The sequence below is a fragment of the Urocampus carinirostris genome, chromosome 13, assembly GCF_059441175.1.
Source record: "Urocampus carinirostris isolate Australia breed hairy pipefish chromosome 13, RoL_Ucar_1.0, whole genome shotgun sequence".
Lineage (NCBI taxonomy): Eukaryota > Metazoa > Chordata > Actinopteri > Syngnathiformes > Syngnathidae > Urocampus > Urocampus carinirostris.
This window is the reverse complement of record NC_142361.1, coordinates 2,075,273-2,147,361: the sequence shown is the minus strand read 5'-3', so window position 1 is coordinate 2,147,361 and position 72,089 is coordinate 2,075,273. Positions and strand designations below refer to the sequence as shown.

Here is a 72,089-nt window from a genome sequence, read left to right as displayed (position 1 = left end):
TGTGGTACAGTATTAATACCGTATTTGAGCAAAAATGGATGAGTCGACAAACACTACCGACCACTTTTGCTCAGCATTGAATGCAACTCGAACAACAGTGGTGAGAGTGCCAAATTCTAGCCATTAGATCACTAGGAAATTAGATGACATAGGAAAAGGTATTCAATTTTATATCATCATCACACCTTTTTTGCTCACCGTGCGACGCTGAAAAACGTTGTAATGAAGCATTATGGGAAAAAGTTTAACAGAAACAAGGGTGTACAACGTGGTAATGTAAGTAAACATAGTGTGATAATGTAGTAAAATCTGAATGCTATATAGGTCATTAAGATCCCTATTGATCTAGTGATTAAGCAATGGATTTAGGCTTATTATTACTATTATCAATAGCTGCGTGAATATTGTTTATAAACGGGTACAATGTACCTGCAAATTAATGAGTCACACAACACGTGGTAAGCTTCTCTGCTGGCTTTGATCTCTATAAGGGGAATTAACATTTTAGCACAATATGCAACGTCCGGCAAAACTAACATAAAAGGCGAAAGAAACAAAACGAAAGTAAATCCCAACAGCTTGACAACATCAATCAAATTACTGTGCATGTTGAGAGATTTATCAGCTGTGGTTTTAATGATTAAAATTAACTTTTTGCGGAGCACCAAAAGATCGTGTCTTACCGTTGGCAGCTCTTTGTAGACTGCCAAAAACCCTCCCCTTTCTGTCGCAAAGTCTAAAGCCAAACCAAACCAAACCAAACATTACCACATACCAGCAGGTGGCACTGTTGGACTCATCTTTGCAGGACACTTATACAGAAACTATACAATATATTTCAGCAGGAATTTCAATAAAACCAAAGTTATTATTACACCCGTTACATGTATATATATATATATATATATATATATATATATATATATATATATATATATATATATATATATATATACATAAACTTACAGTATGGCAGCACGGCGGCGCAGTGTTTAGCGCATGTGCGGCACAGTTCATGTCTTGGGAACCTCCTGCGAGGGGATCAAATCCAGCTCCAGACTTCCTGTGCGGAGTTAGGTTAGGTTAGGTTAGGTTAATTGGCTGGTCCTGCAGCTGGCTGGCAACCGGTTCAGGGTGTACACTGTCCACTGCCCGAAGATGGCTGGGATCGGCTCCTGCACCCCTGCGACCCAACTGAGGATAAGTGGTGCAGATAATGGATGGATGGATAGATATTTGGTAGCTGTTTGTAAAACATGTATAAATTAGCCGCATCATTGCATAAGCCACAGGGTTGAAAACAGTAGTTAGATTACAACGTAACTGAGAAAAATTCGCTGTTACACCATTTATAACCGCATTATTCCCAATACTGCTTATGTTCCCTTTAAAAAAGGCTCTGGAGGTTTTTGTTCCTCAGCTCTAAACATGCTTGACATTTACGCAAAGTGCTATTAACAGAGTACATGTCCTCATAATGTTTCCCCATAATTTCAGACACACCAAAAATACTCACCTGAGGACATAAAAACCCTGCAAGAACACAGAGTTGAGGCCAATCCAACTGGACATAACACAGTATCATTTGCCTATGTCTCAGGGGCGTTACCATACAAGAGAGGAGGGGGTATTTACTGCCCACCCGTAGACACACTCAGCCTACCCAAAGAAAACTGAATGTAGTGGTGAGGGCAGTCTGAAAGAAGAAAAAAAAGAAGAAGAAAAAGTAAGAAATAATAATCGAATGGCTTAGAAAAAAGACACAAAAGAATGAAAAATGAGAAAATGAAGAGTAAAAAAAAACAAAGAAAAAGAGGAAAAAACAAGAAAAGCGAAAAAGCGAGGAAAAACAAACAAAAATGATTATAAAAAACATTTAAAGAACGGAGCGAAAAAAGTAGAGAAAAACAAATAAAGCCAGAAAAAAAGAAGTTAAAGCTAAGGGGCCGGTCACACAGCCGTTTGCGGCTGAATCACGGCCAGAAATTTCTGCCTGTGAGGCGGACGCTATTGGCTTTACAGACGAGATACAGCAGTGCTTGACACGCGGTCGGAAATTCGCGCGGGTGGCAGCGCGGAAATGTTTTGCGCTGCTCAAAACTTTGAGCACGTGTTAACCGCGGGCGGCACACGAGAAATGACGCGGAAATGACGCGGAAATGACGCGGAAATGACGCGGAAATGACGCGGAACGACGATTCCTTAGAGCGCGGGTACACAGCCTTTCACGGGCGTATCGAGGCTGAACCACGGCCGGAAATTTCTGGCCGTGAAGCAGACGCTGTTGGGCGCTGTTAGACGCTTTGAGACCGCCATATAGACGAGATACAGCAGTGCTTTACTCGCGGTCGGAAATTCACACGCGGATGGCCGGGCGAAAAAGTTTGGAGCTGCTCAAAACTTTGAGCACGTGTTAACCGCGGGCGGCACACGAGAAATGACGCGGAAATGACGCGGAAATGACGCGGAAATGACGCGGAAATGACGCGGAACGACGTGCTCTGGCCGCGGCCAGGGCGTGGTTACACATGGGTAGGACGGGAAATTTCAGCGGGTAATCGTGGGTGGAGCATGGTAATAGCATGTTCTGCGCCTGTATCACGGTGTTATTACGTGAAATTAGCGTGTTACGCGTGTGACGGTCAAACGCCTTTCTCCGCGCATATACAGCGCGATTTGCCGAGCACACGTCAGTTGTGCTCGAGACTTCAAGGGGTGAACATGGATCCCCGTCACCGTAGTGACCTCGACTTAATCCATTTTTATTTCTTGACATTTCTTTTCATTTCATAACAAGATAATAAAATAAAAATGAAAAACTATTACAATAATGACATATTGGCTTCTTCGGTGCCATAGCTTGAAATCTTGATCTTCACGGGACTGTGTCTTGAGCGGTTATGATTTCTACAGCCCGGTGTTATGCCGAGAAATACATCCCTGCCGAGATTTGCATCCCCTCGCTACTACAAACACTTTTACCTCGTTTTATCTCACTTTTATATCACTTTTAGGGAATGTAATGGCGAACATATAACCAAAACCACTTTGTCTTGCATTTGTTGGAAATGTAATACAACTTAAACCATTCCGTCTTTGTTTTTGTTGTGAACGTAATCGAACGGTAATGCACACCGTATATAAAATCTTCCCCCCCTCGCGTGAACGCGCATTCTGCTGCGCTTCCAACAAAAGCGATCGTATTCTATATAAAACGCTTATTAAAACAATAAAGCGAGCTAATTATAACAATTGGGAGATCCTAGTCTATATAACGTGTTTATTTAAACAATAAAGTGCGATCGTATTCTACAAAATGCGTTTGTTAACGCGGATGAAAAAGTCACCAACGTCAATGCACGCTTCCAACAAAAGCGATCGCAGCAGAATGCGCGTTCACGCGAGGGGTGGGGGGGTGGATAGGGGGGTTTGCGTAGGAGTCGGATTTGGGCACAACACCGGCTCGGGAGCTTTTATACCCGTGGTCCGCACGAGAAAATGAAGCAGAAATGACGCGATGAGGAAGCGGAACAGTCGCCGGCGTCTGTTTTGCGGGCATACCACCGATGAACAGCGGGTTGGCCAATTTTGCGCATTTTCCATCGCGGGCAACCACGGGCAAAAAAAAAACGCAAAATTTTAGCCGTGATTCAGCCGCAAACGGCTGTGTGACCGGCCCCTTAGAAAAAATGAAACAAAAGAATAAAAGATAAAAATATAAAACAGAATAAAGGAAGTACAAAACAAGCAGGATAAAATCAGAAATAGCAATAAAAAAGAATAAAGAAACTAGGACAAAAGGAAACCAAAAAAGAAAAAATTAAATAAAAAAGGAAAATAGGGTACATTTCTATTAATAATGTAATATTCTGCACCCAAAAAATTAATGGTGTAATATTCTGCACAAAATAAATCAATACGCTTTTTAAAAATCTATTTTACAAAATTATAACAACATTTTTTTTTTCACTGTGCTGTCAACTTTTACCTCATTTAAACTGTATCATTATTGTATTTTCTGGATATAAAGTCTCTCCAGAGTATAAACCGCACCAGCCAAAATGCTTAATTAAGAAGGAAAAAACATGTATACAACAATATAAACTACCGTTACATGTACGTGGATATCTTATATATATATATATAACGCTCATCATTAACAACGTAATTTATTGAGAGTTCTTCAGATAACCAGCATAAAGAACATGTTTACTCAACCATTATCTGCACTCCAAATCAGTAAATCCAATCAAATCTTAATCCTCGGTTTAATTTTTACCGATAAACAACTCCCGATTCGCCAGCTCCCTCCTTCTGGTTTTATGTGGCGTTCAAGGTTGAAATTTTCAACACAGGCATAGAGCACCCTCTTGCGGTGTAGTGTAAAAACAACAAGTGAAGTGATATACTTTACCGGTAATAAACATTTTAAACTCATTGATATAATATTTAATATAATTTTTTTGATAAAATCACCTCACCAGGGTATTGGTTGAACCACCACTATGAAAAAATGGATACTTATAGTCCGGAAAATATGGTTCTAATTTTTACGTTTTTGTTTGGTGGTACATATTCAAATGCCTGTATCAGGCTCACAGGCTAAAATTTGCCCACCCCTGGTTTAGTCATTAACCACTGAGATGATTTGTTGGCATCAGTAATGCCCCATCAACAGGCCACCATTTGCATCGTCGTCATAGCCTATCCGACCAAAGTCATTCGTCCGATTTTATATGTCTTGTCACATAAGCTCAAACACACACTAGATCAAACTAGTGACATCCTCTTACCGCGAGGGATGAATGATTTGCATATTACATAATATTTGGGCAGTTTGTGTTAATCTCCTTGAACAGATCTGTGCCTTTGGCATATTGGGCATCAAAAAGTGTGTTTGGTTGCGCCGCATGCCTCCGGCCGGTGCCGGATCCCAGGGTTTTGGACACAATAAAAGCAGCCAACTGGATTTATGCCAGATTTTTGGCAAGACATTTCTCAAAACGGGACTCAGATTTATCACAGGAAAAGTCTCTGGCTGCCCTCAGGGCCCATGATACAGTAGAGATTTGGTAAAAGCCAGGAGAAACACTAGGAAATGATGATAGGGAAACTGGGCACTTGGAGCAAGAGCACAGTTAATGTACATAATTTATGGGCTACTCGCGAGCAGTGTTGTGCACATACTGAAAAACAGCTATTAGTTAAAGTCACTTCATTTAGAAGAAATTCAGTTACCCCAGTGATTACCGATACCAAAAAGTAGTTTGTTACTCTGAAAGTAACAATCTAGTTACAAATGACTGCTTGTTGACCCTTTGTACACACGTGAACTAACCACGTGACGAACGTATTGGAGCCCAAGTGAAAGTAAGCTGACCGGGTGATGTAATTTATATATATATATATATATATATATATATATATATATATATATATATATATATATATATATATATATATATATATATATATACAGTCGTATGCAAATGCAACCCTGATCATTTTTAAGATTTACCTTTATAAATCGTTGGTTGTTCAGATCAGCAATTTCCAATTAAAGTGAAATGAAGTTCTTAGGATGTACACAAAGTAAGTTATAATTACCTAAGGTAAAGTAGGCCGGTGCATAAATTTGGGCACCCCAACAGAAAAATTACATCAACATTTAGTAGAACCTCCTTTTAAGTCAGCGGACCAGCGTCTGACCTGAAGCATGCAACGCCTGCATTGACCAGCTGGTAGAGATGGGAAGCTGCGTCTTTGCCGTCATGGACTTTCTGGACTAATTTACAGGCTGGGGGCGTCGTTGCTATCATACACTTTCCGGACAAAGTTCAACATGTTACCTAGTGTTTTCTTTTATTGATGTTTACTATTGTTTGTGTACTGTAACTCAATGCTAAAACTATACCAACAATAAGCGCCAAAACACTATTCATTTCTGGAGATTTTAACATTGATCTAATGAATCCAAACAAACATAAAAACATTGATGACTATATTAATATGATGTACAGTATGAATTTGTACCCAACTATATTAAGGCCTAGTAGATTCACTTCACACAGTGCAACACTCATTGACAATATATTTACAAATAATATGGAATTTACAAACGTCAGCGGATTACTGGTTTGTGATATTTCTGATCACCTACCAGTATTTACAGTGTATGATGAAAAGGTTACTAGACAAGAATCAATTAAGGATTATGTTTACATACGAGTTAGAACTGAAGAGACTATTATATCACTCTATGATGACTTAGTTAAACAAAACTGGAATGCTATATATGGTACAGATGATGTGGATCGTGCATTTGACATATTTTTGGAAATATTCACCAACAAGTATAACAAAAATTGCCCAATGAGACAAACTAATATTAAGAATAAATCTGTAAACCATCCATGGATAACTAAGGGTTTACATAATGCTTGTAGGAAAAAAAACACCTTATATAGAAAATTTATTAAACTAAGAACTGAGGAAGCCGAATCCCGATATAAAACGTATAAAAACAAATTGACAGGAATATTAAGAGCAAGCAAGAAATTATACTATACCAATTTATTACATCATAACAAAAGTAATATCAAATGTATTTGGGATATATTAAATAGTGTAATAAAAGGAAAGAATGTAAGCAATGCATATCCAAACTATTTTATTGATAAGAACAGTGAAAATTATAATTTAAATCAAGTTGTGGAGAATTTCAATAGTTATTTTGTAAATGTTGGACCATAGCTCGCTACAGATATCCCACAGTGCAGTGGTAAACAATTTGAGTCATTGATAAAAATGAACTCCAAGACCATGTTTTTATCTGGGGTTACGGAATCAGAAATCCTAGACGTGGTTAACAACTGTAAAGACAAAACGTCTATGGATTGTTTTGACATCGATATGGTACTAGTTAAGCAAATTACACCATAGATTTTCAATAATATTCAGGTCTGGGGACTGAGATGGCTATTCCAGAACATTGTACTTGTTCCTCTGCATGAATGCCTTAGTAGAATTTAAGCAGTGTCTGGGGTCGTTGTCTTGTTGAAGTATCCAGCCCCGGCGCATCTTCAGCCTTGTCACTGATTCTAAAACATTGTTCGCAAGAATCTGCTGATACTGACTGGAATCCATGCGACCTTCAACTTTAACAAGATTACCAGTACCTGCACTGGCCGCACAGCCCTACAGCATAATGGAACCACCACCAAATTTTACTGTGTGTGGCAAGTGTTTGTCTTGGAATACAGTGTTCTTCTTCCGCCATGCATACCGCCCCTTGTCCAACTAACTCAATTTTAGTTTCAGCAGTCCACAGCACCTTATTCCAAAATGAAGCTGGCTTGTCCAAATGTGCTTTTTCATACCTCAAGCGACTCTGTTTGTGGCATGTGCACAGAAAAGGCCCTTGCCGCATTACTCTCCCATACAGCATCTCCTTATGCAAAGTGCGCCGAATAGTTGATTGATGAGCAGTAAAACCATCTACAGGAAGATCACATTGTAGGTGTTTGGAGCTGTTTCGTGGGTTGAGTTTGGCTGACCATCCTTTGCCTCTGCTTATCTGAGATTTTTCTTGGCCTGCCACTCTGGGGCTTAACTAGAACTGTGCCTGTGACCTTTCATGTCCTCACTATGTTCCTCACAGTGGAAACTGACTGCTTAAATCTCTGAGCCAGCTTTTTGTATCCCTTCCCTAAAACATGATGTTGAGCAATCTTTGTTTTCAGGTCATTTGACAGTTGCTCTGAGGCTCCCATGTTGCCACTCTTCAGAGAGGATGCAAAGAGGAGAACAACTTGCAACTGGCCGCCTTAAATATCCTTTCTCATGATCTTCACCTGTGTATGTAGGCTAAGGGTCAACGAGCTTACCAAACAAATTTTGTGTTCCAAAAATTAGTGCCAATAATTAGTTAAGGTATTCAAATCAATAAAACCAAATTTATGCACCTGCCTACTTTGTTTGAGTAATTATTGCACACTTTCTGGAAATCCTATGAACTTCATTTCACTTCTCAGATATCACTGTGTTTGTCTGCTATATGATATATTTAACTCAAATCAAGAAATCACAATGCATGATTTTTTAACGATTTATTTGTGTGATATAGCTGCAAATAAGTATTTGAAAAGCTGAGAAAATGAATGTTAATATTTGGTACAGTAGTGTTTGTTTGCTATTGCAGAGGTCGAACGTTCCCTGTAGTTTTTCAACAAGTTTGCACACACTGCAAGAGTGATCTTGGCACACACCTCCACACAGATCTTCTCTAGATCAGTCAAGTTCATAGGCTGTCGCTGAGAAACACATTTTCGATTGGGTTCAGATCTAGGGACCGGCTTGAAAAGCTTCTTACAGAGCCACTCCTTGGTTCTCCTGGCTGTGTGCTTAGGTCGTTGCCAGAAGACCCAGCTACGACCCTTCCTCAATGCTCTGACTGAGGGAAGGAGGTTTTCCCCAAAATTTCACATTGCACGGCTCCATTCATCTTCTCTTTAATGCAGTGCACTCGTCCTGTCCCATGTGCAGAAAAACACCCCAAAGCATGATGCTACCACCCCCATCCTTCACAGTGGAGATGGTGTTCTTCGGATTGTACTCGATTCCTCTTCCACCTTTAGCGATGGGTGGTAAATAAGTTATTCTAACAAACAAATTTTGGACCAATTGAATTAAACAGCTGAGTTTATTCTTTTCAAAACTCGTTTCGCCATATTGAATAACCTATATTTTATGTTGACAATATAAGGGGATGGTGTCATAATAGTCTGAAGTTTGCAATAGTCTTTGATCTGTACAGCCCTTTGAGACTCTTTGTGATTAAGGGCTATACAAATAAACATGACTTGACTTGACTTTTTGGAGCACCACATACAATTATGTCAGGGAACCGGATGAAAAACCTTGTTGAGTTATTCTGAAGGGTGGCTACACACACCTAAGGTGAATTCTTTTTTCCGTTTTTGAGAGTTCAATCTACTTTAATCAAGACACACACACTCTTGGATTTATAGACTTTTCTTTTACTAATCATTACTAAAGAAGCTTGAATAGAACACAGAACAATAATAAGAAAATAAAACAAAACAAAACAAAACTAGAATTTGAGAAGACAACAACATAATATGGATTATTATGTTATTGTATTTTGATAGAGTTCTCAATTTTACGCCACACCAATACCAATATCTAGCAAGAACCAGAAGTTCTGCGTTGACGAAGATGAATGCCCAGTCTTTATGTCCTCGGCTGTAGAGCAATGAGGAAACCTGGTAGGCTTGAGAGCCGACTGGGACAAGGACCACCGGATGTAGTGTTGAAGGAGAGGTTGACTGCTGGTGACTTGAAGCTTCTCTGAGATCGCTGGCTTTGTCCTACTGGTTTGGCCGCTAGCTTGATCAAGCTTGGCTGCCGACCTGGCAAGCCTCGCAAGCTGCCTGTTGAGCTGAGACCTGGCCAGGACTGGCCAAGGCCTTGGTCCAGCTTTTTTACCTGTTAGGACATCCCTCCTGCCTTGTGGCGGGCCAAAATCAGGCTGCCCTTGCGAGATGAGACGTGTACCAGCTCTGAGTCCCTGTCTCTTGGGATGGACGGACCCCCTGTGGTGGAGTTGTCACGGCGACATTTGATGTGAACATGCAGCCATAGTCCCCATCCCCAACCTCACATTCCAGCAGTATCAGTCTGATAACCTATCTATGTGACTGGCTTAAGACACAGTATTCACTTAACATGTTTCGACAGGGTTTAAATATTTTCTGACATTGCAAAACGGAAATCTGACCAAAAATACTCCACACTCCAAACACGCTTCGTGGAATTATGACCAAAATGCTTTATTTTGGTCTCATCTGACCACAAAACCTTCTCCCATGACTCCTCTGTATCATATGTACACTTAAGAGGGGCCTTGGAACCTTTCGTGCAATGCATGATTTCAAATCATGATGTCTTAGTGTATTACCTACAGTAACCTGGGAAACGGTGGTCCCAGCTCTTTTCAGGTAATTGACCAACTCCTGTCGTGGAGTTCTGGGCTGATTCCTTGCCTTTCTTAGAATCATTAAGATCCCACGAGGTGACATCTCTCATGGGGCTCCACTCCAATTGCGATTGACTGTCAAGTTTAGCTTCTTCCATTTTCTAATGATTGTTCCAACAGTGGACCTTTTTCCACCAGGCTGCTTGGTAATTGGTCCATAGCCCTTTCCTGCCGTGTGAAGGTGTACAAAGTGTCTTTGGAGGACTCTTTAGTCTTTGCCATGTTACAACGAATTCAAACATGTGCATCTGATTCAGGATGTTAAATAGAGTGCATGTTTATCTTTCTCACAGTGGACATGCACCTACAATGACATTTTGAGACCCTTCCATGATTTCTAAGTAGGAGAAATAGCAAATTAGTAGGGTGTTCAAATACTTATTTTCTTCTCTCTCTCTCTCTCTCTCTCTCTCTCTCTCTCTCTCTCTCTCTCTCTCTCTCTCTCTCTCTCTCTCTCTCTCTCTCTCTCTCTCTCTCTCTCTCTCTCTCTCTCTCTCTCTCTCTCTCTATATATATATATATATATATATATATATATATATATATATATATATATATATATATATATGTAACGGGTGTAATAATAACTTTTATTTTATTGAAATTCCTGCTAAAATATGTGTATAGTTTTTGGTAAATGTCCTGCAATGCTGAGTCCAACAGTGCCATCTGCTGGTATGGGGTGGGGTTTGGTTTTGGCTTCTAACATGTGACCAGGAGGCGGGGTTTTGTCAGTTTAACCAGAGTACTACAAAGGTAAGACATATCTTTTGGTGCTCCACAAAATAAGTTAATTTTAAACATTATAACCCCAGCTGACAAATCTCTCACCATGCATAGTAATGTGATTGATATTGTCAAGCTGTTTTGATTTATTTTCGTTTTGTTTCTGTTTTACTAAATATTAATTCCCCTTGTAGAGATCAAAGAGATCAAACCCAGCAGAAAAAGCTAATGTTGTGACTCATCCATTTGCAGGTAAATTGTACCCATTTTTATACTCATTATTGTTTTTATTCCTATTTTTTCATATACATTAAAAAAGGATGATGTTGGTTAAAATTCAGAGTAAAGAAAAACATGTTGAATTCATTGTAAACGTTAAAAATCCACTATACGATCTCTTGTTAAAAGTATCTTGTTAAAATGCAAAGATTTATAAATGTATTGTGATATTCTAAAATGTATTTTCTGTAGAGTGAAAAGACAGCTCTTTGATATGCTTTGTTGTCAGTTTAACCAGAGTACTACAAAGAGATCAAAGAGATCAAACCCAGCAGAAAAAGCTAATGTTGTGACTCATCCATTTGCAGAACTGTAATAATAAAAACCTCATCATCCAGTCCAGCGTGAATGTGGATCTTTGGTGGGACACGTACAGCGCGGTTACATTGGTGCCGTGACCCGTGACTTCTATCAAGCTCTCCGAACCGAGGACTGTCCTACCTGCCACATCATTTCATGAAGCCATCAGCTCACAGTATTTAAAACTGCTATACAGTGACGTGTTACGCAGGCGATTTTGACTTATTTACATCTTTGAAACATGTTTACTCAGAGCACAAGTGACGTTTCTGAGGGTGTAGCTGATCAGATGACAAATATTATTCAGGAGATAGGACATAAATTGGCTGATAGCATATTCACAAATATACAGTCACGTAATATAGTAGCTCCTAACGCTGCTGCCACACAAGATGTAGCAAACAGATTGAGTCAGGTGGTAACGCAGAGAAAGGTTAAGGAACCGCCGTCATTTATTGGGGATGGCTCAGACTCAATAACAATACATGAGTGGGAAGATCTAATGAGGACATTTATAAAAAGGAGTGATGTGAAACTTGAAGAGCAAGCAGAGGAAATCCTTATACATTTGAGAGGAAAAGCTAAAGATGTAGTTAGGTTTAGCATTAGAAACAGTAATATAGACGTCTATACCCGCCCTGACATGATTTATAGTCTTCTCAGGAAATACTTTAGCTGTACCAAGTACTCTGCTGTCCCTCTAGCTGACTTTTATTCAACTTTGCCCAAAGACCAGGAAGACCCCTATGACTACTGGCTGAGACTAAACAGAGCAGCTGACCTTGCCTCTGAGTGCTTGAGTGAGCAGGGCAAAACATTTGACAACCCTGAAATAGAGGTTACTCGCATGTTTATTAGGAACTGCCCATGCAAGGAACTGGCACTCACTTACAGATCAAAAACCATCGAAAAGTGGTCAGCATGTGAGGTACTAGAGGTGCTGAATGAATACCACGCTGAGAAGAGCTACAAAGCAGATTCCCTACAACAACCTGCGAATAGAGCGGAAATTGCCGTACACAAAGCTGAGGTGAACCATGGTCGTGCACGAGCCACCTCAGACTTCGAGCCCACAGTATGTCTCTCTAACGGACGTTATTAGTATGTTGGAGAAAGTTCTGATACGTGTTACCTCGAACCAGTTTCAAGAGAGAGGGGGAGCTCCAACCAGGCGACCTGGAGCCAGAATAAATGGTTTCACTGCCAAGCCATGTATCATTTGCAAAGAAGTCGAACACAGTGCTCTCTCTCATTGCCGAGACAAAAACCTTTGCTTTCACTGCCATGCCCCAGGGCATTCTCGACGTGATTGTCCAGTGACGAAAGTTGTCCCGCTGCCTCAGGGAAACTAACTGATCTGCGCTTAGGGGAGAACAGTGCAGATCAACTGAGTATACCTCCCACCACTAATGTGAAGCCTGACATGCAAGACAATAAATCAATTTATGAGTTGTATAGCAACAAGATACCTCCATCGAAGAAGCTGATCTTTCAGGGGTTTCAGAGAATAGCGGAGACTGACGAACTGTTTTACACACCTGTACTTGTGCAAGAAGGGCCCACTTTCAGAGCGCTGTTGGACAGCGGGTCGATGGCTTGTACAGTAAGTGAGGACACAGCTAAGTACCTCCTGCAGCAATTCCCTGATATGATGAGTTACACGGCCGATGATTATGTCATTGTAGGCTGCGGTGGACACCAAGTTTCTCCCAGAGATATGTACGACATTCACGTCACAGTTTACGGGTGCCAAATGATAATACTAGTAATGGTGGTGCCAGGCCAGACAGAACAGATGATCCTTGGCAGCAATGCCATCAAATATATTTTGACTCAATTGAAAAGTACTGATGGCTATTGGAGATTAGTTTCCACTCCTGACAACGGTCTGTCCGATAACCACAGTAAATTCCTGTCAATGCTTTCCAACACAGAGAGATGGAGAGGTGATTGCATTCCAGACAAGGTAGGGACAGTAAAGATCAAGAGTTGCGTGACGCTGAATCCACGGACCGAGTACGTTATTTGGGGCAAGTTACCTGAGTTGGCCGGGGCATCAGCGGGCAGCACAGTGGTCGTTGAGCCAACCCAATCTAAGGCTGCGCCCAGACAAGTCCTTGTCGGACGAGTTGTTACTCCACTCTGGGGAGATGGATGGGTGCCTGTTAAAGTCTTTAATCCCACGGACAGAGTTGTGGTGCTGAGAAGAAACAGGAAAATTGCAGATGTGTCTCCTTGTATCGCAGCGGAAGACCTGCCCAATGCAGAGGAGGTCAAGTGCAACGTGCAGAGTGTACATAGCAAAGAGGTCCGACCCAGGTCAGAAGAGGACATGATGCGTGCATTGGAAGCTCTGGGACTGCAAGACATTGACCTGAAGTCATGTGAGGTTTCGCTGCAGTGTAAAGACAAGCTCCTTCATATCATCGAACAATTCGAGTCAATCTTTTCTCGCCATAAGATGGACTGTGGAGAGGCCAAAGAGTTTGTACATCGTATCCACCTTGTTGATGATAAGCCGTTCCGTCTACCCTACAGACGTATACCACCAAGTCAGTATGAAAAACTGAGGACGACTCTGAACGAGATGGAAGAGAAAGGAATTATTCAGAAGTCGACTAGCGACTATGCATCTGCGCTTGTTCTCATATGGAAGCGGAATGGAGAACTAAGGGTATGTACTGATTTCAGAAGGCTTAATGCAAGAACCATAAAGGATGCCTACCCACTACCGCATCAAGCTGATGCTTTGGCCGCACTTGGGGGAAATGCCTTTTTCTCCACAATGGATCTGACGTCAGGCTACTACAATGTCCCCTTGCACCCTGACGACAAAAAGTACACGGCATTCTCCTCACCATTCGGCCTTCACGAGTACAACCGGCTCCCTCAGGGACTTTGCAACAGCCCAGCAACATTTATGAGGATGATGATGTCAATATTTGGTGATCAGAATTTCATGAGCCTATTATGTTACCTCGACGATCTGATGGTGTTTGCCCCCACAGAGGAAGTTGCACTCCAACGCCTGCAGATGGTGTTTACTCGCCTTAAGGAACACAACCTCAAGCTCGCACCCAAAAAGTGTTTTTTCCTCAGACGGACTGTGAAATTTCTTGGGCATGTCATCAGTGAGGATGGAATTCGGACTGACCCCGAGAAAGTGAGAGCGGTAAATGACGTACAAGTCGCTGATCTAATGGAGTCGGATGGCAAGACGCCATGCCCTAGTAAAATCAGATCTTTTCTAGGCATGGTGATGTATTTCCAAAGCTTCATTGAAGCATGTTCTGCGAAGGCAAAACCTCTGTTCAGGCTCACATCTGAATCTGGTGACAAGCATAAGCGCAAGAGAGCCCGCAAGAAAGGTCAAGTGAAGCTGACGCCTGCAGATTGGTCCGATGCATGCCAGAACGCCTTTGAAACACTGAAGCACGACCTCGTGACAGGTGTCACTCTGGCCCACCCAGATTTTGATGCGCCGTTTATTCTGGCTGTCGACGCATCCTTTGATGGGATTGGAGCAGTCCTGTCACAGCTGCCACCTGGTGGAAAAGTAGCCAGACCAGTCGCCTTTGCAAGTAAGACGCTCTCTCGCTCCCAGCTCAACTACCCTGCACACAGGCTCGAATTTCTTGCCTTGAAATGGGCGGTATGTGATAAATTCAGCCATTGGTTGAAAGGAAGACACTTTACCACGTGGACCGACAATAACCCACTTACATACATTTTGACCAAACCAAGACTTGATGCGTGTGAACAGCGGTGGGTAGCGAAGCTAGCTGCATACAATTTTGACCTGAAGTACATTCCCGGCCCAAAGAACATCGTAGCCGACGCTCTGAGCCGTGAGCCATTTGTACGGTCATGTGTGGGTCATCGCCTTGTTACCGAGCCCTATACTTCGCTCTTGGACCAAGTCAACAGGGTGAACAACAGTACTGTGCAAGAGGTGTTCAGAGTATCCAACAATTGTCACGCTGTTGTAGACGAGAGTGCTGGGACATCAGACGAGTCAGTAAAAAGGGCAATTCCATCAGGCTCCAATGGTTCTGTGACATCAGAAGAGGTTGCTGCTGTCTTCAGTGCTCAGTCCACTGGTGGCGTGGGTCAAGTGATGGGAACAGACGCCAACTTCAATCTTCTGCAGAAGGGAGATCAGTCAACGGCACTCCCACAGAGTCAGCTTGTTGGTTTACAAGAACAGGACAACACAATAAGCAGGACCATGTACTTTGTGCATAGACACAAGAGACCTACCAGGCGTGAGAGAGCTGTCGAGTCGCCTAGTGTGATGAAACTACTGAAGCATTGGAGCAGACTCACCATACAGAATGGCATGCTCTACAAAATAAGGAAAGATCCTCACATGGCCAAGAAAATCTTCCAGTTTGTGGTGCCTGATTCATTGAAACAGAAAGTCCTTCAAGGTTTACATGACTCAGCAGGTCACCAAGGCCAGAACCGTACTTTGTCTCTGGTGAGGCAACGATTCTTCTGGAATGGCATGGAACGTGATGTTGTGAATTATGTCAAATCCTGTCAGCGCTGTGTAGTAGGGAAAACACCGGAACCACACAACCGTGCACCACTCAAGAACATAGTCACCTCTGAGCCTATGGAGTTGGTCTGTATAGACTTTTGGACTGCTGAGCAAGAGAACAAGTCTGTAGATGTCCTGGTCGTAACTGATCATTTCTCCAAGATGGCGCACGCCTTCCCTTGCAGAAATCAAACCGCCAAACAAGTTGCTCGCCGTCTGTGGCAGGATTTCTTCCTTGTCTATGGTTTCCCACGGCGTATCCACTCTGATCAGGGAGCTAATTTTGAGAGCAAACTGATCAAAGAGGTGCTAGAGATGGCAGGGGTGCAGAAATCCCATACCACTCCGTACCACCCCATGGGAAATGGCATCGCAGAACGATTCAACCGAACATTGGGAGATATGATCAGAACCCTTCCCCCTCAGCCCAAAGCAAAGTGGCCACAAATGCTGCAGCAGCTCACATTCTGCTATAACTGCACAGAGCATGAGACAACAGGGTTTGCACCGTTTTACCTAGTGTTTGGTAGGATCCCTCGTCTCCCTGTCGATGTCATGTTTCAACATGCTAATACCAATGATGCTGTTGTCAGCTACTCTGACTTTGTACGCCATCTGAAGAAAGATCTACATGAAGCTGCTCAAATTGTACAGAGGAATACTCTCAGAGAACAGACTCGTCATGCCAAGCTGTACAACCGTAGGGCCAAAGGATCACCTCTCGTCGTGGGAGACCGGGTGTTGATCGCCAACAGAGGTGTCCCGGGGAAACGCAAAGTTGCAGATAAGTGGGAGTCAACCCCGTATGAAGTCATATCAGTCAAGCCTGATCTCAATGTCTACAGAGTCAAGGATTGTCTGACGGGCAAAGAGAAGGTAGTTCACAGGAATTTGCTGCTCTCTGTTAGCTTCTTGCCCTGTGAGGATGATCTGGCCAGCGAATCTGAACACTCAGAGTCTGACGCTGCTATGCATGGAAGTGATGTATGCCCTGATTTACCTGACGCGGTTGAAGACAGTGATGTCCGTACAGTAAACTGGGTGATACAGGCAGGTGAAGAGCAAGTTCATCCAGAGGTAGAGGATAACTCACTAGACAGCAGATCTGATGCCCAGTCCGACTCTCGCAGTGTTGATACATCCAGTCGAGGAAGTCAGCACATCCCCGAACAAGATGTTGACCATACTTCAAGTGACAATACGGAAAGCCCATCACAGTGCTCTGAAAACATGATCCCTTTGGGTATGGGTCTCCCAGACGAGACCCCATTGAACACTGACCATCTGGACGCAGACTCCCCTGATACTGACTGTTTAGACTTGACTGCCCCAGACCTTCAAGCTCAGGTTATTTGTGCTCAACCTAACCGTTATGGTCTTAGGGTCCGCCAGTCCATCAGGCCTCCTAGTCGTCTTATTTGTCAGATGAATGACCATGTGGTAGGTGACAATCCTCTGTCCGCAATATCTGCAAGTTCCTAGTTTAAGTTCAGTAGAGATGCACTTTCAGTTTGAGTAACAAAGCTTGAGCAAGAAACAAGAATTGTGCCTATGTGAGCACTTACAACTACAGGAACAATGTTTGATATTTCAGAGATGTAACAGGCATCTTTGAGTCTGTGCTTAGTTAGGAGTTTGCTCGCCTCCTTTCTTTTCACACTCCTTTTTGGGAGAGTTTTAGAACTGACATGCACTTCAGTTTGTTCCTTGTAATACTGTACCAGTTTTCGTGTCCTCTTTTTCATCAGTATTTGCCTTTTTGGCATGTGATTTTTTTTCTTTTTAGTGTAGCACTCCCATATTTAGCAGAATTTCAGGGGGGTGTATGTAACGGGTGTAATAATAACTTTTATTTTATTGAAATTCCTGCTAAAATATGTGTATAGTTTTTGGTAAATGTCCTGCAATGCTGAGTCCAACAGTGCCATCTGCTGGTATGGGGTGGGGTTTGGTTTTGGCTTCTAACATGTGACCAGGAGGCGGGGTTTTGTCAGTTTAACCAGAGTACTACAAAGGTAAGACATATCTTTTGGTGCTCCACAAAATAAGTTAATTTTAAACATTATAACCCCAGCTGACAAATCTCTCACCATGCATAGTAATGTGATTGATATTGTCAAGCTGTTTTGATTTATTTTCGTTTTGTTTCTGTTTTACTAAATATTAACTCCCCTTGTAGAGATCAAAGAGATCAAACCCAGCAGAAAAAGCTAATGTTGTGACTCATCCATTTGCAGGTAAATTGTACCCATTTTTATACTCATTATTGTTTTTATTCCTATTTTTTCATATACATTAAAAAAGGATGATGTTGGTTAAAATTCAGAGTAAAGAAAAACATGTTGAATTCATTGTAAACGTTAAAAATCCACTATACGATCTCTTGTTAAAAGTATCTTGTTAAAATGCAAAGATTTATAAATGTATTGTGATATTCTAAAATGTATTTTCTGTAAAGTGAAAAGACAGCTCTTTGATATGCTTTGTTGTCAGTTTAACCAGAGTACTACAAAGAGATCAAAGAGATCAAACCCAGCAGAAAAAGCTAATGTTGTGACTCATCCATTTGCAGAACTGTAATAATAAAAACCTCATCATCCAGTCCAGCGTGAATGTGGATCTTTGGTGGGACACGTACAGCGCGGTTACATATATATATATACATATATATATATATATATATATATATATATATATATATATATATAATATAATATAAATATATATAAGCTTACTGCTTGAATCCCTGAGCTAGCTTTTTGCATCCTTCCCCTAAAACATGATGTTGAACAATCTTTGTTTTCAGGTCATTTGACAGTTGTTCTGAGGCTGAGGTTGCCATTCTTCAGAGAAGATGCAAAGAGGAGAACAACTTGCAACTGGCCCCCTTAAATACCCTTTCTGATAATTGGCTTCACCTGTTTATGTAGGTCAAGGGTCAATGAGCTAACCAAACAAATTCTGTGTTCTAATAATGAAATGAAATGATCTGCATTTATATAGCGCTTTTCAAGTCAAGACTTCCCAAAGCGCTTTACGGTGTGCTTCACATTTCCCATTAGCGGCCGCGCAGCCATGTAAGGCGCTAACCTGCTTATTGGGGGTATTAGGGGTTCAGTGTCTTACCCAAGGACACTTCGACATGTAACACGGAGGAGCCGGGACTCGAACTGCGATCTCTTGATCCCAAGACGAGCGCTCTACCTCCTTAGCCAGTGCCGCCCCAATAATTAGTGCTAAAGTTATTCAAATCAATAAAACAACAAGGGTGCCCAAATTTATGCACCTGCCTTCTTTTGTTCATGTAATTATTGCATACTTTCTGTAAATCTTATGAACTTCTTTTACTTCTCAGATATCACTGTGTTTGTCTGCTATATAATATATTTAACTGAAATTTCTGATCCGAACAACCAATGATTAATAAAGGAAAATCTTGAAAATGATCAGGGGTGCCCAAACCTTTGCATACGACTGTATATCTCATCTCATCTCATCAGCTGCACCGCTTATCCTCAGTATAATATATATATATATATATATATATATATATATATATATATATATATATATATATATATACAGTATATATATATATATATACAGTATATATATATATATATATATACTGTATATATATATATATATATACTGTATATATATATATATATATATATATATATATATATATATATATATATATATATATTAATCTGCAGAGGGTTCATCCAAAAAAAACATGAGTACACAGACTGAAAAGGAACATACACATACAAGGAGAGGAGGGCAGTCCTGCTCAATTCTATCAGTTTTTATAAGAAACATCTTTTTTTTCAAAGAACCAAGGAATCTCATGATTAAATGGATGCACAAATCACATTAGGAGCAGGCCTGCCAATAGATATTTTCCCAATTGCTTCCCATTCATGCGACGTTGCACCTGCCTGCTTTGCCGAAGACAAGGTCAGACGCCAACTGTCAAGCTAGCGAGCACAGTAAATCACGAGGGAATAAAAAGCCCTCTCCGACAAAATCACGGACAGAGTCACTTTTCTTTCTGGACTTTTACAAAGCAAGTGAGTCATCGTGCATGGGAGGTTTGCAAAGTCCTGAAACAGAAAATTATGTTACATTCAATTTCGATGTAAGGGTAAAAAAAAAAATAGGGTAAAACACTTTGATCTTGAATGAACTACTCTAAATTGTGTTTTGCCTCTAGTTGTCAATTTGGCTGTTGCTAATTAAGCCAAAAGCAAGTGGCTGCTCTACACAAGTGAGTTTATTTAATTAAATGATGTTGGCTTTGCCCCATTGGTCGGTTGCGCAAGAAGTGCTTTGTCAGTCTGGGCTTTTATTTTTAACGTTGAGTGATGCAACTGCTTTCACAACTCTTGAGGGAAAACTCTTCACTGCATGAACGTTTGGCTGTCCGACACAAACCATAGATCTAAATCTGATGGTAAATCTAATACAAAATACAGTGGTAACTCTACCTACGGAGTTAATTTTTTGTGAGAGTACCTTCGTAACCTGAAAACTTTGTAAGTAGAGGCACATTTTGTATGCAATTGCACCAATCCGTTCCAAGCCCCGCCAAAGAACAGTATATTTTTAAAATAAATCTTAAAGTAGCATCAGAACATAAAATTGATACATTTTAAAAATAAGATTCAAACAAGAGGCACATAATGTAAAATAAAGAAAATAGTAAAAATATTAATTTACCTTTTTTCCCTTCCGTTTCTTGAAAAAAGTATCCAACAACGTCTGCTTTTGCCAGCTCTTGACAATCCGTCGGAAATGTGCGAGGCAGATATAGCGATAGCCCTATTTGTCAACACTTTTTTCGGGTGATTTCTTTTCACAAATTAAGATACTTCATAGAATTTTGATAAACTGTCTTTAATTTGGGCTGATTGAATGATAGCTGTGTTTAGCCAGAAACCTTCCTCCTCCTTGTCTGTGAACTCTGAACTGTGATGGTGACACGAAGAGCAAGCTGAGAGCACTCATGCACACTGGCTGCCAGGCTGATTTGAAGCGCTAGCCATTTTGTTAACGTAGGGCAGTTCATGTTTTTGTATATGACTTATAGGAAGTGTTCGGCATATTACTTTAAAAAAGTAATTTGGCATAGTTACTACTGCTTCCAAAAAGTAACTGAGTTAGTAACGAAATTACTCTGTAGTAACAGTAACTACTTACGTTACTTTTAACATAAGTTGTTGTATATTAAAGAATTTGAAATTTTCTGAAAAACTACAAAACACCCAATATTCTTTTTGAGATGGGAATTCCGACTGTTTTTATAAAATCGTCTTTTTTTTGCTTAGCTCACAAAATAGAGAAGGGTCTTTCAGGTCCCAGGGGGCTCTTCGGGTTGTTTCTGTTGCTTTAAGATCTACAATTATAATGTAACACTATGCACGGAATAGAATAGAATAGAATTTACTTTTACTGTCATTCTTTGTAACCATGCACAATGAACGAAATGTCGATACACCTGACCCGTACAGTTAAACTGTAGCGAGCCGATGCAGCTGCAGCCAAACAGGGCGCTGCCATTTTAGACCCAACTGCTGTGTTGGGAGTCATTAGGTGACCAAACCCCCCAATTCCAACCCTTGATGCCGAGCGCCAAGCAGGGAGGCAATGAGTACCAATGTTGTAAGTCTTAGGTATGACTCGGCCGAGGCTTGAACCAGCGACCTCCCAGTCTCGGAGCAGGCGCCCTACTATCTAGGCTACCAAGCTGACTTAAGGGGGAAATAAAGAAAAAAAAGAAAATAAGATGGGGAAAAAAATCACTTCCAAGCGCCTGCTCAAAAAGATGTTACGTTTACGGACGACAATTCGAGTTGGTTGCCGCACCAGCCCTCATTCGCTTTCTCTTTCGGTGCATTAGTATATACTATTTACCAAATACTATATTTGTAATTGCAAGCTAACTATATGGTAGTTTACAGTTAGAAACCTAACACTATTTTGAATGGAGACCTGATCCAAAAAGACCTTACGACACGTAGATAATTCTGAGGTGAATGGAAAATCGAAGCGTGCTCACATAAACATGGCGTCAGGTTCTCTGTATCATCCAAGTGGTCATATGTAAACTTAAGACGGGCCTTGACATGTGCTGGTTTAAGCAGGGGAACCTTCCGTGCCATGCATGATTTGAAATCATGACGTCTAAGTGTATAACTGTCTGAAACAATGTTGTAACGGTGGAAAAAACAATTAAATTACCTCGTTACATAAAAATAGACCCAGTACGAAACAGCGATATTTACAACGCCGTTATTCCCAACCATGCTTATAGTCTCTGAAAAGGCCAAGCTGATTATTGTGAAAATGTACACAGTTGTACTACTATAGGCCTCCGCATGTGTCTTTAACCCGGTTCCCTGTCAAGGTACTCCTAATAAATACCAACAAAAATATCAATAATCTGCTTTTGTGGGGTCGCTAGCTCCCTCTGCCAACTACTCTAAGCAGCCAAATCCAATCTTCATATACTTTAAGACAAACTTCTACAAAACTGCCAAATCGGCTCTCCAGACAAAATCTAATTTTTCAGCCCGTTTTATTTCACTGTGTGATGTTAGATGACTTATTAAATAAGGATAAAACCAGAGCCTGTGTCCCATATAAACAAATATACCACTTTAAACCCGTCTCCCTTCCACAATAACTCAAGATCGTTGAGGCTCATTTTGACCTCTATTCTTTTTTTTATAAATCATGGTTTCAAAACAAGGTGGGAGCAGAGTACTTTTGTAAAAATGTCACAACATTTTCCAAACAAGGATACTGACGTATTTACCTTTGGTGTAGATGGTGCTCGGCACAAAGCGCACATAACTCCGCCCACGCCTATCGCTCATCCAAACAAATTGATATGTGTACTTGGCTGGTGTTTCTAGCATGTTTAGGGTTTTCTGTGGATATTCCTGATAAAGTGCCTTTTTGGGAACTTTTCACATCTGGGGTAACCTGACTGACTGTCTGTAAAAGGTGGTGATGGTATCCAATGTTCTTCTGTTTTAGAAGAGAGGAATGTCTTTTGGGGAAAACATGCTGAGTCAACAAAACGACATTTGCTATTAAATAAGGGAACATGAATAAGGAAAGGTTATAAATATGAGCATTGTGACTTGATAGCAGATAAGGAGCGGGCTCTTCTGCACAAATAAGCATGACATTGCCTCAATAAATCTTCTAGATAATGTGACACCACCTCCCCCCTTATCGGTTTTGACCATTTCTAGCAACTTTTTTTCTTCTTAATTTGCATTCATGAAACATTCATTCGAAGAGCCTAAACCTGAGGAAAAGATATACTTATTTTTTACTACCAACAGTTTTACTACGCTTTTCTGGGTATGGACTTGATTAATGACCGATTAAGATCCTGACAATTAAAAATCAAAATGCATTTTTGAGACAGCTAATTAATTAGATAGATTGTCAAGATTCTGATAACATTTTGAAACCTGAATTACTGTGCACCATTAGAGTATCACCTTCGTTGAGTCTCAGAACCTTTTTTGCGTGGCATTTTTCTTTTTTGCAGTCATTTTAACATAAAAATGTGAAACAAAAATGGTAAGACTAAGTCCAGATGGAGACTAAAATCATTTTTGGGAGTTGTTACATCTGGGGTAAAATACCTGACCGCATGTAAAAAATTGTATTGATATTCAATTTCATCCTGGCCTAGGAAAGTGGAATGTCTTTCTGGAAACAAATACTGGGTGGCTATTTAGTTGACTTTTTACCATTATAGGAATCAAGCTCTAGCTTTACTTTTCTAACTAACAATCAAGCTACACTTTTTAACTATTTAGCAAGCCATTTTCCTAAGTTGCTAGTTTAAAAGGTACAGTATATCAAGCTGGGTGCCATTTTGCGCTTATTAGTAAAAAAAGGAGCTCTCAGCTTGAAAAAGGTTGAAAACTCTTGATTTAGGACCTCCTAGTAGCAAAAAAAAACTTAATTTATTAAAAAAACTATATTATTTAAATAACGAGCAAGAATATATCAACCATCATATGACATGAATTTGTTAAAATATTCCTAGGTCAAGAAATGAGTATGTCATGATTACCGATGTGAAACACCTGTACCCGCTCCCTTGGCGCCAACTGCCTCGGACTTTGATTGGCTCCCTGTCCCTATTCAAACCCACTCCTATCTGACCCCTTTTGTCAGTCCGTCTGCGAACCTCAGTTAACACTAGGCAAGCCTTTTTCGACCGTGACTCCCAGCTGTTTTTTGCTCCCATCTGTCCACCGGCTTCGACCCGTTTTTGATCCTGACCACGTCTACTCTCCCATGCCGGATTTCGACCTGTTTTTGTCCTCGACCACGTCTACTCTCCTTTCCTGGCTTACCACTCGCCTCCGACCCCGACCACGTTTTTGCTTACCTCTACCGGCACCAGAAAAGTGACTCTGTCCGTGATTTTGTCGGAGAGGGCTTTTTATTCCCTCGTGATTTTCCGTACTCGACACCACCATCGTTCGACACGGAAGATCCACTTCCGCGTTCAGAGCGACTTGCTTCCCGCGTCCACCAATCACCGGATCGTGGGCACGACCCTTTCTTCCAATAAAACTTGTGAGAAACACAACGCAAGTGGGTCTTGTCTCCGTTCTGGTCCTGACAGAGCATTTATTTTGCATAGGATGAACGTGACATAAATTGAGCTGACATCACTGCCCGCCATCTTGCTGAAACGGTTAACCTATGACCTAAAAAATGCTGGGCAAAAATAAAAAGTAAAATGGTGCATTTTGGTTATTTTGATTCTCTGTCGTTTATTTTACTTCTTGTGCTTTTCAGCACTCGTTTTTATTTACACAGTACAGCAACACCTGGTTGTCAAATGATACACAATGTCCGTTTAAGAAAAAAAAAAGTCCCATAAAAAAATTAACAAGGACAAGCTTTCTTAAATGCATAAAACCGACATTTAAAAAAGATGAAGGACATTGTGGAGAACAGATAAATCATGTGAGGAAAATCACCAAAAGTAAACATCTCAACACTAAAAAGAATGACAAGCCGCAAATACAGAAAGCATCTGCAATGTGTGTTGATTTCACAATAATGAAAATAAAAAATTACTTGTCTTTACGTAGTTAATTAAAAGGGGTGTTTTTTTTAAATAATTTCATTAATAACTATCTAATTTGTTTCCATTTCATATATACATTTATAAATTGATAAATGTGTCTTTTTATTGAAATAATTTGAAACCGAAAAATATAAAAAGGGACTTTAAAATAACTTTTTTTTGAGGTATCTGCTGATATGACATTGCCGCCGACTGATGAATTTTTAGTCCTGACTTATTGCTCATTAAGAAAATCCACATTCTCTCTGTGTGTGGCCCATAAGGCATTTTTTTTTGTACAGCATGGAGCGTTACTCAACTATTTATATTAAATCAAATCATGGATTGCAATGTATTCGTTCTTTGACATTTCTTCATTCGCAACAATTGAATACAATTACAATGGGGCTGTCAGGACCAGAACGGTGAGAGGACCCACTTGCGTTACGTTTCTCTCAGTTTTATTGGAAGATAGGAAAGGGTTGCCCCCACGATCCGGTGATCGCTGGGCGCGGGAAACAGGTCGCTCTGAACGCGGAAGTGGGACTTCCGTGGCGAGCGATGGCTGTGTCGGAAATGGAAAAACGGGTCAGTAGCCGGGACAGGAGAGCAATAACGTGGTCGGAAGCGAGTCGTAGGTCAGGAAAGGAGAGTAGACGTCGTCGGAGACAAGAAAAAGTCGAAGCCAGGACGGGAGAGTTGACGTGGTCAGGATCAAAAATGGGCCGAAGCCGGGGGATAGACAGGAGCAAAAAAACAGGTTGGAGTCATGGTCGAAAAAAGGGGCTTGCCTTGTGTAAACTGAGGTTCGCAGACGGACTGACAAAAGGGGACAGATAATAGTGGGTTTGAATAGGGATAGAGAGCCAATCAGAGTCCGAGGCAGTTGGCGCCAAAGGAGCGGGCACAGGTGATGCATATCGGTAATCACCTATTACACCTATTTTTGGTTGTGTGTCACCAGTAGCAAATGGTAAGCAGCGCACGCAGACTGTGGCGTGGCATATACAGGGACAACAAACCAATGAGAAATCAATAGGGTAAATGAAAGCTGTCAGAGTTTATAAAGATATAAACCCATTGCTGACCATAGTATTCAGATAAAGGCATTTAAATAGAGTTTAAAACTACTGCGCATGCAGTGAGGTTGACCCGGCAGCCATCTTGTCTGGCTAGCTGGATCGATCTGACTACATCCGGTTCCAGTAGACGTATTTATTGAAAGGTCACGCATGCGCAGTAATATACAATGGAGTCGCGCATGCGTATTACATGACAATGGAATTAGACTGAAAACGTAGATCTTTGAAAATGTGACTGTGTGTGTGAGATGATTACTTGTATAAAGAGAATAGAAAAACAGGTTAAACAAGTTAATTTCATAGGAATCTGAGAAATACACAATAACTAAAAGTAGCTTACTTTACATTTTGTCACGGTCGCCATGGCTACCAATCTGCCGCGCCCCCGAACTCAGCTGCAGCAGATCAGCTGATTGCTGGTCTGCTATTTAAGGCTGGATTTTGGGTTTGGCGGGCGCTGGCTCATTACACAATCCCAGGTCTGTTATGCCTTGTCCTGTTTTAGGTTTAAAGATTTTCCGTCTGTTATGCCTTGTCCTATTGAGTTCGTGCCGGAGGAACTCTGTACCATTCTGTTCTGACTGTAAGAATGTTTTTGTTTGTCTTGTCCCTGACTTTTGGACAACTTTTATTTTGTTAAATAAAACTTATGGATCGTCAACGCAATTGAGTTCTCCCTTCCTGCCTCCTGCCTTCTGCCTCCGTTCTGGTCCGGTCACCCCACTCCACGCCACCACGCCACGTGACAGAATGAGCCAGCCACGACAAGAACTCAGCGAACGATCCCAGCGCGATTTGGGGAGACCTGGAGAACGCAGCTTGGCAAGCGCCCACTGAGTCCGACTTCGACTCCCTGCCCGTTCGAACCACGGCCCCGCCTGTCGTGGCCATTGCTGTGCCTCGAATGGGGTCCCGGGAGGAATTGACGCCTGCCTGTTCGACTCTCATGCCTGCCTGCCCGACTCCCGTGCCGATTGCCTGCTATTCAGTCTCCCCTGCCTGCCAGTCCGACTCCGCTGCCTGCCAGTCCGACTCCGCTGCCTGCCAGTCCGACTCCGCTGCCGGCCAGTCCGACTCCGCTGCCGGCCAGTCCGACTCCGCTGCCTGCCAGTCCGGCTCCGCTGCTCCTGTTTTGCCGGTTCTGATTTTGACTCTCTCCTGTTTTGCCGGTTCTGATTTTGACTCTCTTCTGTGTTTGCCGGTTCTGAATCTCTGTCTGTCCTCTGTGTTTGCCGGTTCTGAATCCCTGTCTGTCCTCTGTGTTTGCCGGTTCTGAATCCCTGTCTGTCCTCTGTGTTTGCCGGTTCTGATTCCCTGTCTGTCCTCTGTGTTTGCCGGTTCTGATTCCCTGTCTGTCCTCTGTGTTTGCCGGTTCTGATTCCCTGTCTGTCCTCTGTCTTTGCTGGTTCTGATTCCCTGTCTGTCCTCTGTGTTTGCCGGTTCTGATTCCCTGTCTGTCCTCTGTCTTTGCCGGTTCTGATTCCCTGTCTGTCCTCGTGTTTGCCGGTTCTGATTCCCTGTCTGTCCTCGTGTTTGCCGGTCCAGTTTGTCTGCCGGCCCCCCCCCAACCCTGCCGAGCGTCGAACCATTCCGGGGCGTGAGGTAGTATTTTTTTTTTTTTCCTTTTTTGGGGACCTCAGGAGCTGTCCCTTAAAGGGGGGGGCTCTGTCACGGTCGCCATGGCTACCAGTCTGCCGCGCCCCCGAACTCAGCTGCAGCAGATCAGCTGATTGCTGGTCTGCTATTTAAGGCTGGATTTTGGGTTTGGCGGGCGCTGGCTCATTACACAATCCCAGGTCTGTTATGCCTTGTCCTGTTTTAGGTTTAAAGATTTTCCGTCTGTTATGCCTTGTCCTATTGAGTTCGTGCCGGAGGAACTCTGTACCATTCTGTTCTGACTAAGAATGTTTTTGTTTGTCTTGTCCCTGACTTTTGGACAACTTTTATTTTGTTAAATAAAACTTATGGATCGTCAACGCAATTGAGTTCTCCCTTCCTGCCTCCTGCCTTCTGCCTCCGTTCTGGTCCGGTCACCCCACTCCACGCCACCACGCCACGTGACACATTTCCCCCCTGTCGTGAATTTCAAAGAACATCAATAAAAACAATACCAGCAGTTTCAAATTAAAACATCATTAAAAAAAAAATTCATGGAGAGGCGAAAACCTTCAAAAAGGAAAAAAAATCTCTCCTCCTAGGAATGTCTTTTTCTGGAAAAACGGGATGAAAAAAATTGGACAACTAAAACTAACAACAACAAAAAAAACGCTTATTTTTTCAGTGTAGTTCATTCTTCTCAAAAATAAAAACAAATCTCTTCGAACACAAGGCCATCGTTAACTCTAAGGGTCATTGATAGAGACTGCGAGAACTAAAAAAAACAAAATAAAAAGAAAAGAACCCAAAAATCCTTTTCGAAACTGTAGCATCGCTAAGCAGGCAGCAGATTATCCCAGATAGTTCTACCCATTCAGCCCATGACTTTATGGCCTTCTTTAATAAGATGATTCAACGCGTACGGGAAGACATTTCTAAAGACAATGTTAATACATCACATATTAAAGGGCTGAAATCTATAGACGGCCGTGTGGAGTCTTGTGAGTCGGGTATTAGTTTGTAATGTTACATATGGGCAACAAACATTCTCACTGGCCACCTTCGCCACACACCAACTTCCATGATCTCTTAACAAATTGATAACGACAAGATACTAAAACAGATGAGTTTGTTAACGAAGAAAAAAAATAAAAAACTAGAATCTCGTTCCTGCCATTGCCTAGAAGAGTTTTGGCGGCAGTTCTTTCACAGTGTTTTTACGGCCACGGTCTTCTGGATAACGTTGTCCGAAGTTTTGGCGCTGTTTCGTTGGCGTTGCAGGTTGAGGAAACTGAAGCAAGCCTCCAGGTTGAAGGTCCGCTTGCTGCCGCTGTTTTGGTTCCAGTCGTTGTTGTTGACAATAACCTGTCCGTTGTCCAACACCACTTCAGCACCCTCTGCTCGCTCACCTCTTTCCAGGTCGCAATCAGGAGATGAGGCCCAGCTACATTCGCTGCGAAGGTCAAGCACGGGCGAGATGAGGCCGAAGTTAGACAGGGAGACTGTGCCGGGCAGGTCCAGGCTGCAGGGCCTGGATGGATGCAAGGACGACGAGGAGCTGCTGGACGGGTTCGGTGACGGACAGGAAGAGGTGAGGGCTGAGGGTTGCTGGGTGAAGAACCGAGATGACACCAATTCTTGACACCATCCTGAGACCAGCTGCCAGAGTACAGCCAATCGAGCCATCCCCGATGCACGCCCCCCTCCTGGGCCACGGTGCTCCTGAGGCTCCCCATGGTGGCAAGGGCATCGATGATTGTCTCATTTTCATCCCCCTGCAGTGGCCCTGGTGAACCCAGGCACACCAACAGCCGTGGGGGGCGACGAGCAGAACCATGTAAGGGCCATCCGAGCGTGGACTGGACCAGGCTTTTCGTTTTACCAGTATCAGATCACCAGGGGTCACCGTCTTCTGTGTGGATGAGAGAAAACAGAGATAAATAGAGATAGAGAGAGATAGAGAGAGAGAGAGAGAGAGAGAGAGAGACCTAAAAATTATTTTTAAATTAGGTTATCCTAATTAGATGTTCATCCCCCCTGTTGAGACATTTCCTTATGGCTCAATTTAACCTGAAAAGCAACTAATTAATTTATTTATATATTCGTATATTTTCTTAAATTATCTTTATATGTATTATTAGTGAAGGCAAAATCCCCGCTTTAAGTTGCGATATCCATTCTGAGCACTATATCCCAAGACTCTAAATCAAAAAAACTATTTTTCAAAATTGATAGCTCTAAATCTCAAATTTGGCTTTTTACTAATTTCAGTCACTGAATTTGTTTAACTATTATCATCTTCAAAATCACTCTGATTTGAGTGACATGGTGTTTTCTTGTTTGTGGATTGGCCGTTGTCCAAAAATTCTGTGTGTGTGTTTTTCCATTTAACCTTCTTTTTATTTTCTTCTCTTGATTTTTATATGTGTTATCTTGCTGTTGGTCATCCTTCTCTAGGTATATGACCAGGGTTGATAGTTAAATCATCAACTTAGCCAAGTAAAACACTTTTACTGTTATGATTCACTCTTTGTAAAAATCATAACTGATGCATTATCCTCTCAGTAAGTAAGTTTGTTTAAGATAAAAATGTTTTACAAAGAAAGCAGGTAATTCACGCTCAAGGTGAATGACTCCGCCAAGAAGAAAAATGCCACCCAAAAATGTTTTCAATGTGGGCAATACTCTAACGGTGTATGGTCATTCTAATTGGTTATTGTTAAGCTATTTGACAAACATTTGGATTGTTTGATTGTTTTATATTATAGCATATTCTTTTTGTGTAATATTTTTCTATCCATCGAAAACCTCATAATTTGAATTTCAAAAATCAATCATATGGAGAGCTTATTCAGAAGACAATTTTTCATCAATTGTGGACAAAACTAGTCTAAGATTTTAACCCTTATTATACTGAAGTCCAACCAAAACGTTTCACGTTTCTCGTTCTGAAGTTAGAATTTACCAGCCTCTTAAAAACTTCCCCCCCAACTGAGTTCAAAACTCAGTTCAACTTTTATGCATACAAGTGAAATAAAACAGCATTTATCATTTTGTAAGATAAATTTATCAATCTTCCTCATGTACATTTACACTTTTTATTAACAAGACTCTATGTAACTTCAAGCAGACTTATTCTTGAGTTCCAGGCTTGAATTGCGTATTCCACAGTACATTCACCGTTTGAATGTTGCTCTTGGCCCATCAAAAGTACTTTTCCAAAATGTGTCCATCTCAAAAACGAAATGAAATTGCTCCGTTGTCTTTTGTCAGTTCCACTGCAACTGGCTGACAATCAGTTCAGGTATCTCTTGTTAGCTGTCCGAAAAGCAGCTGGGGTGTGCTCTATCACCCCGTGACCTCGCTGTTGATAAGCGGCGCAGACAATGGATGAATGGATGTCTTTGTTAATTTTTCTCAACTGTGTTCCCCATCACAGCAAATAACATTTTGTCCATCTTTATTCTGATGTGCCCCCTTTTTGACAGTTTGTATGTCCTTTGGAGAGTCCATTGATTTTCAAACGATGTCTTCTCTTTAGTGGAACTCAGTAGAACTTAAGAGTCTTGTTAAGTCCATCGTGCTTACGTACTGGGATGTCTTGGTAAATTAGCTGGACTATTCAATGGCCTAATTTTTTCTCTAAATTAAATTCCCATGTAGACATTATTTTAGTTTAATTAATTCCTATCCATTTGTTTCCCGTGCAGTTATATTTTTAGTCTGAAATCGACGTGTGTGTCCAGGACGCAACTTTTTTGCCACAAAATTGTCATTATTACCTAATTACTCTTTAACAAAGATTTACTGCACTCCAAACTTTTCATCGTTGTTTTGGTCTCGTGTTTTGAGTTTTCGTCTGCACGCCGATCTTGGTCAACGAAATCTCGTCGCTTCGAGATTATGTCATTGCTGTGGTGCTTGTCGTCGAGCGAAGGTTAAGTCAGTCTTTTTTTTTAGAGACCCGGCTTTTTTGGCTCAACTCATTAAAGAGAGCCGGCTCTCAAACGGCTCACTTGCTTTGATGATTGATATTACGAATTATATTGTACAAAGAAGTTAAGGAAAAAAGGAAGTAAAAATGGAGAAAATGAAAAAAGACAGGTTTGTGGTTATCCCTTTAATCAGTATACAGTAATCCCTCGGTTATCGCGGTTAATGGGGACTGAGACCATCATCAGTTGACATAAGCTCGCGCTTGTTTAAGTCAATAAATGCTTTTATTGAGAAGGTAAGGTATAATTTTTAGACCAGCGAAGCTCTGAACCTGCAAAAGTGGAACTGCAAACTAGCAAGGTTCCACTGTATTACCAAATATTACCTGCATATTATCATTAAATTCTTTTATGTCTATCATATTATCATTATTGAAAGTTCAGATGTCAAATGATTCCATATATATATATTTATATATATATATATATATATATATATATATATATATATATATATATATATATATATATATATATATATATATATATATATATATATATATATATATATATATATATATGGGCAGCACGGCGGCGCAGTGGTTAGCGCTTGTGCGGCACAGTTCATGTCATGGGAACCTGTCGTGGGTTAAAATCCAGCTCCAGACTTCCTGTGCGGAGTTTGTATGTTCCCCCCGTGCTTGCGTGGGTTTCCTCCGGGCACTCCGGTTTCCTCCGTCGTTCCAAAAACATGCATTTCAGGTGAATTGGCCGGTCCAAATTGTCCCTAGGTGTGAATGAGCGAATGAGTTGTCTGTCCCTGTGTGCCCTGCGATTGGCTGGCAACCAGTTCAGGGTTATGGTTCATACTGGCCGGATACAAACACATAAAACATTTTCTTGTTTTTCACCTATCAACACCCTTATTCATTGTCATACTCCTTTAATATTGTCATCATTGTTATTTTACTCACCTCTTTTAACTCATTTAATATTGTCATCACCTTTATTATTGATACCTTCCTCTTCATTCCATTTCCTCGTTTTTTTTATCTTCTGTGATTCTGTTAATAACTTGATTATCTTCAAAATTGATATCGACTCTCTTACCTCTTACCTCTTTTCTGTACCTCCTTGGTCTAGCCAGGGGGGGGTCGCCATTTGGAGTCCAAATGAGACAAGAGCCAAATCTCATTGTTATCTCCATCTCTACGACTTATAAGGTAGTGTTAGTGAATTAGTGTTACTGTAGACTTAATTTTGAAGTATTCCCATGGTAGTATTTTCATAGTAGTCCATAGTAATATTTCCGTAGAATATCTAGTATTTTTTAACTGTAACAATGAAATAGTGTAGTGTTTTTTTGGTATTTTTAGTCGTATTATTATAGTATTTCTGTCATAATATTCATGTAGTAGTATTTTAAAGTATTTATGTAGTAGAATTTTTATTATCGTGATACTTTGCCATTGCATTTCTTCCTTTGTGATTAACTGCAAGTGAATGGCTGAATCAAGAGAAATTGACCCCGAGAGGTTTAACTCGGACACAACAACTTATTTGATTATTTTGCATCAGCATCTTCTCTCTATAATGTTATTTGTGTATGAATTCTGTGGTATTTCTTTCTTTTTCTTCTAAAGCAAAACAATATATTATGTCCATGTTTATTAGCAATCAATTAGATATTCATCCTTGCAATAAATTTCTTTCATTTTTATAGCTTCTCCATAAAAGTACTGTTATAAATGGTAAAAATGGTCTGCATTTATACAGTGCCTTTCAAGTCAATGAAGACCTCCAAAAGCACTCTACAATGTGTTGTGTTTCATACTTACCCATTCATTTTAAATCTACTAGATTTAAAATGAAATCATCTGCATTTATATAGCGCTTCCCAAGTCAAAACCCCAAACCTCTTTACAGTGTGGTTCGCATTTCCCAATAGCGGCCGTGCAGCCATGTAAGGCGCTAACCTGCTTATTGAGGGTATTAGGGGTTCAGTGACCCTTCGACATGTAACACGGAGAAGCCAGGAATTGAACCCGCGATCTCTTGATCCCAAGACGAGCACTCTACCTCCTGAACTCATTTGTTTTCCAATCGATACATTTTAATTCCATACTTTTTTAGAATAAAGTATTTATTAACAATTTTTCAACATTTTTGTATAAAAATGCTTTTATCTCAAATTATTCTATTCCAATTCACTCAATTAGATTTTTCCTAGTCTTCCCAGTCCTTTATTTCCCAATTTTGAACTGAAAACAGGAATATTTTATCTTTTTCGGTATAATTCTGGCATTATCTTGATTTAACGCATCTAAAATCCCTCACTCATATTTTTCCTAAACTTAATTTATCAATTTTCAATTATTAAAAAAAACAAAAATATTTGGACCGAAAAAAAAAATCTCAAGGGCCGTCTGTGGCCCGCGCTCCCCATGTTGCGCACAATCTGTGTTGAACACCAATTCCTCAAAAAGTCAATTTTTTCGACTCCTTACGATATGCTCTATCAATTCCTCTTAAAACATCACTTTTTTAAACGATCTTCGCCGTTTTTAAAAATGTTTTTCACCATTTTAGGAGCACATTGTTTGAGCCATTTTTTTCTAAACGCAAGTGATACAAAACACGTAAGACAATGGAAAAAAAGTTTATAGGAAAGTAGACATGGAGAATTCACATGACAACGAATAAGACATACACAGGGCCCAGACCAACGAACTTCTAATCAATTTTAACAAAATTTAGTGATTTTGTTTTCCCTCCAAATTTTTTAAATCCGTGTCTAAATTGAAACTTGCACACTAGCTTAACTTTTTCCCTACTGAAGCCACGTGGTTTATCTTAATAGTTTTTTATTTTCAAACAATTTCAAAAGGGGACTCTACCGTTTGCAGAGTTTTAACTTTAAAACACCACCGTTTGCGGAGTTTAACTTTTTCAGATTCTTCAACAGAAGACTCACCGTTTGCGTATCTTAACTGCTCCAGATTCTTACACTATTTCAACAGAAGACTTCACCGTTTGTGTATCTTAACTGTTTTAGAAATGTGTATCTTTGGGCTAGTAAGCAGACTCTCCAGTGTACTTAGCTAAGGTTTATGTGGGGCCGATTGCTCCATGGCGCGGCTTGTCTCGCTTACTAGCGCCCCTATCGTAATTGTTGTTTTAATTTAAATGGCTTCTCTTAAAATTATTAATATTATTCAAATTTTATATTAATAAATGCACTTTACCTGAATGCCTGTCTGGTTCGAATAGAGGTTGTTTCTGGCCACGTGTGAGCCCCAAATTTCAGGCCGCATGTTCGTCTGCAATCCGCGACAATCTGCTCAGAAAAAGCAACTATCCCTTCCCTTTCTCTCTCAGTCTCTATCTACTCAACTGCTCAATCCTTAACATTTTAATAACCACAATGCGCTTCTAAGTCCGAAAATCTTTGATCTGACAGCAACTTCTTATGAAGCCCGAAGTACTCATGGTCAGTGACAGCTTTGACTTGCAATGTTCGGGACTCCAATCCCTGCCCGAACACATACAGTCGAGCGAATAGGGTAGGTGAGAACGGTGGGAATTAAGCCCTATTCCTGATGTCCTATACCTTCTTCCCTTGAGGTGTCGTGATCCACTCACCAAAACTCCTTGGAGACCGGGTGTATGCCAAATTCCTAGAGGCATGTCCCGAAGGCGCAAAAACTGACAACATTGCGCAATTCACCTTTTTCCTCATTGGCTTTGCTGTTATTGCTTTTCTTGCCATACAGTTTAAGTCCCCCTGTCAAAGAAATCTCTGCTGTCCCCAATGTTCCCTCCATGCTGTGCGCGTGCAGATTTGCGCACTGCCCAGTCTGTCTCAGGGCTAAAAACAGGGCTATGGACTTTAATTCACTAGATAACTCGAAAAAAATTATTGTGCATGCAGGCAAAAACAATGCGGGTTCCCTCTGCAATGTTTAAGGCGAGTTCTTCTAAAGTCAATGTCAGCTCGAGAGTGAAAAATAAAGCAAGCATGCATGTGACCTTGAATTTCTGCTTATTTTTTCAAAAATAAAAAATAAAAATCTTGTATTATTTTGTTATCACTAAGACATCGAAATATAGAGAGACAAGTGTGGTTTACTTTTATTATCGCCTGTACGGTTAGACAACGCTGCAACATGACCTATCTTACCTCCGAGCCTACATCAATGTTGCTGTGCAAGTTTTCGGTCTTTTTTAGAGAAGCGTCTCTTTTGGCTTGATTACCAAAAAAGCCGTCTCTTTTGACACCCTGATGGCTCTTCAGATTGTTTTTGTTGCTTTTATCCATATATTACCAATTACTATGTTACATTATGCAGAAAATGGCTTCAAAGGGAGTAAAACAATGCAAAAAAAAAACAGAAAACTAAAAAAAGAAACCCCAAAAAAGTAAAAGAACAAAGAGAGAGAAAAGCAGGAGCAGGGAAAAAGAAAAATGCAAGAGAAAAGGAAAAAAGGGAAAAATATATAACAAATAAAAAAAGAAAACTTGAGAACAAAAAATAGCAATAACAAATAGCTAGGAAAAAAAAACAAAAGACGAAAAATTTAAAGAAAAAGAGTTAAAATCTAAAGATGAAAAAAAGCAGGTAAAAAGAAAATCTTTTTTGTCTCTTTGTCTTCTGTTACAATCAAATAATTTGCACATTATTTGAATGTAACAATCCATCTTTTGCCTACGTTGTACTCCAACTAAAAAAAAGTGTGATTAAATGCAGTTATGTATTGTGCAACGAAATAAATAAACCGACAAAATGTTAGTCTTTTTTGACAAAAGACTTTTTAAAAAATTGAAATCTTGTGTAATAGTTGTCATATAAAAAATGACGTATGGGCTGTACAACCCTTTCAATATTATATTAGCCATTTCATTAATAGGTAAAAAAATATTTCACTATTGCCGGAAACTCAGCAAATCTTAACTTGATTTAATTTTCTGGTTTTAGACATGACTGATAGTGATGTGGTTGCCACACTTGCGATTGATGTTACTCATCGTTGTTCCAAATGACGGTCACAAACTTTAAGTGATTGCTCAGACCCGTGCAAGTTACAGGCAACATTGGTCATCCCCCAGAGTCGCAAATAGATAGATAGATAGATAGATAGATAGATAGATAGATAGATAGATAGATAGATAGATAGATAGATAGATACTTTATTCATCCCCGCAGGGAAATTCACATTTCCAGCAGCATCCCTGCGCTGAGAACAATACAATAATAAAGCAAAAGGAATACAATATACAAATACCCAAAGTGACGTGCTAATATCCACTGTAGCGTGTTGTATAGAGTATTTAAATAGTGCTACATAAAATACACACTGCAATAAAAATACGGTAATATGCAATGTAGGGGGTATGGTCTAATGTGGGCCTTTACTCCGCTTGGTGGAGATAAAGAGCCTCATTGCAGGAGGAAGAAAAGATCTCTTCAGTCTGTCCGTGGTACAAGACAGTGACAGCAGTCTGTCGCTGAAGCTGCTCTTCTGTCTGGATATAATGCTGTGTAGTGGATGTGAGGAATTGTCCATGATTGACCGCAGCTTTTTCAGTGCCCATCTCTCAGTTACTGTTGTCAGGCTGTCCAGCTCTGTTCCCACAACAGAGCTCGCTTTCCTCGCCAGTTTATTGAGACGAGAGGCATCCTTCTTCATGACGCTGCCTCCCCAACACGCTGCCGCATAGAAGAGGGCGCTTGCCACAACTGTCTCATAGAATATTTTCAGGAGCTTTTTGCTGACGTTGAAGGAGGCCAGCCTTCTGACGAAGTAAAGTCGGCTTTGACCTTTCCTACATGGAGCTTCTGTGTTGGTAGTCCAGTCCAGTTTGTTGTCCAGCTGCACACCCAGGTATTTGTAGGTCTGGACAATTTCTACACATTCTCGTTTGATGGTTACAGGAACCGGGTGAGTTCTCCTGAAGTCCACCACCATCTCCCTGGTCTTGGTGGTGTTCAGGTGCAGGTGGTTTGCGTCACTCCATTGGACAAAGTCCTGAATCAATTTCCTGTACTCCTCCACCTGCCCACTTCTGATACATCCCACGATCGCAGTGTCATCAGCAAACTTTTGCATGTGGCAGGACTCAGAGTTGTACTGAAAGTCCGATGTATACAGAGTGAATAGGAATGGAGAGAGCATGGTCCCCTGCGGAGATCCTGTGCTGCTAACCACAGTGTCCGATGTACAGCCCCACTGTTTCACATACTGGGGTCTGCCTGTCAGGTAGTCCGTAATCCATTGATGCCACTTTTCAACCTGAAATAGGCTGGACGTGGCTTGTGAAATTTCACACATAAAAAAAGTGTAACTGGACAGGAAGGCTTCCACTTTGGTTTGAAAGAGCCATTGAAGAATTCATCTTCAGGATTTCTGGGGACAGAAAACAAAAACATGAACCTTTAAGTGAGAAAGATGCATTGTGTCGAATGAAAAAATACATTCTACCCAGAAGTGCTCTTATCATATCCTTTTTTTTCTTAAAACCTCATTCTTATCTATTCTTGGATTGTGATTTGCATGTAATGTGACAATAAAATACACCAATAATAGAGGTTGGCTGCATTTCCTCTGGCTGATGTTTTTTTCACACTGTGTCTGACCCAAAAAAAACATACCCTTTTTTTTTTACTTCACAGATTTGATCGTGTAAGACAATGTAAATACAAAACAACAAGCCTCGGCAGGGTGATTTTTGTCAAGGTTTGTAAAAAAGGCATTTTTCCAGAGTGTGACTATTTGTGTAATATATTAAGATTTTTCCAAAATGTGTTCATAAAAAATGATAATTGGTGTGCAGCTCTTGATTGTAGGGGTGGGAGATACTGATTGTCTTCAGGTGAGAATGGGCGAGTGAGTTGTCTGTCTCTGTGCCTTGTGACTGGCTGGCAAAATCATAATCAATAAGAAAATCTATCAATCCTTAAAAATTAACAAATGACTGAAGAAACCACATCTGTGATACGATAAAATAACTTTTATTCTTTTCAACTCCCTGTATTAACAGTTATCTTGAGTGGGGGGATGTCCTCCTCCATACTGGTGTCGAAAGGGGGAGGGACCGCTTCAGTACTCTGGGGTGAGGACGAGTTGGGGTGGTCAAACTTGTTAAAAAAGTTGTTTAACTGGTTAACCCTTCCCACATCTACGTCCGGGGCCGCACCCCGCTTTGGTGCTGCAGCCGGTGATGGTTCTCATCCCTTCCCACACCTCCTTTATGCTGTTGTTCTGCAGCTTTTTCTCCAACTTCCTCCTGTACTGCTCCTTCGCTTCCCGGAGCTGGACTCTGAGCTCCCTCTGTACTCGTTTTAGCTCCTGCTGATCACTATCTTTAAAGGCCCTCTTCTTTTGGTTCAAAAGGCACTTGATGTCGCTTGTGATCCAGGGCTTGTTGTTGGCATAGCAGTGTACAGTTCTTACAGGAACAACACTGTCCATACAGAAGTTAATGTAGTCAGCAGTGCAGTTTGCCACCTCCTCAATGTCCCCACTGCTGAACCCTAGCAGGACATCCCAGCCAATACATGCAAAGCAGTCTCTCAGAGCCTGCTCTGCCTCAGTAGACCATTTCCTGAATGAGCTTGTGGTTGTTGGTAGCCTCCTCACTTTGGGCAGGCAGTGGCGTAGCACTGTATGCGTCCTTAATGTTTGCACACAGTAGGTCAATAGTCCTATTACCCCTGGTTTTGCAGTCCACATACTGGAAGAAAGAGGGCAGTGTTGTATCTAGAGTCACGTAATTGAAGTCCCCAGAGATTAAAAAGACGGCCTCGGGGTGCTGTGTTTGGCAACAGTACTACTTGCGCATCAGCGCGCGGTGGGATGTAAACAGTAACATCAATGGCGTGTGCAAACTCTCTGGGCAAGTAATAGGGACGCAAACTTACGGCCAAAAGTTCGACAACACGGGAGCAGATAGAAATCTTTGTGTTACACTACCTCGTGTTCACGTAGATAGCGAGTCCGCCTCCTCTCCGCTTCCCGCAGGCTTTTGTGTCTATGTCTGCCCTAACAGCGCAGAAAACGGGTGGCTCGACGTTAGCGTCCGGAACGATAGACGTGAGCCACGTTTCCGTAAAACAATGTATTCTTTGATGTTTTTCACGAGCACAGCCAGTTTGTCAAACTTATTTAGTAGAGAGTTGACATTCCCCATGATTATGGACGGTACCGCCACTTCGCCGATAGCCAATTAGCTCTACAGCCACGATAGGGCCCCCTCAACCCTTCAGGTAAATGGGGAATCACGCCGGCACGAGAATACTTCAGTGAACGGAGTTGATTCCTCGAATTAACGCATTTTTGTGCGTTATACACAAAGAGGTAAGTATTAGTTTCAGGAGCGAGCAGCAGCAAGTCAACTGCAGGAGACAGAGTGGGAAAGGTGAGATGGCACAACATTCATTTGGACAGGTAACTTAAAATTAGTTTTACCTGGTTATTTCAGTATGAGACATTATTTTCCCCCCATTTTCCACTTATTGAAACATAAATATTTTGTTTGTTTGTTTGTACATGATTCAAATTGAATCGTTTCTTCCGGCGCCGTCACGAATGGCAGCCACTCCAGCAGCTCCCGTGTTATTTTCGATTGTTCTCGATTGTTTGTTCTCAGCTCAGGGATGCTGCTGGAAATGTGAATTTCCCTTCGGGGATGAACAAAGTATCTATCTATCTATCTATCTATCTATCTATCTATCTATCTATCTATCTATCTATCTATCTATCTATCTATCTATCTATCTATCTATCTATCTATCTATCTATCTATCTATCTATCTATCTATCTATCTATCTATCTATCTATCTATCTATCTATCTATCTATCTATCTATCTATCTATCTATCTATCTATCTATCTATCTATCTATCTATCTATCTATCTATCTATCTATCTATCTATCTATCTATCTAAAACCCATAACGATAGGATATAAAGTAATCAAAGTGTAGTTGTCAAACGGGAAGCAAATAAACTGAAGATAGAAGCAACAATAAAACAATATATCACAAAAATAGCGAAAATAACACGGGAGCTGCTGGAAAGGCTGCCACTGCGACGGCGCCTATGATCTATTCATGTTTTTCACTTAACCTCCTTAGGGGCCGGTCACACAGCCGTTTGCGGCTGAATCACGGCTAAAATTTTGCGTTTTTTTTTTGCCCGTGGTTGCCCGCAATGGAAAATGCGCAAAATTGGCCAACCCGCTGTTCATCGGTGGTATGCCCACAAAACAGACGCCGGCGACTGTTCCGCTTCCTTATCGCGTCATTTCTGCGTCATTTTCTCGTGTGGACCACGGGTATAAAAGCTCCCGAGCCGGTGTTGTGCCCAAATCCGACTCCTACGCAACACAAAGGCCGCGTGTATTTCTAATGATAGCCGCATTGCCGCAAAAGCGCCACCGGAGGGTGATCGTTTAATGGCAGCCGTTCTTTTCCAACGGCCGCTGCACCGCCGCAAAAACGCCGCCAGAGGGCCCTCCACTACGGGCTTCCATTCATTTCCAACGGGGGTTGCAGTAGCCTCCCGCGGCCACTTGGGGGCAGGTTTTGTGAGGGAAATACATGGTTGTCAACGGAGCTCCCATTCATTCCAAAGGGTCAATGTATTTCCAACGAGAGTGCAGTACCGAGAAAAATACCACAAGATGGCAATCGACCAGAAAGTACAAGACGGTTAAATAGGTGAAAGTTCGTTCGTTTGGGAGGATTTCAGCCATAAAGAGACGTTGTTTAATGTTTGAACGGAAAATAAATAAATATGTATCTATATTTTGTATCTACGTTGACTAAAAGGTTGTTTTCTTAATCGTTTTGCCCACAGAAATGTCAAGAAATAAAAATGGATTAAGACGAGGTCACTACGCTGACGGGGATCCGTGTTCACCCCCTTGACGTCTCGAGCACAACTGACGTGTGCTCGGCAAATCGCGCTGTATATACGCGGAGAAAGGCGTTTGACTGTCACACGCGTAACACGCTAATTTCACGTAATAACACCGCGATACAGGCGCAGAACATGCTATTACCATGCTCCACCTACGATTACCCGCTGAAATTTCCTGTCCTACCCATGTGTAACCACGCCCTGGCCACGGCCAGAGCACGTCGTTCCGCGTCATTTCCGCGTCATTACCTCGTGTTGACCACGTGTGCGGCACGCGGTTTAACACGTGCTCAAACTTTTGAGCAGCTTAAAGCGTGAATTTCCGACCGCGAGTAAAGCACTGCTGTATCTCGTCTATATGGCGGTCTCAAAACGTCCAACAGCGCCCAACAGCATCCGCTTCACGGCCAGAAGCGGTTCAGCCTTGATACGCTCGTGAAAGGCTGTGTACCCGCGCTCTGAAGAATTGAGCCGCGCAAAACTTTTTCGCGCTGCCACCCGCGCGCGAATTTTCGACCGCGTGTTAAGCACTGCTGTATCTCGTCTGCATTGCGATCTCAAAGCGTCCAATAGCGTCCGCCTCACAGGCAGAAATTTCTGGCCGTGATTCAGCCGCAAATGTCTGTGTGACCGGCCCCTTAGTGGAATGGACTCATGGTCAAAGGTTTTAAAAGTTTTGAAGGATTTCATGGCATGGCAGAAGAATGACTCATGCTTGCAATGTCTTGGTTGAGGTGGAGCCTCAGTATCATTCACCCACCTTGAATGCTTGTCCATGTAAGTTTTCCTTGAAGGAACGCCATTCCTGCAGCACTAAAGTCTCGTCAACATCAAGGAACTTCCTTGCCAAGGTCTGAAGATTGTGGATGCTTCCTTCCTGTGGTTTTCAAAACACTGAAGACTGCAATAATGTCCATAATTTTTTAACCTGGTTTCCAAGTGGCCTATCAGGCATCTGATGTAAGGTCTGGCAACCTGTAAGTTGCACAGGATAGAAATACAAATTCAGATTCAGATTCAGATCTACTTTATTGTCATTCTAGTACACGTGTATACAGAACGAAATGTCGATACATCTGACCCGCACAGTTTCCTTGAATGTACAGATATAAATAAATGTTGTATTGAGTTGTAGTATTGAGTGCTAATAATATACTAAATAATTATGGCTATGTATAGTATTTTACAGTAGCGCAAATAGTGCTAGAGGAGTAGCCAACCAGATGTGCAAGATGGGCAATCAGGTAAACAAGTCAGGTAAACAGAACAATAACACTGTAACAATAACACTGTAAGTACGATAGTGCAGAGAAACAGATGTGCAAGGAGTGGCTAGCTATACAGAACTGCCAGTAGTGCAAAAAGTCAAACAGAACCCACAGATGTACAGATTAGCAGCAGTTTAGATTTACTATGTGTTTGAGTGACCATTTAACAGTCTAATGGCCAGGGGGACAAGACTATTGTGGAACCTGGTGGTCCTGCACCGCACACTGCAGTACCTCTTCCCAGAGGCTAGCAGAGTGAACAGTCCATGATGGGGGTGAGAGGGGTCCTTGATAATGTTCTTAGCTTGGGATAGGCAGCGCTTCTGGCCAATGTCCTGAATGGAGGGAAGAGAAGTCCCGATGATTTTCTCTGCTGTCCTCGTCACTCTCCTCACTCTACCCCAGTTGGTAGCGCTGCAGCCTCCACACCACACAGAGATACAGCTGGTCAGGATACTCTCTATGGTGCCCCTGTAGAATGTGATGAGGGAGGGTGGGGGCAGGCGGGCTCTCCTCATCCTCCGCAGGAAGTACAGGCGCTGCTGTGCCCTCTTAACCAGTGATGTAGTGTTCACGGACCAGGTGAGTTTGTTTGTGATGTGCACCCCTAGGAACTTGATGCTGCTGACAACCTCCACAGCCTTGTTGTTGATGAAAAGTGGGGCATGGTTGGGCTGGTTTTTTCTGAAGTCGACAATGATCAAATTCCCCAACTCTTCTAACAGCAGGAAATGGTTTGCTGTTTGTCTGTTGTGAAAGTCGTTAAAGTAACTAGTAACCAGAAAATAAAGACTTTCGGATTAGTTCTGCTGGTTCGAGAGCGTTCTCCATCCGGGCACCGGTGCTGTGGAATGCTCTTCCCCCTGAGATCCGATCTGCAACCTCAGTGGAAATGTTTAAATCTAAACTTAAAACTCACTTCTACTCCATAGCATATGAATAACCTACTCTTCTCGTCGGCTGAAAAATAGTCTGTGTAATATAGTGTATCAATCTGTGAAGCCCTTTGAGACTCTTCGTGAATTAGGGCTATACAAATAAAAATGACTTGACTTGACTTGACAAGAGCGGAGTAGAGATTGCGAGTCCCGCAACTCAATTTCCATTTAATTAGATGTCGATCATTTTTGTCACGTGTCACCCTATGAGGGAGACAGTTTTGTAGCCAAAAACCTTTTTTTGTAGTAAACTTTGTTTTTGCGGGTATGATGTTGGGGTCTTCCAGAACTCGGCTTGAGGCCGGAGCCGGTGTGCCAACCGCATGCATACCCGTGTGACTAGCATAGCGGGCCTTCTTGAGGACTACAGGGCTAGCATTGCTGCTGACTTTAAAACAATGTTTTCTGTGGTGGAGGTCAAACTTGACAGCATCCAGTCTACAGCAGTAGATCACGGGCAACTTACTGTGACTCTCGAAGAACGATCAGCCACTATCCTTTCACAACCCCTCTCCACTCATTGCTATCACCAACAAGAGCTCTAGCTTCCACTATATTTCTTGGTCTCTTTCCATTTACTTCTCCTCTCTAGATCCCATTCAAAATTCGCTCCTCATCCATCCTCTCCATGTGTCCAAACCAAACGAGTACTCTCTTATCCACGTGCTTGCTCAGTTCCAGTACTACTCCAGTTCTGTCTCTCATAATTTCAATTCTCAAGCTATCCAATCTTGTCACTCCTAACATACTCCTCAAACACTTCATCTCAAAAACATTGAATTTCCTTCTCAAATCTGCGTTCAGGCTCCAAGTTTCTGCACCATACAACACAGTCGGCACAATCACACTCGCATACAGTCCCCTCTTAAAATCCATACCCATACTCTTGTTGCCCATCACTGTCCTCAGAGCACCCAAAACCTTGCTTCCTTGATTCACTCTGTGCAATACCTCGCACTCCATTCCACCAACTGCAGCCACATCACAACCCAAGTACCTAAAGCTTTCAACTTCTTCCAGCACTTGTCCATGCAACCTTATTTCCAACGCCATGCCCACTCCATTACGTGAACACTTCATCACCTTACTCTTCTATACATTCACACATAACTTACGCCTCTCACACACTCTTCCAAACTCCATTACCAACCTTCTCAATGTTTCCTCAGAATCAGCCACAAGCGCTGTGTCATCTGCAAACAACAACTGACTTACCTGCCACACCGTTCCACTGTTATCCATCATCTCTACACCTTTACCAAATACGCTTGCATTCACCTCTCTCACCACACCATCCATGTACACATTAAAAAGCCATGGTGACATCACACACCCCTGTCTCACACCAGTCAACACAGGGAACCGCTCAGTTGTCTCACTCCCTTCTCTTAAACATGCTTTGCTGTTCACATAAAAACTTTTCAATGCTTCCAACAACTTTCCACCCACTCCATACATTACCATCACCTGCCACACCGCCTCTATATCAACCCTGTCATACGCCTTTTCCAAATCCATGAAAGCCAAACAAATATCCTTGCCTTTTGCAAAATATTTCTCACACACCTGTCATACTGCAAACACCTGATCAACACATCCTCTTCCTTTCCTGGAACCACTCTGCTCCTCCATCCCCACCTCATTTGTTCTTCCTCTCACTCTCTTAATCAAGACTCTTCCATACAGCTTACCCGGCACGGACAACAAACTGATACCTCTCGAATTGCATTCCTTCTTATTACCACTTATGCACTACACCAATCAACAGGAACCACACCACTTAAAAAGCATACATTCAACAAGCATACTAACTAGTCAACCATAGCTGTGCCACCTTTCTTCAAGCATCCAAAAAACCATCCAACCCAGGCGCCTCCCCCCCATTCATTTCTTTCAGTGCGTTTCGCACATCCCCTGTTTCCACATGTTTTACATTTGAATCACCGAGCACGAGCATTCTCCCCATACCACCGATCGCCTCGACTCTCACTTCTCTCCCATCCTCCACATTCAACAACTCCTCAAAATACTCTGCCCATCTCATCCTGTCTGCACTCCTGCTAACCAGCTGGGCCTTCCTAATTTCCTTGGTTACTATTGGGCCGCAAATACACATTAAATACCTCTCTGGTTCTCCACATCACAAACCGACTGTGGCTGGGTTAAGTTGGAGGCTGACTCTTGCACGGACTTACGCCCTCTTATCTCTCAGATTTGTTTTACCCTATGTTCCTGCACAGAGCCTCTGCTCGGAAAATGCTGTTCTACTTGGGACTCCTAGAGCCAAGAAGAAGTCTGCAGGCTCGAGAGCGTTCTCCATCCAGGCCTCGGTGCTGTGGAATGCTCTGCCTCCGGAGATAAGATGTGCAACCTCTGTGGAAGTTTATTTAAATCTAAACTTAAGACCCACTTCTATTCAATAGCTTATGATTGATGCCCACCTCCTACTTTTCTTTTCCTGTCTTTTTCCGACTGCCTGGCTGGTGGTGATACGAAGGAGAAGGACGATTTGAGATTAGTCAGCGGACCAGCATCTGGACCTGAAGCATTTTAACGTCTGCATCGACCAGCCAGGAGAGATGGGAAGCTGCGTCATTGCTGTTATGGACTTTTTGGACAACATGCTTGAGGTGTCGCTGCGGCTATGGACTTTCTGGATAAATTTCAACAAATTACCTATGTTTTATTTTATTGATGTTCACTATGTTTTGTGTATTGTTACCCAATGCTAAATCTATTACACCCTGGTCTTCTGGAGGGGGATTAACCACTTTTGAGGCCCCTTCTCAAGGCTTCTCATTTTCCTCGTGCTGAGGTTTCTAGTTTTTCCTTGCCTGCATGCTTAAGATCAGAGGATGGCGTAATTGTTACCTGTGCAGTCCTTTGAGATATCTTGTGATTGAGGGCTATACAAATAAATGTGACTTGACTTGACTTTTAATAAATTGTAAACGGGCATGAGTACCTGAAACTAATACATGTTGAATTAGATGGCCGCACAATAAACATAAAACGAGAGGCACAAAATGAAAAACAAATCATAAAGGAAGTAATAAAAATATTCATTGACCTTTTTGCCTCACGTCTTGAAAAACTGATCCAATTACGTCAACGTCCGCTGGCTTTTGACACAACCCGTCAAAAATGCGCAAGGGAGATTACATCATAATGAGCGATAGCCTGACTTGTCAAAACCTTTTGCGGGCGATTCCTTTTCACAAATTCCGAGAATGCCTTAATTTGGGCCGAATGAATGATAGCTGTGAGTTGCGGGAAACCCTCCTCCTTGCCTGTTTACTCTGAATTGTGATGGTGGCACGAAGAGCATGCTGGGGAAACGCCAGCACACATGATTTAAAGTGAAATCCAGTTTGTTTACGTTCAGGAAACGGGGAGCGACGAATAGCAGTGCATACTTTACTGTATTTTTGACTAACTAGAGCAGGGGTGGCAAACACGCGGCTCTAGAGCCGCATGTGTCTCTTGGCCAATAAGAATGCGGCTCTTTGCCTCATCATATTTTCTATATACTGTGGTTCTTTGCCTCGTTTCATGTTTTTTTCCCCCCTCTTAACACACTTGAATCCATCAGAGTTAATAACAAATAATAAACAATATTTTGAAACATAACTGACTGCCAATCATCTGCGTAGGTTACATATAATGCCGGGAAATTAAGTAAACATTCGAGCGTGCAGACCCTCATGGTCAAAATGGCAAAATGCAAAGCGAAACGAAAATAGGAAGATGAACACAGGGCATTTCAGGAAGAATGGGAAGATGTTTACTTTTTTGTTGAACCTAATGGCAAATCACTCTGTTTATTATGCAGTAGCACGATATCCCATTTCAAGACTTCAAATCTTCAGCATCATTTTAGCACAGCCCATGCTGATATTGACACAGAATTCCCCAAAGGTACTTAACTACGCAAGCAAAAATTGAGAACCTGGAAAAGCCAGGTAAAAAGACTCAAATGTTTGAGCAATTGATTAAGCATGGAGAAACTGTGACTCTTGCCTCCTATAGAGTGGCGTGGAACATTGCCCGTGCTAAAAAAAAACATAAAGCGAAGGCCAGTTTTTGAAACAGTGTTTTGTGGATTTAATTGAAACTCTGGCTCCAGATATTAAAAAACTCAAAGATTCCATTACTGATCTACAGCTGCACGACACACAGTTGAAACCAGAGTGTCAGACATAAACAAAGCGCTTGAATGAGGTCAGTGCATGGTGTGGCCCTTTGACTCTCACAGTTAAAAATGTTGGCATTATTTTCCCGTTCAGGTACTTTTTCACCTGAAACTTTGGTATGTAGAGACATTTGTAAGTAGAGGTACCACTGTATATGGTGGTCGCTTTTATGAATGGTTACATGATCCCGAAAGACGTGACGTAACAAACTCGAAGGAGAGCGAAAAACCGGGCCGCTGAAAACAGCGCCGGGTGTGCCAAGGAGGCACGCGCCGTTGGCATTCTCGAGCCAGCGTAACGCATCACTTTTGACCATCAGTAACTATAATGGCATTGTAACAGCAATAAAAGTAATCAGTTGGATTACCCCGTTACTAAAAAAAAAACTGTTCATTTTTCATTGTCATTGATATCAACATTGTAAAACATTGTTGATCAACCATGGTACTCCAGGATAAAATACGGAATATAAAGACTAAAAGATAAAGACTATTAAGATGAATGGGTGAAAACATATTAATAATTACAATTTACTGCTAAGAAAAACTGGCCTTAGTTATAATAAAAATATTGCAGTGAAGAAGAATAGTGCATTGTAACAATAGTGCAATGGAAAGAATTGCAATAACATTTAGCAGCATCTTTTAAAAACGTAATTTATTTTTCAACAGATTTCTGTTGACGAAGCCATCAAATATTCTAGAACCTCTGAAGTGGATAAATGCAGTCACCATGGTAACGACAGAGATGCTATTCCATTAGTGACCAACCTCTACGTCATCGTTATTTTTTTCAGTTATGTTGCTCAAACCTCTCTATCATTTCTATGCCCCCGCAAGCCGCAACACACTAACCGCAATCAGACAATATAATTGTTCGCCAGTTGAGGGTGAGAGGGTGGTGGTGGGAGGTCAGCTACCCACCATTATTGTGAAGAAGTGCTGATGTTTCAACAGCTTTCAGTTGCTTCACCTTTTTACACCATTTGTTTCCAGTTAACTTGGCGTATTCAGCATGTTTCGTCTGGCAGTACCTCATTCTCTTGTCAAATTTGCCGTATGTAGTTGCTTCAGATTTTGGTGAAAAAATAGTTCAATTTCCACCTGTCCTGGAAGCGGTGGCCCTCACAGTCAACTTTCCTTTTTTTATTTACAGTTGCCATGTCAGGAATGGGGTGGGCTAAAATGTTTACAGAAAGCCAAGTGTAAGGTGGCCAAAGGGCTACTGCCATTATCTGATCAAATGGTGAGTTTCTTTCTTTTCTTTTTTCTTCCAAATCTTATACTGTGGTCAACAGAAGCTGCGAGCCCGTAAAGATTTTTGGACTTGGGACATGCCTGCTTTTAAGGGATAACAAAATACCAATTTTCTTATTTAATTAGGCAAAATGCATTATCTTGGAAAATCTTCGTCTCTCTCTTTCTTTATCCCGCTCTTGCTTGCATCCTTTACATCTCTCTCTCTCTCTTTCCCTCTCTCTCTCTTTCTCTCATTCTTTAGCTATATGTCTCTGTTTTTTCTTTCTCTAACTCTCGCTTGCTAACTTTCTCCCTCTAACTCTTTTGCTAACTATTTCTTTCTTTCTTTCTTTCTTTCTTTCTTTCTTTCTTTCTTTCTTTCTTTCTTTCTTTCTTTCTTTCTTTCTTTCTTTCTTTTTTTACCATTTATGATGTTTTTTATTATGAGTGACTAAAAAGGGGGGAAAATGTAGCTAAATTAACACTTAAACGTTAACACCGAAAACACAGGAAACATAAATTAAAATATCTACTAATCTACTGAATCCATTTTTGGAGCAGTATTCGAGTCAGTTGTATAGAGAAGAACAGGTAGTTGTGTTATAGAATTTTTTAATGTGTAATGCAAGTCACCAGCAACATATTTATCCTAAACTTGAAGTGCAACAAAGATAAACAGTATACATCCAGCATGTATCCATCATCTGCTCTGCTTATCCTCAGTAGGGTCAAGGGGGTGCTGGACCCCATCCCAGCTATCTTCAGGCAGTGAGCAGGGAACACCCTGATCTGGTTTCTAGCTAGTTGCAGAGCACACATGGACAGACAAAAATTCACCCGTTCATTCACACCTAGGGACAGTTAGGACCAGCCAATTAATTTGACATGCAAATTTTTGGAATGTGGGAGGAAACTGGAGTGTGCAGAAGAAACCCTGCATTTGAACCCATGATCTCAGTAAACAGTAAACAATATAATGAAATAATAATCAACATGTACATGAACATGGACAAAAATGTGCTTAAGCATGTAAAAAAACCTACATGAACACACACAATGAAGTACGCAAACTTGCGCAAAAACTTCAAGAACACGCACAAAACGCATATAATAAACAGTCATAGATATACACAAATCGTACGTAAACGAATGCACAAAAATGTACGTAAACACACACCAAAACATACGTAAACAAACACTATAACATACGTAAACATGCACAAAACGTCATTTATGACCGGCAGTGACGGTAATGGCGGAAAAAATAATTAGATAGATTATCCCGTAACTGAAAAAAATAATGCCGTTACATAACAGCCTTCTTTGTAACGGTGTTATTCCTAACACTGGTGATAGCTGAATTACTTGAAGTAACTGTTACTAAATACTGTTTTTCAGTAACGTTCCCAAGACGCCACCTGCCCCCACCCACCCTCATCACATTCTACAGGGGCACCATAGAGAGCATCCTGACCTGCTGTATCTCTGTGTGGTGTGGAGGCTGCAGTGCCTCCGACTGGGGTAGTGTGAGGAGGGTGATGAGGACAGCAGAGAAAATCATCGGGACTTCTCTCCCCTCCATTCTGGACATTGGCCAGAAGCGCTGCCTATCCCGAGCCAAGAACATCATTAGGGACCCCTCTCACCCCCATCATGGACTGTTCACTCTGCTAGCCTCTGGGAAGAGGTAGTGCAGTGTGCGGTGCAGGACCACCAGGTTCTGCAATAGTTTTGTCCCCCTGGCCATTAGACTGTTAAATGGTCAATCATTAACATAGTAAGTCTATACTGCTGCTAATCGGTACATCTGTTTGTTTGTTGGTTTTTTTTTGCACTACTGGCAGTTCTTTATACCTAGCCACTCCTTTGCACATCTGTTCTCCTCTGCCCTATCGTACTACAGTGTTATTGTGACTGTATAGTGACTTGTTTACCTGACTGCCCATTTTGCACATCTGGTTAGCTGCTCCTCTTGCACTCTTGCACTCTTTGCACTACCGTATAATACTATACATAGGCATAATTATTTAGTATATTATTAGAACTTCAATACTCCAACTCAATACAACATTTTATTTATATCAGTACATTCAAGGAAACTGCGGGTCAGATGTATCGACATTTCGTTCTGTATACACGTGTACTAGAATGACAATAAAGTATATCTGAATCTGAATCTGAATCTGAATAACACACACAAAAAAGTGGGTAAACACACACAAAAATATGTGAAAATACACAAAACGTACGTAAACGCATAAGAAGTACGTAAACACGCACAAAAACTTACTGCATTTGACCGGCAGTGACGGTAATGGTGGAAAAAATAATTAGATAGATTATCCCGTAACTGAAAAAAATAATGCCGTTACATAACAGCCTTCTTTGTAACGGTGTTATTCCTAACACTGGTGATAGCTAAATTACTTTAAATATAGCTGTTAGAAATAGCCGTCAATCATGAATAGATTTTTGCAATCCGGAGATGGAATAAGAGCTTGCTCTGTCCACTCCACGCATCAGCCCGGTATTGCAGTACTTCCGGGAACGGTGCATTCGCAATGATCGCAGCAAGGCTTTAGGGCTAGGACCTTAGCTTGGCCTTTTGGCTGAGAGTAAGTGTCCCGGCTCCTAGGCTTTGTAGCGTATTCTGAACTGACCGATAACGGATAATGGATAATGAATAACGAAGATAGAACAATAACCCTTAAAAACCCCTTAAAACTGTAACTGAGATGGAATAAGAGCTTGCTCTGTCCACTCCACGCATCACCCCGGTATTGCAGTACCTCCGGGAATGGTGCATTCGCAATGATCGCAGCAAGGCTTTAGGGCTAGGACTTTAGCTTGGCCTTTTGGCTGAGAGTAAGAGTCCCGGCTCATAGGCTTTGTAGCGTATTATGAACTGACCGATAACGGATAATGGATAATGAATAACGAAGATAGAACAATAACCCTTAAAAACCCAAAAACCCAACTGTAACTAAATAATGTTTTTCAGTAACATGCCCAAGACTGACGGCCGTAAATAGCTTCCTCCCCAATTATGTGTCAGGATGAATACATCATCGTAGCGCTGGGTCTTCTTGCCTTAAATCTTGTTTACAAACACTGTTGAGTATCTCACACTCAGCAGGTTCCACTGTTTCCTGGCAGAGGGCTTAAGCGTTGCATGCTTAGTCACCGGAAAAATCTCATCATAAGCGTGTGCTTGTGGTGTTTAATCCTACACATCTCATTTTAGGGACTGCATCAAAAATAAAGCGCTTATATAACAGAGCAGAGCGGGTGCGCCTTTTGTTTATCTTGTGTGGAAAAAAACTTCGCTTGAATCATCTAGCTCATCTGAATGTTCTTTGTTTTATGGCCTCGTTCTGATGTGGGCAAACTCAGAAGTAGATGCTGAAAATAAAACATCTGGATAAGGATGGTTACGCCACGTTTGTAGAATATGATAATCAGGGTTGGTTTTAAGGTTCAGAACTTTGGGGGTGCTGAGCACTCATAGTGTCTAGCAGGTTAACTTTATATTTCTTAAGTGGTTTAAGATCACTTGACCCTGTTCAAGAGTGTCACTCCTAATTAGTGAACATCACGTTACACACTGTGTGGTTGGCAGACACACTATTACCGTAAATTCCGGACAATAGAGCGCACCTGATTATAAGCTGCACCCACCAAATTTTAAGAAGAAAACCGATTTTGTACTTACACAAGCCGCACCTGTATATAAGCCGCATACGCCCACATTAACACAAACACAAAATTAACCCTAACCGACTTTAAGTACAGAGTCCAAAAATCACAGCCGGCAAAATTAACGGAAAATGATACCGGTCCTTAAGGTTTGATGCAGACCGGCAGAGTCCGGGTCCCGTTGAAAGTAATCCAAAGAAAAAAGTGTATATTTCCAAAGGTAAGGGTGGGAAAAATATATATCCGCTATTGTCCGCCGTGTCCACAAACACTCACCTTTACCGGTCTCCACTTCCCGCCAGCCCGCGTTTGTTAAGCCCCTTCTTTTTAATTTGCCTGTCCAAATTATATCAGAATAAGTGTCCAAAATAAATACAAACAAATACATTACATATATATACAGTTGCAAATACATATTATACATGGTTACACATATTTACAAAGAAAGACGGTACACCGAGAGAGTTTTCAAAGCTTTAATAATAATAATACAAGTTTCATCCGGGCAGTTAATGCTAGCAACACGCTAGCAACACGCTCGCAACACAGTAAATGGGTCTGTTAAAAAAAACATACCGTACTTGTAAAAATCACGGTAAACCGTCCTCATCTTCCTCCTTAGAACTGAAGCCATCAAAGTCGTCTTCCTCAGTGTCAGAAAGAAACTTTGTCGTACAGACCTCGTCCCACGCTCCTGCAGCCGGTGTTATGCCGAGAAATGCATCCCTGCCGAGAATTGCATCCCCTGTCGCGGGACCGCACACACATCACTCCTGCTACTACAACCACTTTTACGTACCTCGTTTTATCTCACTTTTATATCTGTTGATGATTTGACAGTTCGTTTCAGCATAATAAGCTTTATGGTAGAGTGCATAACGGTTTAAATATGAGCGATTTGAGTCGAAAAAGGCAAAATAAACACGTTACCTGCTCAAAAGTGGTTTATAGACGGTGTGCAATACCGTTCGATTACATTCACAACAAATACAAGACAGAATGGTTTAAGTTGTATTACATTCCCAACAAATGCAAGACGAAGTGGTCTTGGAGATATGTTCGCCATTACATTCCAAAGAGTGATATAAAAGTGAGATAAAACGAGGTAAAAGTGGTTGTAGTCGTGGGAGTGACGTGTGCGCGCCCCAGCAATTCTCGGCAGGGATGCATTTCTCGGCACAACACCGGCTTTTCGGAAACCGTTGGTGATGGGGGATTTTTTGATGCTGCCCCACGCTGTCAGGATCCACTGGCAGACTTGCGAAAAAGTTACCTTTCGCATGGGGCCAGTTTTAGTGAAGTTGCAGTCTTCCTCGGCGCATATATTCCACCGGTCTAAATCTTACCTTTTGTACTCAAGCGCCCCTGGCGGCCGTTAGAAAGATTACATAAATCGGCCGCATCACTGAATAAGCCGCAGGGTTGAAAGTTTGGGGAAAAAGTATTGGCTTATAGTCCGGAATTTACGGTACTACGACATGCCCAGTTTTTACTCATTTATTTCAAATAGAGTATACACATACACACACACACACATACACACACACACAAATACATATACACACACACACACACACACTTTGCTAGTCCAGCTAGGCTGATCATTGTTGCATTTGATTCACTTCAGCTAAAATGAGGACATATCCATTGATGATAACAAAGTAATAGAATTGGGTGGTAAAATACTTGTTCAACATAACCACTATATGATATACAGACACTCTCCTACTTACGACCATTCGACTTACGAAAAACGTTAGATACAAAAAAAGATTTTGGGATGTCGAAAAATATCCGTTTGTATTGTGTGTACTTTTTTCCGGGTACAGGACCGTACTGTAGTTCTTCTTTCCGCCGCTACCGGTGTGTGACGCTGTGATAGGTCACCCAGCATCCACCCCGAAGAAGAAATCCGCTTCCTCGTGTGTAAACATTATATACTGTATCTCCAGCGCGCGAAGGACTTTGATATTTTTATTGTTTAATATGTCATGCGTTCAATATGGTTGGTGTAAAGTGTAAAGAAGAGGCAAGCCTTTTCATTTGAAATGAAAATGGAATATGGAAGCTTGATGCTGTTGAGAAAATGTTTGGATTGCTTTTTTCGGCCACTTTTTACCACGGAGGAGAAAGTTGCCCAACTCTTGAAGTACATCTTCCAAAAGTAAGTTGAACTTAACTTTAGTTATCTTCATAAAATTATTATTTTTTTTTACAACAAAACATTACAGGTTACTTATACAAGCCTTAAACATACTTATATAAATCTTAAACATACAAAATATACCACTGAAGCCACTTATGAAAAACTTCAACTTACGATTGATTGTCCAGAACTTGTCAGATCTTTGTAAGTAGGGCCACGTCTGTACTTTCACTGTAATAAAGCTGAGCCTCCAGCCACAAGTGACACTAGCCTTCTGAAAAAGGAGCGTCGAGGGAGGCGAGAGTGGTGCTCAGAATCAAATTTATGTGTTCAGGGTTAAGTGGCGTGGGCCTTTTCTGTTTTGAGAGAGCAAGACTAAACTTATCTTCAAAGTAGTATTTATTTATACTACTTTATGCCAACTTTGAACAGCTGTATACCAATACCAACAGTGTGATACTGATCAACGGTACCATTACAGCTTGCTTTCAAACCAGAGTTGGTGTGAGTGTAAGGTAAATTACATTTAGTTATTTGTGCATTTCTCAGCCACCTATGTTACAAATTAACTTGATAAAATCAAGTCATTTAACTTGATGAAATTAACCTGTTTTTCTTTTCTAAACGAGTAATTATTCACACACACTATGTTCAGCGCGTGCATGACTCTGTGTGCATCCAATTAGGTGGTATCATGTTTCTCTGTTTCAAATACCGCCCAAAAGGGGTGTTTCTTTTCCTTTCTTTGTCCTATCAATAAAATGCAACTCAAGCGGGAAAGTTGGCAGACGAGCTGCGACCGTGAAGACGTAAGCAACCCCTCTCCAACAGCTGTTGCAATAAAATCAAATGCCTGGTGTTTATTTTCTAGCGTTAGCAAACTTATAGAAATAGCTGTCCCACATGTAAAAGGTCGTTTAAACCTCACATTCTATTGGTGCCGAAACCCGGGAGAAAATCATATTCGTACGGAGCGGCTGGAGCGGGTAAAAGGACGCCACATACATCTGACGTCAGCGTTTCTCATTGAAGAAGCGGGCCTCCAAATTCTTGTTTTGGCCGTGCCCACCCGGAGACGATCTCCTGCCGGACCAGGCTGACCTAGAGACATCAGGTAATTTTTATTTAAACTTGTTCCACACCACCATTTTTTTATTAACATTAAATTGAATAGAATACAGCTACCCATCAGGGCAGAAAAAAACCGGGGGGGTCGAGCAACGCGTTACAAAAGATCTGGGATCCGGCCGTTTACTTTTCACAGTTCGGCGATAATAAACTGATCACGTTTTTTAGCGAGTCATATGAAGGAAATTAAATTAGGCCATGACTCATTGGGAACCAAGAAAAGCCTTGGAGCAGGTAGAGGAAAATTAAACGCTTTCGGTGCGTATTTGGAACCGACATAATTAAGAGAGCTCTCCTCACAAAGTCACAAGGACTAAAATAACTCATGAATAAACCCCTAATATTTTTTTTTCTGGGCCCTGTGTATGTCTTGTAAAATGTTTGTCTACTATCCTATGAGCTTTACTTTTTTTGTCTTGTGTGTTTTGTGTCGCGCATGCGTTTACAAGGCCTACGAGATGCACGCGTTCAGGGAGGAAAAAATAAAAACGGCGCAAACGAAAGTGCTCCTGGAACGGGAGGAAAACGTTTTTAAAAAAGCAACAGACTGTTTAAAATGTGTTGTTTTAGGTGGAATTGATAGCACATATCATAATGAGTCGAAAAATTGGCGATCCACAACGGTGCGCATTGTAAGGGCCACATGGGGTTCCAAAAAGTTTTTTTTCCGGTCCAAATTTTTTTTGTTTTTTTAATTGAAAATCAATAAATTAAGGAGCGAGAAGTTTAGGAAAAATATGAATGAGTGATTTTAGATGCGTTAAATCAAGATAATGTCAGAACAATACCGAAAAAGATAAAATATTCCTGTTTTCCGTCAAAATTGGACAATTTAGGACTGGAAAGACGAGGAAAAATCCAATTGAGTGAATTGGAATAGATTAATTTGAGATAAAGGCATTTTTATACAAAAAAAATTGAAAAATCATAAATAAATACTTTCGTCTAAAAATTATGGAATGAAAATGTATCGATTGGAATAAAAATAAGTAAGATAACTTGTTGCAGATCAAGATACGTCATTTTCACATTGAATAGCTGAAGCTAAAATAGATTTAATTGGTTTGAAGGAAAAAATAAAATTAAGTGAGATGATTATACGTGGCAGCACGGCGGCGCAGTGATTAGCGCATGTGTGGCACAGCTCATGTCTTGGGAACCTCCTGAAGTGGGTTAAAATCCAGCTCCAGACTTCCCGTGCGGAGTTTGAATGTTCTCCCCGTGCTTGCGTGGGTTTCCTCTGGGCACTCTGGTTTCCTCCCACATTCCAAAAACATGCATTTCAGGTGAATTGGCCGGTCCAAATTGTCCCTAGGTGGGAATGAGCGAGTGAGTGGTCTGTCCCCGTGTGCCCTGCAATTGGCTGGCAACCAGTTCAAGGTGTCCCCTGCCCACTGCCCGATGATTGCTGGGATGGGCTCCAGCACCCCCGCGACCCTACTGAGGATAAGCGGTGCAGCTGATGAGATGAGATGATTATACGCAATTTTTGCATTAAATTGGTGAGCTAAAGAGCCATTGTGAGAGGGGTACAAGAAGGTGAACATTAAGGATAGTACAAAAGAGGAGAGTTAGTAAAAGAAGGTAGAAAGAGAGGGAAAAGGAAAGTAAAAATTAAGGAAAAGAGAGACAAATAGCATACAAGAAAGAAAGAAAGAAAAAAAGAAAGAAAGAAAGAAAGAAAGAAAGAAAGAAAGAAAGAAAGAGAAATATAGAGGGAAAAGTTAATTAAATAAAAAATAATTTGTTGAAAATTGGGTAAGACTCGGTCCCTAATGCCCCAAATAAGCAGATTAGCACCTTACTTGGCTGCACGGCTGCTATTGGGAAATGTGAAGCACACTATAGAGAATTTTGGGGAAGTTTTGATTTGAAAAGTTATGTAAATGCAGGTCATTTCATTTTATATCTAGCTGATTTAAAAATGAATGGGTAGGTATGAAACACAACACAACACATTATATAGTGCTTTTGGATGTTTTCATTGATTTGAAAAGCACTGTATAAATACAGACCATTTTACCATTTATAACATTACTTTTATAGAAAAGCTACAAAAATAAAATAAAATTATTGCAAGGATGAATATCTAATTGAATGCAAATGAACATGGACATAACATATTGTTTTGCTTTAGAATAAGAAGAAATAAATACCACAGAATACATATACGATTGATATTATAGAGGAAAGATGCTGAGCACAGTGGTAAGCAAAATAATCAAAGACATTTTTCCACACTTGGGTCCGAGTTAAACCTCTCAGGTTTAATCCAGTCATTCATTTGGAGTTAACCACAAAGGAAAAAGGAATGATATGGCAAATTATTACAATAATGAAAATTCTACTACAAAAATACTATAGAAATACTATACAAACACTACACTATTTCATTGTCAAAATAAGAAAATATTATGGAATACAGAAATATTACTATGGAACTATTATGAAAATACTACCATGTGAATACTGTAAAATTTGATTTTACGGTAAAATTATTGCACAAACGCTGCTTTATAAGTTTTAAAGATAGATATAAGGATAAGATGTTGTTCTTGTCTAATTTGGACTCCACATGGCGACCCCCCATGGCTAGACCAAGGAGGTTATTGGCATTATCGCGAAAGATGGAGGAACCAGGAGATGGAGCGAAGAGGAAGATATCAATAATAACAATGATGAAGATATTACATGGGATGAATAATGGTAAGTAAAATAACAATGTTGGTGATATTAAAGGAGTTAGACAATGACTAAGGACGTTAGTAGCTGAGAAACAAGAAAATGTTTTATGTTGTTTGTGTTCGGCCAGTATGAACCATAAACATTATATATATGAGACGAAGTGGGCCCTGCTCAGAGAAGGCCCGTCGAGGGCTGCAGAGCTAAGAAAATCCTATGTTCCCTTGGAGATTATTAGGGGTGGCATTTTGATCAGGCCTTAGGGTGTTGCTGCCATCCTGTGTAATGAACTCCAGACTGTCCTGTAACGTGTTGAAGCTGCCATACACACTGCCTCCTTTATATATATATATATATATATATATATATATATATATATATATATATATATATATATATATATATATATATATATATATATATATATATATATAGAGAGAGAGAGAGAGAGAGAGAGAGAGAGAGAGAGAGAGAGAGAGAGAGAGAGAGATTTTTTTTTTACATCTGAACTTTCAATAATGATAATGTGATAGATGTATAAGAATAGATTAATAGAGAAATTGTAGTGTACAGAGTTCATTTTGCCCCTGAGGGCTGGTATGTCCCAAGGACTCACATGCTCGGGGATCTGTGGGTCCCGGCAGAGATCTATGGGCCCCCAAGATTTCGTGTTATCAAGGTTGAGGTTGTAAATCGGTGACAAATATATAGTAGAGATCTATATATTCATTCAATTTTAATCATCAAATTATTAATTCATTTTCTGCATCTAATTGTTGTTAGTAATGTTCCAATCAGGGGAATGGCCACAGGCCTGGCTTTTTTCATTTTCTCCTTTTATACTTCCTTCTTTCCTTAATTTCTTTGTACAACATAATTCGTAATATCAATCATCAAAGCAAGTGAGCCGTTTGAAAGCCGGCTCTCTTTAATAGATTGAGCCAAAAAAGCCAGTTCTCTAATAAAAAGACTGACTTAACCTTCGCTCGACAACACTTACCACCAACAATGACGTAATCTCGAAGCGACGAGATTTCGTTAGATCGGCGTGCAGAAAAATAAAAACTCAAACTGTGAGACCAAAACAACGATGAAAAGTTTGTAGTGCAGTAAATCTTTGTTAAAGAGTAATTGGGTGATAAAGACAATTTTGTGGCAAAAAAGTTGCGTCCCCAGTAAAAATGATGCATCTAGGACACAGGTACGTGGGCAAAGGAAAACACTGAGTGTATAATACAAGATAATTATACAGAATAGTTTAAAAAGAAAGAATATGTAAATAACAAGACTAATCATTTCTCGTTGAACATGAGAATAGCGAAAGGGTAAAAACTTTTAAGACGTGTAGTTTTGCTCCTAATGAAGCAAGGACGAGTAAAGCAAAGAAGGTCCATAATTTTAGTGTCCATCTTCTCGTTCGTTCGTAAATGGACAAATTCAAAAGAGGCGTAATACGGAAATATATTATTTCCTTAGTTTTTACCCATTTTCAATAACAGATTACTCTCAATAGCATAATCGGGCCAGGTCATGTTTATTTATATAGCCTTAATCACAAAAGATCTCAAAAGGGCTGCATAGAACAAAGATTATTGCACAGAATAAACATTATGATAATAATATAATATAAATGCGAGTCAACAAGATAATTCATACTTGACAAGTATGCATTGTTTTATATTGAATCAATAAGAAAAGATTGAGATATATTATAGAGAGAGGAAAAGACAATTAAAAAGTTTTGACATTGAGTTCCATTTTGCATTTTTTGAGATTTTTGATGTTTGGATAGTGTGAGGGTTTGGAATTCTGATGAGTTTAGCCCAAAAGACAAGATCCTTTGGGAGGACTATTGATTCCACACTGATTTTTTATTTTTTTTTAGAATGAGCGTGTTAGAATTGACAAATGATTAATAAATATGTAACAAATGCTGACTTATAGTTTGGTTGAATTAAAAGGAAACAGTTTTTAGAAGACAATGAGAAACAGATTGATCAATCCTGGAAAGGATCATAGGAATTTAAAAATAACGGATAAATGGAATTCGAGACAGATCATAAAAATTTGGAAATATAACTGCACGGGAAATAAATGGATAGAAATTAATTAAACTAAGATACTGTCGACTAGTATTTTAATTTAGAGAAAAATTTAGGCCATTGAATAGTCCAGCTAATTTACTAAAACATCCCAGTACGTAAGCACGATAGAATTAACGAGACTCTAAGTGCCTCTGAATTCCACTAAAGAGAAAAGACATTTTTTTTTTTAAATCAATGGACCCTCCAAAGGACATATCAAACTGTCAAAAAGGTCGCACATCAGAATGGAAATGGACAAAATGTTTGCTGTGATGGGGAACACAGTTGAGAAAAATTAACAAAGGCATTCATTCATCCATTGTCTGCGCTTATCAACAACAAGGTCACGGGGGTGATGGAGCACACCCCAGCTGCTTTTCGGACAGCTAACAGGAGATGCCTGAACTGATCGTCAGTGGAACTGAAAAAAGACAATAAAGTCATTTCATTTTTGAGATGGACACATTTTGAAAAAGTACTTTTGATGGGCCAAGAGCAACATTCAAATGGTAAATGTACTGTGGAATACGCAAATCAAAGCCCGGAACACAAGAACATTATAATAATAATAAGAATAATGTAATGTTTATTGAAAGTATTGTTAGATACATTAATCAAAACATGACACATACCTAATGCTGAGAGTGAGCATAGGCAAATTTGGTCACCTTACGCCCCCTCCCCTGAGAAAATTTGAAAAATCCATCTCTGCCAACCTTTGCTTAAAAGTTTGCACCGAATTTGCACTAACAACCCAGTCAGGCAAAATATTCCAATTTTTTTGTATCCTGAAAGAAATAAAGTTTCCATGCAAGTTGCTGGTAGGTCTAGGCACCTGTAACTTACTGGACTGTCTCAGAAAATTAGAATATTGTGATAAAGTTCTTTATTTTCTGTAATGCAATTAAAAAAACAAAAATTTCATACATTCTGGATTCATTACACATCAACTGAACTATTTCAAGCCTTTTATTATTTTAATATTGCTGAATTTGGCTTACAGCTTAAGAAAACTCAAAAATCCTATCTCAAAATATTAGAATATCATGAAAAAGTATACAAGTAGGCTATTCAACTAATCACCTGAATCATCTAATTAACTCGAAACACCTTGCGAGGGTTTCCTGAGCCTTAAAAACACTCAGCTTGGTTCAGTAAACTAAATCACAAGTATGGGGAAGACTGCTGATCTGAGGACCATCATTGATACCCTCAATCAGGAGGGTAAGACACAAAAAGAAATTTCTCAAAGAGCAGGCTGTTCACAGAGTGCAGTTTCAAAGCATATCCACAAAAAATCTGTTGGAAGGGAAAAATGTGGCCAGAAACGCTGCACAACCAAGAGAGATGACCGCAGCCTTAACAAAATTGTGAAGAAGAGCCGCTTCCAGAATTTGGGGGAGCTTCAAAGACAGTGGGCTGAAGCTGGAGTCCAGGTATCAAAAGCCACAGTTCACAGACGTGTCCGGGAAATGGGCTACAATAGCCGTATTCCCATGGTCAAGCCACTTCTGAACTCAAGACAACGGAAGAAGCGTCTGACTTGGGCTATGGAGAAGAAGCACTGGACAGTTGCAGAGTGGTCCAAAGTCCTCTTTTCAGACGAAAGCAAGTTTTGCATTTCATTTGGAAGTCAAGGCGCCAGAGTCTGGAGAAAGGCTGGAGAGGAGCAAAATCCAAGTTGCTTGAAATCCAGTGTGAAGTTCCCACAGTCAGCAATGGTTTGGGGAGCCATGTCAGCTGCTGGTGTTGGTCCACTGTGTTTCATCAAGTCCAGAGTAAATGCAACTGTGTACCAAGAGATTTTAGAGCACTACATGCTTCCATCTGCTGAAAAGCTCTATGGAGATGAGGATTTCATTTTCCAGCATGATCTGGCACCTGCCAACAGTGCCAAAACCACCAGTAACTGGTGAACTGACCATGGCATCACTGTCCTTGATTGGCCTGCTAATTCCCCTGACCTGAACCCCATTGAGAATTTGTGGGGTATAATTAAGAAGAAGATGAAAGACACCAGACCTACAAATGCAAATGAGCTGAAGGCCGCTATCGAAGCATCCTGGGCATCAATAACACCTCAGCAATGCCACAGGCTGATTGCCTCCATGCCACGCCGGATTGATGCAGTAATCCGTGCAAAAGGATTCCCAACCAAGTACTGAGTGCATCAATGGACATTTTCAAATGTTTGATTTAGTTTTGCTGTTATAAAATTATTTTTTTTACTTGGTCTGAGGAAGTATTCTAATATTTTGAGATAGGATTTTTGAGTTTTTTTCAGCTGTAAGCCAAAATCAGCAATATTCAAATAATAAAAGGCTTGAAATAGTTCAGTTGATGTGTAATGAATCCAGAATGTATGACATTTTTGTTTTTTTAATTGCATTACAGAAAATAAAGAACTTTATCACAATATTCTAATTTTCTGAGACAGTCCAGTATATCTGTGGCCACGTAAACCATCAACACGACAGAACTCAAAAAATTGATCAAAGGGCACATTGATCATTCCATGTAGTACTTTGAACACAAAAATTAAATCAGATCGAATTCTGCGGAGCTCCAAAAAGTCCAAGTTCAGCCTTTTTAGTCTTTCCGGATACGACAAATTGTGCATCCCAGGTATCCGCTTCGTATACCGACGTTGAACTACTTCCAGTAGGCTGATGTCTTTGAGTAAGTAAGGGTTCCACACAAGGCTATTATTTTCACGCAAAACATTCAAACTAAGAATGCTGGGTTCTTGTTGTAAAAGTTTCTGTAAATGTTTGATGCTATGTTATTGGCTTTGTTGGTAATTTTGGCGATATGCGTGATAAACTTTAAGTTTGAAGTAAGAGTGACACCCAGATCCTTATGTTCAGTAACAACATGCAAATCATGATCATTAATGCTATACAGCGGAACAGACCCATGAAAAAACGACTGTGCTAAGCATTTATGAGATGACAGTTGCAGTTGCCACTGTTCGACCCAAAGAAAAACTGATTTAATGTCATTTTGAAGAGAATCAATTGTTCCTGCAACCTGGGTTTTTGGTAAGAAAGCCGACAGTTTACCATCATCGGCAAAAATTGAGATTACACTACTTTGAATGACCTCGGGTAGGTCATTCACAAAAAATAGGAATAATAATGGTCCTAGTACTGAGCGATGCGGTACCCCAATGCAAACTTCCGACCACGCTGAAAGAACATCGTCAATTTTTACGCATTGTTTACGATTTGACAAGTATGCAGTTATCCATTCAAGCAGTTTTCCACTAATAACATTTCAGTTTTTGTAAAAGCTTGACATGAGACACTTTATCAAAAGCCTTGCAAAAGTCTAAGTAAACAACATGACCAGCCATATTGCGAACGAAAAACATACTGGTAATATTATTCAAATGAGCTATCAAGTTAGTTATGGTAGAATGTCCGGACCGAAACCCATGTTGCTTAAACGTAAAAAGATTGTGCTCCTGTATAAAATTCCATATGGCATCTGAAATAATTCTCTCAAACACTTTACAGATGCAGCTAGTAAAGCTAACTGGTTTATAGTTAGCTGCACTTGTTGTGCTCCCCCTTTAAAAATGGGTATGACAATAGCACTAGGCCAGTCCTCAGGCAGCTGTGAATCCTCAAAAGATCTAGAAAACAGGTAAAATAATGGTTCACATAAAAAGTCAGCTAGCTTTTTAAGCAAGAAATTTGGAATTTTGTCAGGGCCGGCTGAAAATTTGCTGGGAAGTTTTATCAAGTATTTATGAATTAACTCTTTTGAAAGTTCCACAGAATTTAGAACAGCTGAAGTTCTGCCGGGAAAGTCGGATGAAACACCATTGTCATGACCAAAAACACTGGCATACTGATCATTTAATATACGGACATTATCAACATTATCAGTAGCAACGGTACTGTCAGATGCCTCCAGGTTGGGAATAGATGCCTTAGAAATTAGTTTAGGGTTGATGTATGAAAAGAATTTACGAGTATTATTAGACTCTAAAACTTTATTTTCCTCAGCCACCCTTTCCCGCCTTATGGCCCTCCGCAGTTCCCTTGAAGCATCTTGATAACTTTGCCAACTAAATCACGTTTATAAAGCTTGTGAATAAACTGCTTTCGCCTATGCAATTCAGCAATATTACGGTTGACGTGAGGTGTAACAGAAACTGAAGGGTACGTATACAGATATCAAGGTGTCAACAACAGATTTAAATATTGACCACATTTCTTCAATATTCCCACAATTATCAAATAAGAGATACCAGTTGACACTGGACAGAAAGTATCTCATGCCGTGTAGATCACAGTCTTTAAAATTTATGTAATTTTGAGCAGTGGTGTCTTTTTTAAGAGCCAGGTTGAGTTGGAAAGAGACAGAATCGTGGTCACTGGTAGAGAAACTCGGCCAAACGTCAATGTTTTTATTCAGATATCTGTCAGTAGAAAACACAAGGTCTAATATGTTGGACCCCCTGGTTGGTTTATCTACATGTTTAAAAAAAACAGCATTTGAAACCAAATTTTTGAACATTGAAGTTAGATTAGTGTCAGAATTTTGAAGAAAACTGTGGTGAAGGTCAGGAAAGTTAAAATCACCCATAAGTAGAATTTGCAATTTAGTATCAAAAATAGAATTCAGATGTTCGAACATAGCGACCTTGGCATGAAAAGAGCTCAGATCTGAGCAATATACAAGCACTATTCTTAGTTTCACCCCAGAAATAAGAATATCACAACTCAATACCTCAATTCTATCAAATTGATAATTAGAGACAGAAAGCACAGATATACCATGAGAAATCATGAGCAAAACTCCTCCATGTTGAGCATTTTTTCGGTCAGTTCTAATGGTTTGATATTTCGCTATAGTTGGCCCTGTGTCACCAGCAGAGTACCAAGTTTCTGTAATTGCCTTAGAAGTCAAACATTGGGCATTAATGAGATGAATCGAGGGACTGTTCAATGATGGCGAAGGCGACCTTAGGCATTTCCCGGCTTGACAATAATTTTCCCGTCCCGTATGATAATGTTTACTTCACCTTCGTCTCGACGGCGCTTAAGTTCGTCCTGTAGTTCCCTGTCGCGTTCCTTTTCTTTTGGTGTCATATCTGGACGAACAAATCCGGAGGACAACGTCGGAAAAGTACTTTTCACCCAATTGAATCCACGGAGAAACGCCAGCCTTGACCTTGTATTCCGGAACCGGATCTTCACAATCCTGGGTTTACCATCATTCCTCGGCCTTCCATTACGAAAAACTTCCAGAATGTCTTCCTTCTCCACTCCCGGAACTGCCTCGGCGACTTCCCGAATGAGTTGGGTATCCCGAACAGCTTCACCATTTTCTTGATGCGTCTTTGCTCCAACCACCACGAGATTATGCTTCCTAGCCTCCCTTGCCAGCATTTCCTCCATTAGGCAAGTCGACATTTTGGCAACTTCTGGCATCATCTGCGTCATAATTTCCCGGACAAGTCATGTCAAGTAATTTTTATTTGTATAGCCCTAAATCACGAAGAGTCTCAAAGGGCTTCACAGATCATTACACTATATTACACAGACTATTTTTCAGAATATTATCATACATTCCCCTGCTGACGAAAAGAGTAGGTTATTCATATGCTATAGAGTAAAAGTGAGTTTTAAGCTTAGATTTAAACATTTCCACTGAGGTTGCAGATCGGATCTCAGGGGAAGAGCATTCCACAGCGCCGGTGCCCGGATGGAGAACGCTCTCAAACCAGCAGAACACTTCTTTGCTCTTGGGATCACCAGAAGACCGGGACTCTCAGAACGTAGGCTTCGGACCGGGACATAGGGGGAAATCAAATCTGAAAGATAAGAGGGAGCAAGTCCATGTATGATTTTGTATAATACTAAAAGAACCTTGAAATCACATCTCAGGCTAACTGGGAGCCAATGCAGGTTAGCCAAAATCGGTGTGATGTGATCGGACTTTTTTGTCCTAGTTAAAAGCCTCGCTGCGGCATTTTGTACCAGCTGAAGAGACTTGATTCTAGACTTCGGGAGACCAGAGAGTAGTGCATTACAGTAATCGAGACGGGAGGTAACAAACGCATGAATTATAATTTCGGCATCCGACTGAGACAGTATAGAACGAATTTTAGCAATGTTACGAAGATGGAAGAAAGCGGTTCTAGTAATTTTCTTTACATGCGTTTCAAAGGATAGATCAGGGTCAAATATGACACCTAAATTTTTAACTGAGTCACTCTGTGTGATGTGACATTTGTCAACGTTCACAGCAGTTTTTGAGAATAAGTCACGGCATTTAGATGGACCAATGACTAACATTTCGGTCTTTAAGACGCAAGATATTGAGTGTCATCCACTCTTTTATCTCAATGAGGCAGGCCTCCAAATTTCCACAGTTTAGTGTGGCAGATTCCTCCAACGGAATATATAGTTGAGTGTCGTCTGCGTAGCAGTGGAAACTGATATTGTACTTGCGAATAATATCACCTAATGGAAGCATGTAAATGCTGAAAAGAAGGGGGCCAAGCACTGAACACTGCGGAACACCACAGGTAACATTAAAGGGCTCAGATGTCATTTTGCCATATTTACCACAGTGCGTCCTATCTGAGAGGTAGGATCTGAACCATGAGAGGACGGTTCCTGAGAGACCAATCCATTTTTCCAACCGTTCTAGTAGGAAATTGTGGTGCACTGTGTCAAAAGCAGCACTAAGATCCAGCAGCAGCAAAAGTGATGAAGCGCCAGAATCCATTGCCAGTAGGAGATAATTTGTTACCTTGATCAGAGCTGTCTCAGGAGAGTGGTTAGCCCTGAATCCTGATTGCATAGATTCAAAAAGGTTATTCTCGGATATGAAATCATTCAGCTGCTGTGCCACTACTTTTTCAAGTACTTTAGAAAGGAAAGGTAGGTTTGAAACAGGTCTATAATTACATAAGATTTCTGGATCAAGGTTGGGTCGTTTCAGTGTGGGTTTAATAACGGCGGACTTGAAAGCTGCTAGAACTACACCTGAGGAGAGTGATATGTTTATAATATTTAGAACTGAAGGTCCAAGGACGCCAAAAAGACTTTTAATAAGTGAACCTGGGAGCGGGTCGAACTGGCAAGTTGTCGGTTTGGCCGCATTCACCACCTGTTTGAGATCAACAAGTGACAGTTCACTAAAACAAATTCAAACAAATTCCCTGGACAGCCACCCTGTCGTGCATCTGTAGATTTCAGCCCTTTAATATGTGTGGTATTAATAATGTCTTTAGCAATTTCTTCCTGTATACATTGAATCTTATTAGTAAAGAAGACCATTAAGTCATGAGCAGAGTGGGTCAAACTATATGCGATAGTCTGTTGCCTTGTAAGCCATGCTACAGTGTCAAAGAGGACTTTGGGATTGTTCTTTTGAGACGCAATCACCTTCGAAAGGTAGGCCGATTTTGCAGAGGCAAGGGCCGCTTTATACCTTAACAAGCTGTCACACCAGGTTTAATGGAAAACCTCAAGCCTGGTAGCGCGCCATTTTCTTTCCAATTTCCTGCATTCTTGTTTAAGGGTTCTAGTTTCATCAGTAAAGTTGTGTCTTTTAGGACGTGATTTAAGCTTTATGGGCGCTATTGAATCCAGGACACTAGCCAGGGTGGTATTAAACTCATTCATGAGTGAGTCAATAGAGCCATTGTATGAAGGAAAGGACGCAACTGCTCCACGAAGGAGTTCAAAGAGCTCAGAAACTGTGCCAGTGCTTATATTGCGTCCGATTAATCCTTCAGCTTTTTTAGCACTACATTTAGCTAGCACCTCAAATGTAACTAAATAATGATCCGAGATAACGGTAGTACACGGTAACACCATAATGTTTGAGGTTAAAACTCCTCGAGTCAGAACCAAGTCTAGCGTGTTTCCATTTTTATGGGTTGGCAAATCAAACAGTTGATTAAAACCAAATGCATCAATTAGAGACCGAAACGCAACAGTAAGTGAACTGAGTGGGGAGTTCATATGAATGTTAAAGTCCCCCATGATTATAATTTTGTCTGCATAGGTTACTAGTTCAGACAAAAGTTCAGCAAATTCGTCCAAGAAAGTTGTGTATGGACCAGGTGCGCGATAGATAGTTATTACATAAATTGACAATAGAGAGGACCACATCACAAGAGCCTCAAAAGCCTTGTAATTATTAGAGGTACGAGGATTAAATTTGAGCGTTTTTTCAGAAATGAGCGCGACACCGCCACCCTTCTTCAACGTGCGTGCTACATGGCTACTCACGTAGTCTGGGGGAGAAGCATAATTTAGCTGTAAAAATTCATCCGGGCGTAACCAAGTTTCACAAAGACTGATACAGTTAAGTTTATAATCACGAATAATGTTATCAACAAGTAAAGCTTTAGGAGCAAGCGATCTAATATTTTAAAGACCAAATTTTAGCTTTGCTGAATCATTTGACTTAGCTAAAGTCTTTGTAGTCTTTGTAGAAATCGTCACAAGATGTCGCCGTTCGTGAGCGTTGAGTTTAAAGCGTCGGTTGTCCGGCGAGGAATGAATGGTGGAATTAGTCACATCTTCGCGTCCTTCTTGCTCCTTCAACTTCGCACGCTTCACACATTTACCCACACGGCAACCACGCTTCTGTTTCCTGCCTTTACGGCGCCGTTGTCGTCGTTTAGTAGGAGGAATAGTTTACTACAAAGATGCCGAATCTCTTTGAAGCTCGTTCGGGATATCATAGGCGGTGTAAAAAGAGCCCGAAAAGTCGAAATTTAGATGCCCACCCAATCGAATAAGTTTGTCCCTACTGTAAGTATTTTTGGCCATGCATGTGTCCAAAAAAGAAAACAAAAAAGACAAGAGAATGGTATTAAATAGAAGATTTGCTGGAGAGCATCGAGCCGCAGCATCCATTGTATGCGAAGCCAGTGGAGACCAAATCAGCAGCGTTCAGGGTACCGGACAGTCCAGACGACCCGGATAAGGGTAATGGAGTGCTATCCACGTAGGTGAGCACCGTTCCAGAGCTACTCAGAGAGGCGTAAGAATCCTTATCATCAGCAGATAAAAGGATTCCTACGCCTCTCTGAGTAGCTCTGGAACGGTGCTCACCTACAGGCATTCTTTGAACAGTCTTTAATTAACATTCAAGAATACGTCTGCTTGAAGTTATATAGAGTCTTGTTAATACAAAGTATATGTACATTAGGATGATTGATAAATTCATCTTGCAAAATTATAAATGCTATCTTATTTCACTTGTATTCATATAAGTTGACCTGAGTTTTGAACTCAGTTGGGGGGAAGTTTTTAAGAGACTGATAAATTCTACCTTCAGAACAAGACACGTGAAATGTTTTTGGTCAGAATTCAGTATAATAAGAGTTAAAATCTTACACTAGTTTTGTCCGCAATTGATGAAAAATTGTCTTCTGAAGAAGCTCTCCATATAACAGTTTTTAAAAAAAAATTCAAATTATTAAGTTTTGGACCGATAGAAAAATATTACACAAAAAGAATATGCTATAATATAAAACAATAAAACAATTCAAATGTTTGTCGAATAGCTTAACAATAATCAATTAGAATGAGCATACACCATTAGAGTATCGCCCACATTGAAAACATTTTTGGATGGTATTTTTACCTGCCTTCTTTGTAAAATACTGTTATTTTAAACAAATTTACTTACTGAAAAGATAATGAATCGGTTATGATGTTTACAAAAATTAAAACAAAGAGTGAATCATAACAGTAAAAGCATTTTATTTGGCTAAGTTGATGATTTAACAATCTACCCTGGTCATCTGCCTCGAGGGGGATGGCCAACAGCAAGATAACACAAAAATCAAGAAAAGAAAATAATAAGAAGGAAATAGAAAAATACACACAGAATTTTTGGACAATGACCAATCCACAAAAAAGAAAACACTCAATCACTCAATTTAGGATGAGTGATTCTGATGATGATAATGGTTAAATGGATTCAGTGACTGGAATTAGTAAAAAAGCAAAATTTAAGATTTAGAGCTAACAATTTAAAAAATAAATTGTTTATCTTTGATTTGGAGTTTTGGGATATAATGCTCAGAATGGATATGGCAACTTATAGTGGGGATTTTGCCTTCACTAATAATAAATAAAGATTATTTAAGAAAATATACGAATCTACATAAATAAATGAATTAGTTGTTTTTCAGGTTAAATTGAGCCATGAATGTCTTAACAGGGGGGGAATAAAAACATCTTAGTAGGATTACCTAATTTAAAAACATATATATTTAGGTCTCTACCTATCTATATCTATCTCTTTACTGTATATGTATCTCTCTCAGAGTGACCCCTGGTGATCAGATGCTGGTAAAACAAAAGGCCCTGGTCCAGTCCACGCTGGAATGGCCCTTCTGCTCATCGCCCCCACGGCTGTTGGGGTGCCTGGATTCACCAGGGACACTGCAGGGGGATGAAAATGAGACGAACATCGATCCCCTAGCCACTATGAAGATCCGAGCGGGTAAGGCCAGTCGGGCCCCTGCTTACATCGATGCCAACAAAACGACGCCATCGAAATGACGCCATCGAAACGACGCCATCGAAACGACGCCATCGAAACGACGCCATCGAAACTACGCCATCGATACGACGCCAACGAAATGACGCCAACAAAACAACGCCAAAAAACGACGCCAAAAAACACCGGACGTGTTCCACGATCCCGTTTCCTGATCGGAAAAGGCTACCCCATTGCCACAAGCGAGACCCTCGTCCAGTTTGAGAGGCAGCAGGGCACTAGCGACAAATTTCATGTTTTTTCTTCATTGGCCCACGGTGGGGTCGTGCCGTCATTTACAGGACACATCCCAAGATACAAAATCATGTTTGGGCACACTTTTGGCCGCCTTTCCAAAAAAGCTCTAGAGAAAAGCACCAAAAGAAGACCCCAAATCCAAAAACAGTGAGAAGAAAGGAGATCGGTTTGACTTCTGCTACTGTTTCCTTGAAATCTTTGGACATTAAAGGCTGCATTACTACATTAGTATCATCTCTCACACATCACACACTATCATTGATAATAGCCGGATATTGCACAGGTCTCATATACTTACACTAGGGGGATGCACGATGAACATCATAGTTACTGGTCTAATCAAAAATAGCACTGATTAATTGATTGATTC

At 40.8% G+C, this 72,089-nt stretch overlaps 1 protein-coding gene and 2 pseudogenes across 1 annotated transcript; 2 read left to right on the top strand and 1 right to left on the bottom strand.

Annotated features, from left to right (window-relative positions):
• Window positions 1-28,873: 28,873 nt before the first annotated feature.
• On the bottom strand, window positions 28,874-31,601 carry LOC148353479 (SH3 domain-binding protein 5-like). Its single transcript, XM_088351950.1, has 2 exons — window positions 31,484-31,601; window positions 28,874-29,613 (listed from the first exon to the last, which is right to left on the bottom strand). Exon 2 carries the CDS (start codon window positions 29,385-29,387, stop codon window positions 28,908-28,910), a length of 480 nt encoding a protein of 159 aa, XP_088208076.1. The 5' UTR covers window positions 29,388-29,613; window positions 31,484-31,601; the 3' UTR covers window positions 28,874-28,907.
• A 20,028-nt stretch (window positions 31,602-51,629) lies between these two features.
• LOC148353478 (U2 spliceosomal RNA) lies at window positions 51,630-51,756 on the top strand (annotated as a pseudogene).
• Window positions 51,757-51,784: 28 nt separating this feature from the next.
• LOC148353477 (U2 spliceosomal RNA) lies at window positions 51,785-52,006 on the top strand (annotated as a pseudogene).
• Window positions 52,007-72,089: the final 20,083 nt, after the last annotated feature.

Coding starts and splice junctions, on each gene's coding strand:
- LOC148353479 (XM_088351950.1), bottom strand. CDS start 29,387: ATGGCTCGATTGGCTGTACTCTGGCAGCTGGTCTCAGGATGGTGTCAA.